The sequence below is a fragment of the Ammospiza nelsoni genome, chromosome Z, assembly GCF_027579445.1.
Source record: "Ammospiza nelsoni isolate bAmmNel1 chromosome Z, bAmmNel1.pri, whole genome shotgun sequence".
NCBI lineage: Eukaryota > Metazoa > Chordata > Aves > Passeriformes > Passerellidae > Ammospiza > Ammospiza nelsoni.
The window spans coordinates 64,067,964-64,126,685 of NC_080669.1; the positions used below are offsets into that span (position 1 = coordinate 64,067,964).

The window sequence follows — 58,722 nt, forward strand, 5'->3', positions numbered from 1 at the left end:
AAGAGAAATCAGAGTACAGCTCTGTAGAAAAGCATGTTGAATGGCAAAACAAAGCTCACCTGATACAAGCCTCTACACTTTCTACAAGCCCTTCGGGTGAGTTCATTAATGATAAAGGAAGTACTAATTATGCATCTACAGAAAGCATCCCAATACAATGTTCAGTTTTACAGTTAAATGTTCACCCACCTTATGCACAGTCTGAGGTTACAAATAAAAGGAGAGACTCAGTACTGACTGACCCTCCAGTGATAACCGGAGAAGTAGAAGGAAGACTTGTCCAAGGCAACACTACATTGACACCTGAATGTTTTGGCTCTGCAGTGAGGAAAGAATCTAACCTTACCTGCAGTATACAAGAAAAATCTTTGCTGTCATCCTTGTTAGATTACAAAGAGAATGACATGAATAAAGCATTGGAAAGCCTTTCTGAGGTACAGTATGTATCTGGAGATGTCCTTGTTGAATCTGATTGCCGTAATAATTCAGCACAGATCTTCGTATTATCTACCTCTTCAGTATGCACAGAAAATAAAGAGAATTTTACAGAACATTTAAACATTAAGCAAAGATTGGGGGACTTCTGCAGTAAACAGTCAACTGACAATAGTTTAAGGAGAGAGCCTGGAGTAAATCAACTACCTCTGTTAGTCAAGTCCAACTTTGAAGAAATTGAATCAAATTTTGAAATGAAAGAAGATTATTATGAGACTGCAGATATGTCATCATCAGTAAGACATATTAGTCAGAAAGGTAGGTGTTACAACACTTTTCAAGTTAATATCACTTACACACCTTTTGCATAGGAGCTTTTGTGACATCTGTTTACTTGGTAAATAAATATATATTAAAAGTTTTCAATGATATTGTTATGGTATATGTGTAGCCATGGGGTTATAATATGCAGTTATTCTGCTGAGGATTCTAGGATCCATCTTGCAGAGCCGAAAAATCGAAATTTTAAAGAAACCAAAAAAATTAATGCAGCTTTGCTCAAGAATCAGTTTTCCTACATTAAATGTCCCTCCTATCCTGCACATCTAGTGAGAGAAGAAAGCACCATTGCTGGAAGTAATAGTAAAAGCATTTGCTGTGTGATATGAACTCAGAGCGCAAGTCAGTGTTTAAAACCACATAAATCTAGCTTTCAAATCCATGTGATCAACATGAATACTGAATATATATACTGGCTGAACATTTTCATTGGATGACCATAGGGGATCCTTTAACCTGCTTTTCTCCTCTCTTTTACATGTTTGGAGAAACTGTGTATGAAAAAGGCTTATTTTTAATAGCTAATTTTACAAAATTTCCTGTCTTTCTTTTTTTTATCCATCTATCCATATCCATAACTTGTCTTTTAAAATGAGTGTTTTGAAGTATAAAAATTTTAAGCCATCCTGGGATATTGCACACTACAATGTGAGCCTTTTACATTATGAATATGTACACACATATGTGTGTATGTGTTGTTAAAACATCACTCCAAACGCTTTAATTTTATTTTTTATTATTAATCAGGTTATATGCAAATACATCTCAAATTCATCTTTCCAGAAGGCAATGTTTCCAGCAGATTTGGAGGTTAAGAGGTTTATATAATTGAAAAATACACATTTTCTCATGGAAAATGTCTAATATAATCCTAGTTCAAAGAAGCTGAAATTTTAAAAAATCTGTTAGTTCACCATACCTGCAGAAAGACTGGCATGACCTCCATGGCTGTCTTGTTTGGCATTGGTAATGGAAATTTAAAAAAAACACCTAAAGTATTTTCTACACTATTTAGATATATACTACATAGATTCATATTGCTATATAGACCAGTATCTCAACATAAGTATCTCAGTACCAATATCTTGGTATCCATATGTAAACTAGAGAATTGATGAGATGGAAATCTCTATAGAACAAGGTATAGAATTAAGATACTAAAGGAAACAGTATACCAAAATCCTTGACTTCCCAGATGTTAGACCTAAATGGTTAAGGACACAGCACAGAAGTGAAATATAGCTATGTTTTTCTTTTTTTTTTCTTTTCTCTTCTTTTATTCTCTCTTTGCTTTTGCCCTTTGCTAAGAATTATCTACGTGTGTTCTTTCTCATACCTGTCATCTTGCTTTGGCCCTCTTTTGGTCCAGGGTCATATTTTGATTTATCTTCATTCCCAGCAATGCTGTGGAGATCCTCCTTTAAATGAATAAATGTGTACATCCAGAAAAAATTTTACAGCCTACTTTACCAAGACATTGGGCAGTGTGGGACTTATGGAGTATAGTAATCCAGTGACACTGGAAAGCAAATGTGTAATTTTTCTGCAAAGAATGAGAACTTCTACAACAGATGCTACGGTGGTAAACAGGATGGGGGAAAGGCAGTCTAGAAGCCTCTAGTGTTCTGGGTACTTCATGAGTGTATCAAAGAGGAAAAGACCCCTGCAAAGGGCACTAGAAGGGCATTGAAAGAGATAGGTTTCCTGAGTCTCAGCAATGGTCTGGAATAGTGCCCTGGAATGGCCTTGCTGAGTTACGTGTGATGAACATCTGGCTGAAGCCAGAAAAAGGCTGTGCAGCCATGAGTGTATCTACAGAGTCCTCCAGGGAGCCTGTGGAAGTTGGACTTTCTCTCTATCTGTCCTTGCCAGTGGTTACAGTCACATTTTTAATACAGAATATAATACAAGATTTGTTTTATCATTGCTGTTTTATCTGAAATAATAATGCAACAATTAAGGTTATTCTGCCTTAACTAGAAAGAAGTCTAAACCAGAAAAATCTTCATGCATTTCTCACAAGATTATTAGTATTCAAATAGGAGTTTATATATCTATCTACCTATTGACTGCTTCAGAAATGTATGATATTAAACAAGACCATGAGCAATTTACAAGTTTCTGCATTAAAATAGTGATGTACTATGCTGTGTAGTAATTTAACTAGAGACACTTCTACTCAATTAGTATCAAATGCATATTTTCGGAATATTTTCAGTATTATTTGGTATTTTCATTTATATATTGGTTAGATTATTCTTGGATTTAGAATGTGGAGTTATTACACAGTAAAATTACTTATACAAGTTGTGTCACATATTTCTTATGAACAACATCTGGTTATAACTTAGACTTGAAATCAGAAATGAATAAAACAAGAAAATTGCCTTTGAAGAAAGACGCCAGAGCAAGTGACAGTTCCCAGGAAGATGCAATAGATCAGTGGGCCAGAAGACGGAAACAGTTCAAAGACAGCAAAAAGTGCAGTTCAACTGGAGGAAGCTCCATAAACAGCACAATCACTGAGGGATCAAGTGAGTACTTTAGTATTACACTTGGTATCTTTCCTGTATGTGTAATTGGTAATATGACAGGCTTTTCAACTAAGGAAATTGATCTCCAGTTTACTATCCAAATGTCTGTGTTAGTCATTATCATGAGTAACACAAAACATCCTTTCTCCTTGGTTAAGCAAACAATCTGACTTAAAAAAAGTTGATTCTACCATGCATGTTCATGGTAGGACATGCTCAAATTATATGCTCAAATAATATTAAGACAAACTTTAGGCACAAACATGTAATTATGTGGCAGCAGGTTTGAGGTTATAACAAAAATCATAATCGTGATATCTACTTATATCAAAGCATGTTGAGCTGGGAGTCTTTCCTCCTCACAAAGGTAACCACCTGCTCCAACTTTAATCTACACTTGTTGCCTGGATTGTTATTCACTGTGACTCGTAACTGTCTCTTTAAGAGATCTGTCACCTTGCCACATGCAAATTCATCAGCTTAAACTTCATGGGAAGGAACTTTTAAGATTAACTGCTTAGTGAATTTAAATTGCATGCAGATGCAGCCACCAAACAGGAATTGCACAGTCTAGGGAGAACATATGTGGATATGTGGTACTTCTCACTTAACACTGCCTTACCTCCTGTTTTGCTATTTTAGTAATATAAAAAATACTTTGTGGGGATGAAGAAATGTGCACTTCCCTGTGGAAATATTTTGTGCTATGAGTTCTTTTGGTACAGGAAATTTTATTTGTAGGTGTATAGACTCCTCTTTGAAGAAGGGAAAATATGGACGTATAGAAGACTCTGAACTCTGAGTCCTCAGGGCAAGTCCAATAGATGCTAAGGTATAAATATGTTCCATGCCTGTACCAAAGAGGTAAATCCTACATTAATTCCTTACTTATACATAGGCTTCATTTGGCAGCTGGTTTGCCAAGAGTGACTTGAGATATGTGAACCAGCAAGGAACCCAAGCCTTTTTGAAGTAGTAATTGAAAAGCAAGCAGGATACCCTGAGGTATCTAATATGGTACAGCCACATCTGTTCAGTTAACCGAACCACTCCCTACGGTTTTAATGCCTGTTAACAAAGATGGTGTGTCTAACATTTCACATGGGAATAAAGAGGCTCTTTATTGGTGGCAATTTTCATTGCTTGCCCCTAAAACAGGTTCTATGCCATCATATTAAGACTAGAAAGTTACTATGTCAAACCACCTGTGCTCAAAAAAACTTGCCAGAAGCTATACACACCGGGCTAAACTATTCCTTGATTTCAACAGTGATGTCTCTTAAATATAAAGTTGGACCATAAATTTCACTAAGTTAGGCATGTGTTGGTTTCATAGAGGAAGCATATATATATCCTTTTAACATATCAAACAAGTCAAAAAAGAGCAAGTTGAAAGAGCTAGAATTTCTTTCCTTGAGACAAAGTTTTGGGTAGCACATGGCATATACCCAGAGTGGTCTCCAGAACAGGTGACTGGGCAGACAATTTTGTCACAGATTCTCACATCTAATCTTTTTGGATAGTATGCACAGGCCTGAGACTTCTGTCCCTTTTGGTTTGGTAGCTTGACTTACCCTCTGTTGGCAGACATCTCTGATTGACGTATGGAAGCATCAGCTCTTTACATTCTTAGTTCCAGCATCTGGGAATAATTTAAATGTGCTTGTTTGTGACTCTCCAGTTTGACATCTGTTCCAAAAACTCAAGGGGAAGAGAAAGGAAATGTTTTGGCATAATTCCATGGCAGTGTCAGCATGGCAGTGTATATAGTTTTGCCTATTTGTCACATTTTATTCTACTCTAACTCTACTCAAATTACAAAAATTCAGCATTAAACTGGCAAAATACTGTGCTGTACTGGGTTGTTTGGTGCTAGTCTAGGTTTTAACTTATGCATTCGAGGAAAAATGAGCTTTAAACATACCAGCATAGTAATATTAATTTATTTGTCTATTTGCTAGTAGCTTCTTAAACAGTTAAGCGTGTAATCTCATACTTTTTGCATAAGGGAGGAGCCAGTGGACCTGGAGTATTTGTCTAGATAGACACAACTGAACACATTTTCTAAGAGAAGAAAGGACTGCCACTTAAATGTATTCAGGGAGTGACTTCCTGAACAAATATAACTTTAAATAAAGGTATATTTTTATTTTCTCTGTTTTTATACTGGTAATCATTTTACATCAAACACAGGATAAGCAAAACAAACAGATCCTTCCTCCAGCTGCATTAAATCTAGCTGCATTATACCAGGCATTTCATGCTGAAATGTATGTGATGTTTTTTTCCTCTCAGAAAATTTATATTTTCAGTCTATCTATCTATGTTAGCACAGCATCTGATTATGTATACTTATATATGACTTTCACCATCCAGTCTTAACTTTGAAGTTACAGCTCCTGGTCTGCTTGGGATGTTGTTGGACTATTTATTTACATTCAGCTTGCTGTTGATAACTTGTCGCAGCCAGCTGCCTGACATCCTGTTGCCTTGAGAGTCTCAGCTTTAGCAGAGAATTAGAGCTCTCCTCCATTTCCATGTGAGCTCTCCTGCATTTCCATGTGAACTCATTGCAAGATATTTGGAATGTAAATTATTATAAAGTAGGAATCTGAAAATCCTCAGGATAACACATCATACACATATTCAACAGCCAATGAAGGAACTAGCCAGGAGTTCTATGGTAAAAGACAAAAGAAAAAAAAACTCCACCAAACTATTGTTTCCTCACCTCCTTTTTAAAAAAATTTCATGCCTGAAGAGCTAAGATTAAGAAAACAGAAAATATGGTCATCAATGCCCCTGTCATGGAAGATACTTTTCAGCTTCTCTTTTGTCTTCTGATATGAATTGAACTCATGCTAAATTTCTAGATTTTTTTTTGATTTCCGAATCAAATGGGTCACATTAGATAGCTTAAGAACTAGCTAAAGCCAGATTTGTCTTAAAGAGTTGCAGCTCCTGTTTTGACCACTTGCATTAAGACTTCACTTCTTACTCAAGTCCAACTGCATTAGCCTCCAGTATTGTGATCTTAGATTTGGAAATCCTTGCAGACTTCTCCTTTAACAGCAACAGAATTGAGGAATTCAGTACAAACATTACAAACAGTTAATTAAGAAGTTCGTGGCACTTCTTGCGTGCTGAGTGGCTGAGGTCTCTTATTCTTCATACATTTTCCCTCCTGACATAACTTTTACTTTTTTTATCACCATGACAGTAAATTCAGAGGATGCTCGATCAGTAGATCTGGGACTATATTCTGAAAATGAGGACAGAGGTTTTTATACAGAAAATTTTCATTCTGCTTCCTGGGTTTTCAGAGGAGATGATGTCTCTCCAGATAACAGTCCTAGATGTCTCAGCAAAAGACCTAGACCAGTGGCAAGTAAGTTGGCTAGAGCAACAGGTAATAAATGTCATAAAAATTTATTCATTTTGGGCACTCTGAGGATTTTAGGGGAATGACACTTTGGAGTAGGTGCTGGTCTTATGCTAAAGAAAGGAAAGGGAGCAACCCAAGAATGTAAAAGCTTATTTAAAAAAGAAATAATTCTTGTTTAGCTATTATCTTGCAAAATATCATTATTACTTGATAAACTGGTTAAAGTGCATAACTAATCTTTGTGAGGTAAGGGTAGAGGCAATGTAATTCCATGACTTCTTCAAGCTTGCCAAAATCTTAGAGATTATGGTCATAAACTTTCAGGCATAGTTGATCTAGAAAGAAAATAATAATTTGCTAGGAGTATGGAGGATTTTTCTATTTGTAGTTTAAATCTGTGCAAACAGATAGAGTGAACAACTATTTCTTTGGGAGGGGAGGTTTTCCTTCACTTCTCAGATGTTAAGTTACTCAAAAGTAACAACAGTTCAAAGAACTATCACAAGCTGAAACACTCATATAGCTTTCCAGAAATTTGTCCTTTGTTGGAGCTCATAAATAATTCAGAATATGAGGGAAAACAAATGTCCACTATAAATCTTCTGATATGAAAAATTTCCCTTAACACAGATGAGAATATTCTGGAAAACCATTTTGGTTGCTTCTTCTCCCAGGAGAGAGCTCAGAACTTCAGCATGATTGTTAAAGTCAGTATTGAAGTATCTATTTTGGACAGATAACATTGATGTCATGCATATCAATTGGCCTGATATTAAAGTAATCTTGAAAACAATTTCTGTCTTCTGAATAGTACACAATTTGAAGACAAAACAGCTGTCATAAATTACTATTGAATTGGTCTCCATTAAGAAAAAATACATAGTAAGGTAGTCAAATGATCAAAATCAGACACTCCAAGAAATCAAATTTACACTGAAATCATTCTTAAGTATATTTGCTAAAGAACCAGGCCATTTAAATCAGAATAATAATACTAATAGACCCTGAGAAAAATATGGAAGTAAGCAATTAGACCCTGACCTTCCTTTTTACGGAAGTTGATCCCTTTAAGTGTTAAATTCTGATGAGTTGAAAGATATTTCAGCTCCCCTTGGCAGCAGATGACACTGTGGCTGGGGAGGTTGAACTACAGGACTGTAAGGCATTCTGGGAGTGTGGAGTGGATGGATAAACAAAAGGAGAAGAAACAACTATCCAAAAGATAGAGGCCTTATGAAATATAAAAAGAATGAAACTACAAGCCTCAAATTTAAATTCATTTGAGAAATTAGAGTGTATTTTGTGTTTGCAGCATAGAAGTTTGACATAGAGGGCATGAGTGTTTTTCTCTCCCAAAACACCATCAGTAGAGTGGAATACCTGAATACTTCAGCCTACATTACAAAGTCCAAGCATTTAATTTAAATTGCTGTCTGCCTGTGCCCTAACATGAATGATACTTGATTTGTTGCAGTCTGAGGGTATCACCAACCTGAGGACCAGCACTAAACAGCCAGGAGTGATAGTGAAAGCACCCCAACTATTTGTAAAATCAGTAATGCTCAGTACCTACGGAGCATTTTTAAAAACAGACTGCTGCTTATTAAATTGAATGCTTAAAGAAAAAAGGTATCTTTCTTCCTATTTCCAGTTCGAGAAAGAACAGTGAAGATTGCAAAAGGAACTGGCAATTACCCTTGGGGTTTCAGGATCCAGTTCTCAAAGCCTATCCTTGTGACTGAAGTTGACACAAGTAAGTTGTGTTTGTACAGGTTAATTTCGCCTGTGGAAATATATAAAAAGTAAATACATAATATTATATACACTGATATAATGATATTATATATATCTATATGATCTACATAGTATAGAACATCTGTGTTATATTAATTTATAATATTGATATACACAATAATTTCCTGAATTAGTGGGTGCAAGGTGTTTGAGAGCAAGAACTGCTCATGAGCAACTGTCTTAGAGCCCCTCTGTCCCTAGCAGTAAATCAGACTCCACTGCCCTGTCTTCTTCCATGTCAGTTCATACCTTGTGCAAGTGCCTGCATTTTGCTTCTCTCAAGATGTAAAGTCTAAAACTTTTTTGGGCTGACATTAATGAATGAGAGTAGGCCATTAAAAATTAAAATGAGGATGCAGTGATCCTTCTAATATTTCCAAAAATCTTATTGGCTAGGGACACTTCTGCTTGGATCAATCAAGCCATCTGTCAGTCTTGACAGGTGGTCTGTTAACTTCTTCTGGTAATTATGATGATTGTAGGAAACCCCAAAAGAAGCTCCAAAACCCAAGTGAGTGAGCAAAGAATGGCAGATGATTTTCAGCGAAGATGAAATGTAAGGATACTGCTTCTAGAGAAGAATGAGCTAGCTGTACCATGCCTTAATAATGGTGTTGGCACTTTTGCTCAGGAATGAGATCTTGGGAGTCACCACTGAAAAGTGTCTGAAATCATTGGCTCTGTGCATAATGTCAACTTAGAAATCTGGCTAAAAGCTGACTCAGTCAGTAACAGCAGAGAGAATGAGACACAGGCAGTCTGTCATTTTACTGCTGCCTAAGACCTTGGCTCATCCAAATCGAGAGTACTCCTTGCTCTACTGCTCTGCATCTCAGGACAGGCACAGTAGAATTAGGAAAAGAGCAGAAGGTACAGGAGACTATGATAGATTCTTACTAAAAATAGCAGATACTATGCAAAATGTCATCCTGTACAGAGAAAGCTTGTGCATGCCTTCAGGCATGGCATCTGAGAATAGCTCTGTCACTATTACCAGCCTTATGTATTAGATTGTCCATCATCCAGACAACACTGAGAAAGCCTGTGAATTCAGGAGCATGTGAATTCATAAATTCTTTACCTAAGTACAAATAAAATCATACATCATGCATACAATAGCTCTGACACTTACCAATTTATCCCTACTAGTTAAAATTAAGTATAGCAACTCACATTGTATATCGCTCTTTGATTTGTATGTTGTTTTCAAACACAATTGCTTTAAAACAGTGACAACATTAAAAAATAAGGTTTTTCGGACAAGCTTGTAGTAAAATTATGTTTTCTCAAAATATAACTCCTTTCATTAGGAAGAAATTCTTCCCTGTGAGAGTGGTGAGGCACTCGCACATCTTGTCCAGAGAGGCTGTGGATGCCCCATCCCTTCAAAAGTTCAAGGCAGGGTTAAATGGAACTTTGAGCAACCTGGTCTAGTTGAAGGGGATTGGAACTAGATGGCCTCTGTCAGCTGAAATCATTCTATGATTCTATAATGAATATTTTAATAATATTTTTATAACCCACTTATGGTCATAAATTCTGGTATGGCATGCTCAAGGCCAGCACAACCCAAAATGTTCTGACATTAACAAATTATTTTTAATACACATGAGGGTGGACTGGGGCTTTATTGTGCCTGTTTATCATTAAGCTTTTACTAATCTTATCCCTACAATTTCTAAACATTCTCAGAAATACACTGAAGGATCACATTTACTGCATCATAGGGAGCAAAATCTTAAAAAGCATACAGTAAATGTTAAGGACATGAAATAATATTTTCCAAAACTATTATTTTACAGTACATTCAGAATAGTTATTTATAAATGAGAAGATAAATACTGTATTTGAGAAATTTGTAATTGGGATTTAAGTAACTGTGTTGGTGCCCATGAATAGAGTATATTTATCACCTCCCTAGTTTGTTTCCATTCCTGGCTAGCATGTTTCTGAGCAGCGTTTTATTAGGAATGCATGTGCTTTGCAATGGTTAACAAATAAACAAAAGGTGATGCATTAAAAATCTGATTCAGTTCTTCCTTCACTGGGACCTTTTTAACTTACCATGTAATTTGTTCCTAAAGCCAAAAATTCTCAAAATGCTATATCCAAATTCTGTTAACCAGCAAAGATAAATATCAACACAGAAGGTACTCTTTTGGGGTTAAATTCAAAGTTTATCAGAATAATAGATAATTTTTTTCTAGTGACTCCACTGAGCTTTGCATCACATCTTTCTTTGCACTTCAGGCCAAAAAACTCTCAGATACTGAAATGTCTATTTGAATCCTAAAGCATTTAAATCCTAATGGCATTTTAAATGGAATTTCTCCATTGCCAGTGATTATCTAGGGTTGCATCCATATCCAAATCCTGGAGCTTCATTAACAGATGAGTAACAGGTTGGTCATTAAAACTTGTTTCACCTCCAAGTTGACATCATGAAGGCCCTAAAACATAATCCTTGATTGGCTGAACAGATACTCGTTTTGCTAAAAAAGTGTGATCATATAGTCACGCTTGATATCTTAGCACTAAATAAATTTTTGTGGTTTTTTGTTTTGGTGGATTTCTTTTGTTTGTTTTTGGTTTAGTTTCTTTCTCTTCCTCTCTCTTTTTCTCTCTCTTTTTTTTATTTTTCTCTTTCTTTTCTCTTTTTCTCTTTTTCTTATTCTCTTTTTCTTTTTCTCTTTTCTCTTTTGTTTTTCTTTTTCTTCCAGATAGTGCAGCTGAAGAAGCAGGGCTTCAAGTTGGGGATATTCTGATAGCAGTAAATGGAACTGATGTCACCAGCATGCCACATTCAGAAGCTGCAAATCTGGCAAGGAAAGGTAATTCTGAATCACAATAAATTAAATTAATGGATCAGGTTTTCTGTTGAATGCTTCAAGTGCATCCAGAGAAATGGGGTGATGTATGCAACAGAAATCTCAATTAATAGTTTAATCCCTTACTATTTCATACAGTGGTATTGCTGAGGTAACTTTTTTATCTAGACCTTGCTTTTTAGACACTTTAGAAAATTAGTCCCCAAAGAGCATGTAACTGTAATGGTTTTGGCTCTCTTACAAAGAAAGTGACTCAGAGAGCCCTTAAAGTGACTAGAGAGACACAAATGCCTTATTTATGCCTTATACTTCCTCAGGGACAGACTTCACATCTTTCTTCTGTTTCTCTGTTGCCAAGATCTGAAGTCTAGTCAGGAGATAAGAGAGTTCATTTCATGAAGCATTCTTTTGTACCACCACAGAGACAGTCGGGGATATTAGTCCAGTATATCCTTCCCAGAATTTTGATGACTAAAACCCAGAGATAGCCATGTTTACATGGGGAAAATTAGTTTACTGCTATTCCCGTATTTATCCCAGATAAATTTTTGACAAAGGATCATGGGAAATTCAATAAATTAAAATACTTTTACAAGGCAATGACAAATTTGACTTGACACATACTGTATAATTTAATTACAGAACTGCCATTCACACTATTTAAGAGAATGTTGAGTGTTTTAGCAGATAAATCTGTGATTACTGGTATTTTCAAGTCCTCAGAGGAATTGGATTGAATCTTGGCACACCAACAACGTTCCCAAAGTCAAGTGTCCCCCATAAAGAAACCCAGCAAATGTTTTGCAGATGAAATTGTGTCCCAATCACATTTTTCAATCTTCCTTCAGGCATTACCACTTGCTCTTTAGTGTTGAAACAATCAGAATTTCTGGCCTTTAGGGTCAAAATCATAGATATATTGATACTGTCAGCAAATTGATGATGAAGATAACATTTTTTCTTTAATCTTGCAACCCATAATCTCTTCTGAGTCCTTACATTTTGCAAATGATAACTAGATGCTTTAGCACAGGTTTGCTTCCAGCAGCCATCTTCCTCAGTGAGGGGCACAGAAAAAGTTACCATAGTCCAAGCCGTGGAAAATGAAAAATTCTCAAGAGCATATGTAAAATGACAGAGACTGAAGGTGCCCCAAGAGCATTTTTAGCAATTTTTCGTTAAACCTCAATTTATGTACACCCATTTGAGCAATGAAATTACTCAAATTACTTCTCCTAACTGATGAAATAGACAAGTACCGAAGATGCTGCTGGCAAAAATAGGTCACAAAAATTTTTTTAGACGTGTCTTCAGATAGCTGCTCCATTACCAGTTCTCAACACAAAATTAGTTCCATTGCTGAATTTGTGTTAAAAGAAGGCCAAATATCACTTGATTTAATATGCTTCGTCAGCTGCTCTGCTTCTTTTTACTTCTAGAAGCTCCACTGGGAAGACATGGGCGTGGTATAGAACACCGCCTTCTTTCTCCCTAACCTATATGGGTATTCAGAAATACTGACACATCTGTAGTTTTGACTTATGTTTTCACATGTAATATTTTAGGTCCTGATATCCTGACGATGATAGTGGGATCAGACATCAGCCGTTACCCCAACACCCCCAAACCTACTTGCCGAGGATATCTGCACAAACGAACACAATCAGCAATACTGAAGGGCTGGAGAAAGAGGTGGTTTGTGCTGAAACATAATGGTTACCTACACTATTACAAACACAAGAAGGTAAGGAGAGTGGTTGGTGAGAAGTCAGAATTCAGGAGTGTGTCCTGAATTATGGAGTGTAGCAGTTCTGTACTCAAATTTGCAGATAACTGTATTGACTTATGGTATTTGCAGCATAACATCAATGCTACAGGGTTTTGCATGAAGTGTGTAAAAGAGGCTTGTTGAATATTCTTCTATAGTTCTCTATGCATCTTACATTTCCAGCAGAATAGCTGGTAGTCTTGTTTCTCTGCATCTGTCATGGTAGACATATGAGCCATAAAATCGGGAATATGCTGCAGAACCACTGGGTAAGCAACAAAACAGTCTGGCAAGTGCTTTATTTCAGCGCTAGCTATTCTGGTGTCAAAACAAAACCAAGTAAAAAACTTCACACTAAAAAGATGCAAACATGTAGGAAACATTCTTTTGAAGAGATTTCATTTTATCATAACCAGATCCATCATCAAACTCTTGAAATGTAAAAATTGCATATCTAGTTATACTTTTAAACACTTTCCAGTTCTTGATCAATTAAATATCACAGAGTGTTAGATAAATTGGAGTGAGGATTAGAAGGTGCCTCATAATCTTACATTCTCTAAGATTTAATTACATTTTCACTTCTTCCTTTCTACTAGTAGGCTTCTTTTAATTAATTTGTTCCTCAACTACCTTATTTATTGCACTAAGAAAATAAATATTTCAATCATGCAAACTATGTGCATTTGCTTTTTCTTTAAAAGAGTAAATACAAGTAAATACTGCTTATTTTCTTGCATTATCCTAGACTAGTGCCCTTCAATTACTTTTTAAATTATTACATGCTGGTTTTTTGCTCTCTGTCCCTGGACTCCAAAGAATACATTTCAGAATACTGAAATATTGAGGTGTTATTTTAGCAGATGAAAACACAAGGATTTTCTTTACTGCCTCATGTGTTTACAGAGTACTCTGAAGAATCATTTAGTAAGAGAGAGAGGGAGCAAGATACTTAAAACAAATACAGTTCTTCACTACTGAGAGAACCTAATGCTCAAATGAAATAAAAAAGAGGGATCTCAAGTGTACTCATTGGCACTTTTTTCTTTTGGTATGATTTCTCTCAGGATGTTAAAAGAGGACTGCTCATCCCACTTTTTTTTCTACAGGAATTACAAATAATATTTTTCTTTTAACACAACTTTTTATTTTTTATGCCAGCTGCATGATTAAATTGGCAATATTATGTTCCTGATCTTGCCTCATTCTGGAGGAAAAAAATTTTCACTTACTGTATCTAGGAAGTTCTTTGAAATAGTTCATTAAAAGCAAGAATAATTCAGGAATTTTAAAAAAACTTCAGGAAAAGCTGTCACTATCCAGCAAAAAGGCCAGGATGATCAATTTACTCATCTTCATTCTGTTGTTAAGAACATCAGCTTACATTGGTGTATTTCCAGTGACTCCAGCAAGGCCATGCCTGGTTTCCAGTTGTGTAAGAAGACAACTTTTATTTAAGCCTGAAATGCAGCATATAATGTTTTGTAGTGGAGAAAGGAGAGGGCGATTCATCTCTGCTTCAGTCCATATCAAAAAACACGGGGAGCTAGATTTCCTCATCATTGTAATTTACAAGCAGATATTATCCATCTTGAATTTTTCTCTTCCCACCTACCTTAAAAAGAAGATTCCTAGAGTTTTTTATATTTGACTCTCCCATGTAATTGCTGCTCTTTTTGAGTCATCTCTAGCCAATCACACAGTGGTGAAGTGATAGCTGTTGGAAAATATTCAGTTATTTCCCATGCAAAGTTACTTTCTTTTCCCTCAAAAAGATGCTGCCAACAGAAATCCTTGACTCTACAATCCATATCAGTAGCTAAAACATTTTTTTCACTTCAGTGGTTGTAGCTGTGTTTGCCACCTCAGAGCAGAGATATTTTTGTGTTAGAACCTTGGTTTTGGTAAATTACTGAGATCAGCAGAAATAAATTATTTATACTACTTTTGCCTATACTTGGCAGCCATGGAGTTCCACTATATATTCTGCAGGTCTGATCCCCTTTTGTCCAGAACACTGGATCTTCTCAAATATGCTAAATCCTTATTTTTCAACATGCCCAGTTTTTCTCTAAAAGGAAAGATGTCTGGAAATTATGAGGAGACAGATATGAACATACACTTAAATCCTTCCCTAAGGCAAGTATAAGCAGACAAGTTTCTTGTGCTTGAACTTAACACATTTTTTCAGGGAAAGCTGAAAACTCATCAACATAGTCACACACTGATCCTTTCTTTACAGATAAATTGAAATGGTACTTTTAAAGGAGCAATGTTTACTCTAAAAGTACCATTTGCTGCACATCACAGTAAAGGGGCTGCAAAGTAACCACAAAATGTTTGTAGTGAAGTATAGAACAAATAAGTCTTAAACAGCTTTACATGAGACCAATAAGATAGAAAAAACAATCTACCTCACAGCAGCAGAGCATCACTTCAACCTGTTAAATCTCTAAACTGTCATCAGCAAGTCACTTTTAGAACATGACAGCTAACTTGAAAACCTTAAAATTGGTTGCAGTCTTCAGGATTGAAAAAATACTGGTCTTGTGACTTCTTTAAAGAAAAGGAATATAATTTCCAGGACCCAGGAACAAATGGGCCATTAAGGGGTTTAAAGACTGTGGAGCATGCATTCATTAATCATGGGGAAATACCTGCTAGAGTGCTAACAGTGTTTGAGGCTTAATAGGAAAACACAAGGATTCAGAAGGCATTATAGTCAAAAATTAGTTTCCTAAAATTCCTCATTACAAATATCCACCATGTAAGGTGTTCAACAAATTTAATACTGGCTTTTACAAAACCACTAAGTGAGGGTGCCAGTGAAAGCCAGAATTTCCTAAAAAATATTTGTAACAAGCTCCTATCTGGTTTTTATCTTGCAGTGTTTCTAGGAATTGTTTTCAGCCCTTTGGACATAAGTAGATCCTGGTAAAGAGAATAGCAAGACAGATAACTAATTTAGCTCCTGAAAGGTAATGAAGAAATAAATATCATTGTGGTTATAGTCTAGGAGAAACTCTAAAGAGGCCTGTCTCCAACAGGAAAGAGTTATTAATGTATCTCCTTTCCAGAGATACATTACAGATCCTGACTTCCTTTCCAGATGTCAGAGATTGATTCATTCTAGACAAACCAGTTCTGTCAGGTCCTTGTATTACTTTTGTAATTTATTCCATTTCACTGTCCTATTCCCTCAGCTAAGAATGATGTAGAACTATAGTAGTTAGAAATAAAGATCTAGAGTATGGGTTTGTTGCCGGCATTTTGTATGGACTCCAAGTAGGAAAGTCAAAAGAAGAAGCTGTGATAGCAAGGAAATAGGAGCAGTTACGTTGGAAGGAATAGTCAAGTTGGAAACTATTGCCCGGACAATAGAAAATAGCATGCTTTAGAGATTCAGCTGAAGTGAGAGACTGAACTGTGAATAAAGAGAAAATTGACTTTCCTGTGTAGTCCCAAGTCTCAGAGAAATGGCCTTCATGACAGTTCATGCTGGTAATGCTCTGAAACATATTATAAGAAAAGGACAATATACAGTCTTGAAAAGCACTCCTCCTGTGGCAGCATTGAAGGACAGGAATGGGCTTTTTTGTAATCATATATAATAATGTCAGCTTTAAAAAGAGAATTATAATTTGCATTTGTTAAGCTCCCAAGTTTAATGCCTCTAGGAAGCCCTTAGGCATAATGTGAGTGATTAAGACAAAGTATCTCAAAGCTGAGGGCAGATCAGTGAGAACAGACATGCATTTTTTATAATCCAAAACAATTACACCCCAACCTGGTAAAAAGCTATTACATCACTTAAATCATTAGATGTTAGGTCATATCCCTGTTTCCATTAGAATAGAACAGAGAATGAAATAAATGCTTTTAAATTATTTTCATTTCTGTGGTATATGGAGTCCAATTTTTACACCAAGAAAGAAATCCCCTGCATGCCATATGCAGAGCCTTGAGAGCATTTCAATCTATGGCAAATATGCAGTCCTTTGTTGTCTTGAACAAGCCTGTGTGTTCATTGCTAAGCCTAATCACTTTATATAAATGGCTTAGCTAGAAATAGATTTAGGTCTAAGCCATTGCTTGCAGAGATATCACTGTTACTTGTTTTTCATTTTTGCTTGGAGCTGTATCACCATAGTCTGGAAGCTGCCACTATATATAGAGCCTTTGTATAATCAGATTTCTTAACGTTTACCATGACTCCCATGGCTCTAGAATGTATTTTTCAGTTGACATTTAAGAACCTGCTGAATCCATTTTCTCCAATACATCCTCTGCATTATTTCTGTTGAGAAATGAGAAATAATGCTAGCTGATGATATATGTGTTAATTTGGGCTTAAAAGATTGCATACCCTAACCCAGAGAAAGTCATACACAGATACATTATTTGATCTGATTCAAGTTGTTCAAAATTTTAACTGAATATTTCTTTCTGTGAGACTTGGTCTTGCAAACTTTTATTACCTTTTGTGGAATTAATTGCAACAAATTAGAAAGAACCAATTGGACCAACTGGAATGTGAAGATTAACCATTCCATGAGACCGTTTGATTGTATTTCATCTGACAGCTAGTACTATTTGGTGTGTGATAATTAGGTTCTTCAAATCAAAGAAGCTTTTAAATGTTTTTCCATATTTTTTTGTTCTTCAGTGTATTTATATTCTCTCTAGTTTATATGTAAATTATTTAAAGCAAAACAAAATTAAAAACTAAGTAAATTCATCTCTACTGGCAAAAAATGCCATACAAACTGTTCTGGAGTTTAGAGCTCCCTGTTCACTGACATACGCAAGGCCTTTCCTCGAGGGCAAAGGAAATAGATGTAAGGAAGAAAGACATAAAAAGCATTCATTTTTTCTCTGCATTGATCTCTGCCCAGCTCAAAGAAGAAGTGAACAGACTTCAGCTGTAATTTCCTTAAAGAAACAAAAAATGAGCCTGCCACAAATACAGTGATTAGAAAAACAGACAGGCACAGGGAGAAGAAATTTTCAGTGATATACTAAGCAAGAAGCAGCAGACCTCAAGGAGAAACTGGTCAGAGAAAATCAGAAATAATAGATGGTGAAAATTCCAGCGATAGTTGTGGACACATCTGCTATGATGGAGAAAGCTAGGCAAATAAGAAATAAGCAAAAAGAAAAAAAAAGTTCTGTTTCCTGTCTCAATTAAGAGATGTCTATTTTAAGAACACTGAGGGACATCCAGGAAGATATTTTTGAAAGACAGTCAAAATTTGGTCATGCCACTAGTGACCTGAAACCAATCTAAACCAGTGACTTCAGGGCAACTGCCTCACACTTCCTACTGCCAGTCTCCCAAGTTAGCCAAGACTTCCTTTTCTGCTTTCTAGCCCTGCTCAGTTTTCATTGTCTTTTAGATTCCTTCTGGGATTTGATATTGTTTTCTGTAAAGTTGCTTTCATTCCCTCTTATTAGTAGTTGTAGACTATTTTGTGTATTACTTTCAAGTTCATTTCATAGTTACTCGTGTCATTACTTTTTGTATTTTTTTGCTACTAATAGCATGAAATGTGCATAGATTTTCTCAGGTGCTTCTTAATGATACATGAAGAAGCTTAATTTGTATAGCATATATAACTGTGCTTGAACAAAACTTGAGTGCAGTGAATCACTCAGGAAATACTATGAATGGCATTAACTGGAATTCTGGAATTGTACCAAATTGAATAGGACTATATGCACTACCTTAATGAGCATTTGATACAATATAGAAAGGAGACATCTAATTTTCTATTTTTATTTTTTTCTGATTTCTGTTTCTCATCATTATACATTGTTTAATACTTTAAATTTCTTTTGCAGAAACATTTAACCTAAATCTCTGATCATCTTAGAAAAACCAGCAGTATAGGAATGGTTACTTCAGATGTTTCTCCTGTTCATGGAATAGCACGTACCAGAGAAGCACCTGCTTCCTGCCTTCTACCTAGAAAACTTCATCCATGTTTGATACTGAAGACTGCCTAGAATTCATAAACTAGATGATCACAACCTTGAGGAAAGAAAAAAAAAATTAGTGCAGAATGGAACAGTAGTAGCTAAAATCTGAGTTAGTGCAGTTAAAATCTGTACAAAACATGATCATCTCAGGCAGCATCACATAGCTATATTAGGTTCCATAATGGCAGTATCATCAATGGATTGAACTTTAGTCTCAGGCGTAAGAAAATACTTCTATAATTTTTTTTTTTTTTTAGCAATATACTTGTGGAATTCTTGTAACAAAGGGATATTTTCCAAAGGAATTCATGAAAGCCACATGAGTGAAAAAACACCCCTTACAAATGTGTGGATGTGACACATAGGCCATGGTGTTAGCAGTGAACAAGGTGGTGCTGGGCTAATGGTTTGACATGATCATTATGAATGTCTTTTCCAAGTTTAACAATTCTATGATTCTCCGGTTTAGATTATCAGAGGGAGCACGGCTCTCTATCATTCAATGAAAGGCATTTTGTCTCCCTTTAAATGCGTCCAATCCATTTTATTCCATTCCTCAATGTATTTGAAAAACAGTGGGCAGAAATAATTCTTGGTGCCACAGAACTTCTAGTTATATTCATTCTAGACACCACAGAAAGTGTTTACAAAATAGGTTTATAGGGATATGCAGTAATAGTGATCAGTCATTTCAGTATCTAAAGTGACCATTGCCTTCAGGACCATGGACAGGATCCCACTGAAGAATGCCTCCTTGGCACAGCACAGGCTGTGCTTCACTGTAGGAACAGGATTTGGACCTGAATACACATTTTGGTTATGCTGTCTTTGCAATGTTATTTTGTGTCTGAAGGCATTATAAGTAAAGTAGTCACACAGCACTGACAATTTGCAGGATTGCCTTCATCTTCTTCAGTTTTACATTAAAAAAAATTAGTTTGGCATTAAAAAAATAGGAAGACAAGGAAGTGTAGAAATCGAAGAAATGTATTCATGAATATTTATTTATACTGTTGTCATTATTAGGGACTATTTTGTTTCTACAGAAGAATTATGTGTAACAAAGTGATATTTCCATGTGCCAGTGAGAATGCAATCAATTATTTAACTATTTAATTCCCACAAGAGCATTTTTTTTTTCATGGAAAGCTCTTTATGTTTATTTTTAGGTTAAGAAAAAATTACATCAGGCAGTTACAGTTCAGCTCCTTCTGACTAAATTTAATTAATTCCCAGGAATCAACCAGTTTTATTGTATGAGACTCCACCATCTGTGTATTTTGCAGATTGCACTCATGATCTTCAAAGCCCCCAGTATTAACTTTCTTCTTTAATTTTTTTCCCACCAAATTTGATGCAATTGTTAGAACTCCGGTCACAGATCATCGAGGAAAAGGGGCTAAGAGTATTTTTTAAAACACAGCCAGAGTTCATTGTCCAGATGTGTGCACCTTTGTTTTGAGTTACGACACGTATTTAAGGAAAGCTGGGCTGGGAAATTGTGGGAAATAAACTGCTTCACCTACCCATGTGCATAAAGGAGCTTAATGGCTCTTTATTGCGAACCACTTGGAAAGACATTTGCAGTGCCTTTCAGTCTCAAAGAGCTTTGATAAAATCAGAAGCAAGCAAAAAGGTTTTGAAGTGCTCTGCATTGAAGGTTGTCTGAATTGTGTGGGAAGGATTATGAACATAATGATATTTACAGCAGCTTCGCAAAGGAACTGAAATTATGCTTACTATTTTCAAGTATAAGTATTTTTTGCCTGTATCTATGAATATAAGATGAGTGTTTCTCCATAAACCAAACTGCAACCACTGCATTGTTTATCAGAGAGACCTAGGATCCTAAATTCTTCAGTGCACTTTGAAAATCCTGGTATCACTCAGCTGCACCCTCAATGTTTGGAATATATACACATACCTAGAAAGTTTTTTTGCATGCAGATATGGCTTCTGATGAACCAAAAGCAGTTAAGAGAGCAAAAACAGACACATAAGTTTAGAGGGTGTTTGATTAGTTTCATATTAGCTCTGAACTTTGAGCATTCTCTCTTTCTAATTGCAGGATGAAGGGAAGTGCAGACCCCTGGAAGTAACAAAGCTGGAAGGAGCAGAAATTGGTGTCGACACAAGTCTGGGTAAACCATTTGTTTTTAAGTGTATACCTCAAGCTGGAAACAGGATTTTCTACTTCTGTGCAACTTCCAATCAAGAAATGAAGAGGTAAGAAATCTTTCATTTTAATGGCTTCTGTTTTGTTACTCCAGTGTGGGAAGAAGGAGGTTGCATCTTTGGAGGATGTTCACAATACCTACCTTGATCCTTAGGGAAAAAAATTAAAAATCTATCAGCAATTTAAGGGAAGATAATGTTTCTATTTCTCAGTTGCAGAAGCTTCAAAAATTATTTTTCAGTTTCATAGCTTTTTTTCTTTAAATAAAATCTTTAACATTCACATTGTGTTACCCCCCTGATTTCTTCATTTATCCTGAGAACAAAAACTTCACCCCTATTCTCATGCCTTCTCTCCCGCTTTTATATCAAATGGAAATATAAGTTTTCCTGTGGATGTAAACTTGCTTATCAGTCTCTCTTCTGCCCAACAAGGATAGCGCTGGTAATAAATACAATCCCATCTTCATCTCCTTTTCTGTCACATTTTCATTTTAGTATTTTAAAATGCAAATGTGCCACAAAAACATGTTGGTTCTGATAAGAGGCCATGTCTGTAGGTTTGACACAGAGTTAGAATTTAAAAATAATGTTTTTCATTTCCCAAAGATAACAGATGACAAAACAAAGAGATTAAAATCACCCATAATATTTTAAAGGGTTTTTACATTTCCCACTAATTCATTGTCTACATTATAACAAAGACAAGGAGAGTAATCATTTATCCTGACAAGTTGAACTATATTTGAACTATACATTTTGATATATAGATTCTCCTGTCTGCAATATTGCCTTTATTTATTACAATGAGTTACACAGCAAGCTTTGTGATTTAAATTTTGGAGAGCCAGTAATGTTTATTTAGATTTAATCCATTCGTTTTCTGAATTAAAGCCTTAAATATGTCCTGAAAATTGTGCATCCCTTTAGATGCTGCATATGTCAGCAAGAATTAGAAGAGGCAGTGAAGCACATTTGTTCTGATCTACCAGACTAATCTATTCTCACTTTTTGTCATATTACAGATGGCTGGAGGCTATGGATAAAGCAGTGCATCCCATCCATCAGGTAATGCTGTATTTAGGTGAGAAGTGTGTGTACAGCAGATTATGCAGAAGACTGAGAGAGAGAGTAGCTGTCTTTGTACATGGTCAGATGCAGACAACATGGAAGCGGCACACTTTTGTTCTGTTGGGCTGTAAACTACTCCCAGTCTAAGAGCCATATACAGAATTATGACTCAGCTTATATGCTTTGCTGCGATATGGTGGAATTAATCAAAATACTTCCTCTCCAGATATGAGCAGCTTTAGGCTGGTTTCGAATCATAACATGAAATTATTGTAGCAGGCAGAAAGCAAGGCCTTGTGTTAAGCCTTAGGTAATACTGTTCAGTGTAAAAGAAGAGAAGACCCATATCTTCCTAAGTATTCCCCACATTTCTGCCTTGATTGCAGGCAACCCACTTTTTCCAACAGAATATTGGGTGACAATGAGACATGATTGCTGAGTTCTTATTTTCTGTGTTTTCAGAGATAAAGAAAGATAAGTATGTTGATAAAAATTGACTTAACCATCTCTTTACACTGTTATGTTCTTTGCTGGCCCCTGTGGCTGGGAAAAATGCAGTCATAATTGATCTTGAGCTGCTACTTGGAGATGTTACTCAGCCCAGCATAATTCAGTATCAATGGTCACTGGCTGACCCCTGAAATGGGACTTGAAAAGCTAACTTTAGTATTTCCAGACTTTGAACCATGGAGGTCAAAGACATTTTAGTCTGCCCTTTCCTGGCCCTGTGAGTCCTACTCTCTTGCTATAGACAAACCACCTTTATAAAAATATGAAAATTGCAAGGTACAAATTAAAAGCTGCATTAATGAGTGAAAAAAAATTATATGAGTGATTCCTTCAGCAGTATTTCATGATAGGTTTAAAAACAGTGAATGGTGTTTCTTGATGCTTTAGTACCTTTTGATGTAAAATTGATTGAACATATATTTCTTGTGGCTTTAGCTTTCACATGAGGTTATAAGTGCGAAACCAAACTAGTTTCCAAGTATATTCTTCCTGAGCACTTCTCAATATGAAGGAATCCACACACTTGAAAACAGCAAAAATAGATCAAATAATTGAAAGTGTGAATCCTAACCTAAAGAAATATTAAAACAGCCTGAGCCAAAAAGAATAATAAAGGCTTACACAAACAAAACACATCAAAAGAGTCAATCTTTAGTGTAGAATGCATAAAACAGTTAGATAAAATTTCCAACACTGGACATACAGAAAGATCACTCATGCATTCATCCATTAACAACACAGTAAAAAAAAAGGGAAGGGAAGGGAAGGGAAGGGAAGGGAAGGGAAGGGAAGGGAAGGGAAGGGAAGGGAAGGGAAGGGAAGGGAAGGGAAGGGAAGGGAAGGGAAGGGAAGGGAAGGGAAGGGAAGGGAAGGGAAGGGAAGGGAAGGGAAGGGAAGGGAAGGGAAGGGAAGGGAAGGGAAGGGAAGGGAAGGGAAGGGAAACATTTAGTGTGTGGTAGTGCTTCCATCCAAGTGGGAATGCAGTATCCCATGACATTTTCTTTGGAACCCAAAGAGCAGATGGTGAGTTTTCTCTTGCCAGATTTTATAGAGTAAAGACCACTGAGATCAAGCAATCAACACGACAATTTTTTTTAAAAAACTTCATACAGCTGTGAAGTAGACCTGTTTGTACCTAAAAAACACGTACCGAAAAATAAAATAGGTGCAGAAAAGGCAAATCATTATTTTAAGAAGAGACTAGACATTTGGATATTTTCTATCACATACACAGTAATTTCATTTTCAGCATTGAATTTTGTTGTTACTTAACCCCAGTAGCAGCTCAGCCCCACACAGCTGCCCACTCGCTAGCTCCTAGCGTGAGGGGGGGAAAGAATCAGAAGACTAAAAGTGAGAAGACTAGTGGGTTGAGATAAGGATGTTTTAATAGGTGAAGCAAAACCCACACACAGAGGTAGAGCAAACCAAGGGATTCATTCACCCCTTCCCATGGCTGGACAGGTATTCAGCCATCCCCAGAAGAGTAGGGCCTCATCACATGTAATGGGTATTGCCGGCCGGGGGCTATTTACAGATCATGAATGGGATGGGGCTGCTGTGGAGCGTGCCTTGAGCTGTTTTATTTTTCAGCATCAGTCTCATTACATGACTATGACAATGGGAAGATGCCAGCAGCTCACATCTCAGGCAGCAGACCAAGAACTTAATGTTGCAACTTACTGTAAAAGTTTCTTGACCAATCACACAAAGCAAAAGCACATTGACAGTAGTTCTATCCAATCACCATGAGCACATGTACTTCTGGTTAAAACAATGCTTGCTTATTTTGAATACAATACCTGCTTGTAAGCCTTAAAACACAACGCACAGAGCTCCATTATTAAGCTTTAACCTTCCTAATATCTTGCTAGATAAACATTTCTGTAGCTTAGAGAGTTATTCTAGACAAGCGTTAATACACAGATCATTGTTCTATTTGTCCTTGCTTTTCTACAGTTTAAATAACGTTTCTGCTTATTATGCATTATTATGACCTATCTCATGGCTGCTGCTTAGCTCTAATCACAGTTCTGCTGTCTCTAAGGCTTGCCTTTTGCAACTTTCCAAAAACCCTCTAATTTTATGGATTCCCACAATGGGTGCTCAGGAAGAGAAACACCACCACTCTAAACTTCCCCCCACTTCCATCTTCTTCCCCAAGTTTCATATGCTGAGCATGTTGTATGTTCTGGGATATCCTTGTGGTTGCTTAAGGTCACCTGTCCTGGCTGAGTTCCCTCTCAACTCCTTGTGCATCCCCAGCCTCCTTACTAGTGGGGTGAAGGGCAGAAAGCCCTTGGATCAGTTCAGCCCTCCTCAGCGATAAATAAAACATCCCTGTGTTGTCAACACTGTTTTCAGCACAAAACCCAAACACAGCCCCATACTAGCTACGGTGAAGAAAATTAACTCTATTCCAGCCAGAGCCAGCACAACTTTTCAAAAGATTTTCACAGCAAAAGGTAATTTCTTAGCAGAAGACTAGAGCTTGTGTCTTTTCATACTGGCATGTCCTCCTAAATTTTTTACCAGAACATTTCATTACGTACTTACTTTACAGAACCATGTGTGGGTAGATGTCACACTGCATAACACTACACTCCCACCATTGGCTATCAAGAACCCCGAGTGCCTGGGACTTCTCCACCAGCTGGACAGGAGCAAAGATGTCTGGATTCAGCACTACTGCATTCTGAAGGATGGTTGTTTGTACTTTTATGCCACTCTCCGGTCTACACCTGCCCAAGGTAGGGATGGCTGCTAGATTTTAATTTATTATTGTAGTAGGAATGTTTCACTGCACTTTCCAAGTAGAACTTTTACAATTAATGGGAGTTTCTTATCAGGAAATTCATGCTGTTCTATGAAGGTGAATGACTCAGTCTCTATTTATTCACTAGCCACCTAATTCCTGACCCTAGTATTTTTTCCTCCCACATTTTTATTTTTTTCTTTCTGAAATGGAGTTATTCTGCACACATTACCTTAGGAGCAGTTATCAGAAACAAGATTCACCCTTCTAAAGTACTTTATGATGGGTTGAGGCAGTGCCACTGATGGTAGTCTCCTGAAAGCTGTCAAATCCTGCATGTTAGGAAGTATCCACAGATACCATGAACTCTGACTGGTTGCCCTGAAACTACCAGGCTTTCACATGACCTTGTTAAAGCTATTCCATCCTTCAATTTGCAGAAGTTTCCCACTGCTGGAGAGCCTGTGGTCTGGGATGCCACCACAGCCATTTGCAGCTAAAGCTGCCATCTCTTCTGCCACAGCAGGAGAGGGTGGATACCTGCTTTCAAAGCAGCAAATGATGCTGTGGGGGTCAATTGCAAGCAGAGCTTACTTCACACACAGAGAAGGGATGACTGAGGACCTGTAAGTGCTTCCTCCCTGTGCTAAGGGAGCTGGCAGTCAGAAGAACCAGAAAGAAAATACTTTTGTTTTTACTCACTAGCCAGTCTTCAGACCAAAAGGGAAAATATTTCTTAGCACTTATGGTATTATGATCAGGCAGAAGGTAGTCCACTTTCTGTCATTTGCATAACACTCTTGTGTGGAGACCCTGGGGGGCATTCTCTGGTCTAGAGAGACACAAGAACCTTCCATCAAAAAGCTCTGTTAGACCCCATTGGCTCCTTCCCCTATTCCTACCATCCTGAGCCACACTTACTCCCTATTCCTTGATTGGCCCTCATCTTTGTACTGCCCCAAGACCAGGCTCAGCCCCCAGGCCCCTGTAGTGTGGTTGGTGGAACCTGAACATCTCACCACGTGGCTGAATAATGCAAATTATTATGCAAATGTCCTTTCTCCTTCCTTACCCTGGACTATGCTAGCAGCAATTCAGAGTGCTACCCTCTTCATCTGCCCAAGGCCATACTTACAAAATGACTAGGGATTTACATTAAACCAAAGCTAAGGTTTTCACAGAGAAAAACAATGAATTATCAGGAATCCAGAAATTAGGTTTTATGCATTTATGACCCTGAAGCTTATGTTCCTACTGCCAAATATTTTCTTTTGGTGCTTAAATATCCTGCCACATAAAAATTCTTCTATATGAGAGCATTTTTTTCTTGTTAGTGCATTTCTTTTCCATTTTCACCACATATTCTCATTCTATTATATCATTCTCGATGCTAGAACATTAATTTGGTGCTGTTGTACCTAAATATGAGACTCCCTAAAAATAAAGACCATTTTCTCCAGATGTTTCTGACTATTTACCATGTGTGTATACAATGAACTTACACCTTAAGTTGCACTGCAGTAAAGTCTGAAGCAAAAAAATAAATAAAAAGAACAAAGCAAAAACAGTTAACATGAAAATGCCCAGAAGATCAAGTTCTGTCTAATGCGTCTCCTTCACAGCCGGGTAATGTGGCCTGCCATGACACCTCAGTTACTAACGGCAGCAGCAGTAATCAAAACTGATTTGGGGCACGTTATTTTTCATGTTGAAATTCTTATCCCTTTAGTTTTTAAAGGAATAAAAAAGAAAGTATCAGTGACAAGAGCCCCTCTTCCAAAGAACTTTACAGTAGCTAGAGGCAGCTTCATTAATGGCAGTCAAAAAGTAGGAAAAATATTTTGCCATTTCCTATTTAATGAAAAGCTAAGTAAATCTTTATTGTTCATTATTAGATAGATAAGAAGCGTGTTTAGCATTGTTGAGATCAATTTTCATAAAAGAAACAGGACTTTCAGATTTTTAAATATAAAGTATATAAAACTCTGTGAAGGCACCAATCTGAAAATCCAGTTTGCCAGATTTGTTGGTATGCTTGTAATTGGCAGTAATTCTATCAATGGTATCTGCAATATATATAATGTATACTATTTTATTCTATCCAGGTGGCCTTTACCTGCAGGGCTACATTGTGAGTGAGCAGTCCCTGGGCTCCAAGAAATCTGTCATTGAACTCAAACCTCCATCCGAAGAATTTAAAACTTTTTACTTATGTGCAGAAAATGTAAATGAAAACAAAAGGTAAACCAAATATTTTTAATTTGGTTTTTTTTTCCCACTTTATTTACCAGACTTTAGGAGACCAGGAACTCTGTAGCTTGGGAAGATCTAGTGACAACTTTGCAGTCTGTTTTTACTTTTCCCTCTAGATTTCCCTTTAGCAGTAGCCTTAGTCAAACTGCAGTAAAACATACCCTGTAACATGTGAGTCATCAGTTCTGTTCTTTTCAATGCTGGAACAACAGCAAGGCTGGCTTGCAGAGGTTTGGAAATAAACCTGGATAAGGTGTTTTTCACAATTATGTGTGGGTGATTGTACTGAACACAAAAGCTATGGCACTTCTCATTAGTGAAAGTATAGTGTATATCCTTCTCATTCCCAAGAATTATTGACTTTGATCAATGACCATTGTAATTTAATTAAGCAAATTGGGCAATGGAAACACATTCTGAAGGCAAATTCCCTCACCATAATCTAGTCAAATTCCAACATCTGTAGGAGTTTTTACCTAAAGCCTATTAATTACACTACTTAGGCTTTAATTTAATGAATAGAAGACAAAGCTTTTCAGCATGTTGGAAAATTGCTGTTAAGCTGTATTGTTTTTGTAGCCAACTCCTCCACCTTCTGCATCTCTCCAATCCAATGATTATGAGTAGACATAGTAATAGAATTGAATTCCACTTACTAAAGTTGTGTCTCAAAGGGCAGAGAAATGCATACATAACACTTGATCAGGGACAATTGTTGGTCTTTAATTTCTTCTAGGTGGATTACAGCTTTGAAAGCTTCAATTAATAAATGGTTACCCCTACACCAGGCAATCCAAGATTTCATGAACAGACCACTGGAGGAGACAAGGATGTGAGAAGAAAGCTCAGGTTTTCCCCTGTTTCTGTTCTGCATTTAAGATTCCATACTGTATCTTTTGAGTCATCTCAAGAGATATTCTAGCAGCAGTTAATCTTTAGCATTGCTATACATTCAGAACTTTTGGAAGCATTAAAAAATACATGCAAAGAAATGTTGCTTCCTTTGTCGCTGTATTTTGTGTTTCTACTTCAACTCAGACCACACATAGAGTCTACTTTACAACTGTGATGTGACACACATTCCACATACATTTTGTACTCCCTGCTGGGGTTTTTTTTGTGGTTTGTTGGTTTTTTGGGGTTTTGGTGGATTTTTTGCAAGTGCAGTCTTGGCAAAGTGTTCTGGTTTTTCATCCAAATAATTCATATATAGGCTTACCTATAACTTTCTAGGTGTAGTGATGCTTGAGACCAGCTGGGTTTACTGAAGAGTTAGCAGCTACATACTATTACATGGAATAAATCTGTACATTTTTGTTGTACTATTATACATTCTTCTTAATTTTATGATGATTTTGATTTGGTCATCTGCCATCATATCACAGCACATTTGTGAACAGAAATCAATTCAAGAATCAATTTTTTTTTCCTCCAAAGCTAGCAGTAAAAGACAGCAGCATAACTCTTCCTATGAATAAATCTGGATATTCAATTTCCAAGCTCATCAAAACACTAATTCAAGTAAAATTACAAAGGTTAGTTCAAAAATGCACCCAATATAAACAAAAAAACCCTGCCCATCTGTAAAACTGTAATTATAAAAGCTGCGATACTTGCTTTTCATATGATCTTTAGACCTTAAGATTGTTTAACACACTAGAAACTTAGCTACTCACTTGCTGGTACCATTAGCCTGGAAGATATCAATTGCAATGCAGAAAAAAGTTTAAAAAAGCAAGTGGTGCTCCCCCAGCCACTAGAAATGTATTTTTTAGGAGACAGATTCATTAGCTTTACATGCTTGAAGCAATAGTACTTCAAAGAATGCTGATAAACTGTTCCACTTATTTGTTACAGTGGCTTGAGTGATTTATTTCAGAAATAAGAATGGTTAACTAAACAGTGTAAGAAATTTTTTGAAAACAGGCACCCAACCCTAGATATGTTACCATGTTTGCTTTGTATAAATCTGCATTCTGAGGTAAAATGCACAACTATATTTGAAAAAAAGCAGTCATCACAGCCATATTCTACATTCTACAGTATTTTTTTAAATTGTGTTCAGAAATACAATTTGCATTTCTGCTACAACTCCAAGAATAAATAATGAAATAGCTATGAATTACTTCTTTTTCTTACTCATTTTCACAATAAGAAAATAACACTTATGGGTCAAGTACAAATGCTGTTAACTTGAGACTAATTACTTTCCCTGGGGAATAGCTATCCAATTCAGAATTACACTTCAGAGCTAGGAAGCAGAAAAGCAAACAAAAAACCCAATATATAAAAAAAAATGCAAACAAAATTAAACACAAGAAATGTATTTTCTGTTTTAAACGGTAGCGAGTCCTGAGAAGAGCAATGTTACTGTAGAAGGGTGTGGAGTACAAATCCTGTAAGAAGCAACTGAGGGAGCTGGGGGTGTTTAGCCTGGAGAAAAGGATGGTTAGGGGGACCTTAATGAGCCTATGCCTTAAAAAATTCAGTGTAGTGAGTGAACTTAGGATTTCTCAAATGACCATAAAGTTTGAAAAATTATTGAAAGAGAAAACCAAAACTATCAAGCTTTAGAACATTTAGTTTTTAACCCAGGAAACTTGAGGAGGAGCCAATGCATGCTTTTTACATTTCTTTGAGTCAAAGCTTGTTCCTTTCTCTCTGCTTGACAAGAGATCAGATTAGCCCATGGCTGTTGTTTTTTTCCTGGGAAGTAGCTACAGACCCCAGGGACTTGGGCTGCCAACCACTCCTTCTTGTACCAGTTAATCTCCTTTTCTTACTAGAAGAACCAAAGATATTCTGAAAAGTATACTGAAGTTTTTCTCAACATGTATCAATAACATGAAAATTATCACCAGGGAAATTTGGAAATTCTCAAGCTTGGTGACCATACCCAGTTTTACTGTGATTTTCACCAGGCATTCACACCACTTTTTGGGCAATATTTCTGGCATGAATTATAGCTCACTTAGATTGGTTTACACATGAACTACAGGATAAATGTTAGTCTTGGTCATCAAGTCAGCCATGCATTTTAAAAAAAACTAAAGTGGGAGGTTATTTCTGCATCCTTTTCATAACACAACCAGTTTTGATTTATCATAATGAGACAGTAATGCATGCATCTTATGTTGCTAGTGAATAGCCCTTCCCAAGAATGTCTCTTTAAGGTAGGAGAGAGAATAGCAAAAGAGTATGCAGTGTGCTCACATTACCTTTCACTAGCCTAAACATTTAATCCAAATACATTTCATACCAGAAGATATGTTATTACCATGCTCCAAGTGCAAATAGAAATAATGAAGTAGTTATGGATAAGTTAAAGTAAAAAAACACTAAAACCTGGATCTCTTAGGCAGGGAAAAGCTGAGGGATTGGATGAGGTGGTTTGATGGAGAAATTGCAGCAGTTCAATAGCAAAAAAGACCTTTCCACTTATTCAAGGGCAAACATGGTACCTATAGCCAGAACTAAAGTTACTGGATGGCATGTGTGATGGAATGCACAATTAATTTCTAATTCTAACAGCTTTGATGTTTATTACACAACTAACCTTCAACATTCATGATTTCAGTACTATGCAGTCTGTGTTTAGTTATTTGAGATCTTTATAACAGAAAGTTTTAAGACGAAATAAATAAACAACGTGCCTTGACAAAGTAGGGTAAAGCTATAAGTAGAACTGTCACATCCATTCCCTTCCTAGGTAACTGCACCACAGCATAAAGCAACACTGCAAAGCACATTTTACCAGAAAAAATACTTTTCCTCTAGTCTTTACAACATAATGCATGCAGTCTGAGGCCTGAAATACAAAATCTGCAAAATACTCCAAATCCAATCCTGACAGTCAAATAGATGGTTTCATTCCTCTCTGTTAAAAATTAAACATGTGATTACAAGTTAGGGGCAATGTCTGTGGTGCTTAGCACTTAAAAGTCCCATATCTGCGGCCGCAGTTTACATCCTGTTGATTACATCTGTGACTTTAATCCACACTAGGCTAGAGCACAGTTAATTTTAAGTTAAAACAAATAATAAAAATGTTTGGGTTTAAAATGGGTTAGAAATTATCCTGGGTGCAAAAAAATAAAATAGTCTCCTCATTATTTGATCTGTAGTTCATAAAAGATATTTTAAGAAATTTTCATGTTTAGTAATTTTTCAGCATCAAAGCTCTCAATTTTCTTATATATATAGCAATTATCTTGTAATAAATATTTAATCACCTTAATAACACTAAAATCATAAACAAAAGTGCTTGGTTGTTTAAAAAAACCAAAAATCTGAAACACTTTCAGTAATACCTATAGCACAAACAGAACACGTGTGAACTTGTGAACTTAAAGAGCATCAGTGTTTTGTTAATAAAAAATGTCCATACACTGGTTTTGCTCTGCAAGTCACAGTTTGTTATTTATGCATTCTATCTCCAGTTGCAGCAATAAATGGCAAAAACTGCTGAGCTGTTTTTACCCCCACATGTTTGTTACCATGCCCATCTGAGAGACAGATATACATTAAAATGATACATTATTTGAGCCATAAGAATTGTGCAATAATTCCTTATTTTCTCTAATGAAAATGGAAGAGTTTAAATTACTACTGGCAGCTTTACCTATATATGAAAAAATGTTGGAGAACAGTGAGAAAAATCTGATCACAGCAAAAACACTGCCTCCATCCTGGGAAAATGAAGTCATTTTAGGCTTTCCCACTGAACTGAGAAAGAAATACACTCCTTGTCTGAAAGAACATGAACACTAATTTTTCCAGTCTTCAAGTTATTTCAGTAATGTCAACAGATTTCTATTGTCTTAATACTTACAATGCTTTAAATGGAAACTCAAGAAAGTAGATTGGAAATCTTTTTGAAGAACCAGGAAGAGAAAGCCCGTGAAAATTAGACACATCTTAGATAACACAATTGAAGAAACAAAACAAAAGACCAAAAAAAATCCAGACCAACCAACCAGAAAAAAAAAAAAGAAATAAAAAGCCATAATAAAACCCCGCCAGTGGTATATATTTTTCTATGAGGCAGAACAGAATTCTGAGTTTGCCACCAAAGAAATAATAATCAATCCAAATCCATATTTCTCCAAAGGCCATGGAAGTTTGGATTTAAAACTTTAGTTAAAGTTCTCCTTTGGAATTTAAGTTTAAGTTCCCTTCTGAGCTTTTGTTGCAATTCTTTCAAAATAAGTGAAACTGAGGTGAGTTACTTCACTGCTGTCTCAGGGGTCAGGAAAGATGTGCAGTCACTGTATGGTCAGTATCCTGCTTATGGCTCATTGGTTTGCAAAGAAGGCTTTATAATTATTATGAGGTGTATCTGCTTTTAAGGTTTTCTTTCCACTACCAGGAACAAGAATGAACACAACTGTGTTGAAACCAGAATGCTTCCACTAAGAGAGTATGATATTGTACTGAGAAGAAATGGGGTCATGCTGTTGAAGCATAGTTTATTTAGACGGTTTTCTATCCTCCAAATTGAGCTATTTTTCTGCTCTGTTCAGCAGAAAATAAGTACAAAGTTCTGCAGTACGAAAGCCACAGAGGGTCACCAAGGCATTCTTCAAAGGGATAAGTTATTTAGCTAGAAAAGGTTTGGATCCACAAAAATATTTTTGGGAAGTGCCTAACTCCCTTTTGTAGCAGGTTTTTGAAGGATAAAGGCAGTAGGGTTGGTTTTTTACCTTCTTTCTCCCAGACTCTGGAACCAGAACCACTAGCAGCTCAAAGTCATTTTAGTGGGAAATTATTTTTAATTTTTCACAGTTTAATCCACTTTTCAAACACAGCAATTATGAGATACGTATTAGCAAAAGCTGAAACACTGCAGCACTCTGGGACAGAAATCTGACTAATACCCAGACTTTGCTGATTTGTGAACACATGACCATTTCCTCTGTCAGCACCACAACCCCTTAGAAGACGATACACTAATTTTATCAAAATGAAGGGGAATGACTTCAGCAATATGTAGAATGTGACAAATCTTATTCAAGATGATCTTCTCAAGGGCAATTTATGCCAACCAAGCCAGATATTTACTAACAGAAAACATGCTGACAGAGTCAGGAAAGATGTTCATTTTTCTGGGGAAAAGGTGCTGCTTTCATCTAAAGGCTTCATCATTTTGGAGAAAGTGTCCTGTTGATGAAAATACACAAGCAAAAAGACCTAAAGTAATTTCTCAGTACTGTAGGACAGCTAAAGGTTTTGAAGATTATATTTAATGGGGGGGTTCATTTGCACGTTAGATTAGATTAGCTGTAGTAATGTATAATATAATATCTATATTTATAATTTGTAACAGTATTTTCCTAATTTTACATTGCTGAGAACATCTGCTGTCTAGCACCATCTGAAAAGAATTGTTTTTATTACAGCAAGGTGCAGTTACTGTGATTAGGAAAAATATTTGAAAAAATTAAATAGGAGATTATATATTTCAATAAAAAATAAATGGTAAGAGGTTTTTACATTAAAAATAATAAAATATTCAAATATAAATTAACTTCTACATTTCTCAATGAAAATACTTGGAAGGAACAAAGACATCCTGCAAGAAATTGAAAATGTACTTTCACTTGTCCCAGTTAGGAATGAAAAACAAAATTCAAAATGTGATTACTGAGAAGTAAACTTATTAATATTGAGTCAATACTAAAGGATATACAACATGCAATAAATGGCAGCTTTTTTTTTTCCTTTAAATCTTCTGTTGGATTTTGGCCTGGATTTTTCTTTAAATAACACCATTGTTCCTCATTCTGAAATAAGACAACATGCAACATTATTTAGGAACACTATGAACTCTTTAGCTAAATATTCTTCTTTAAAATTATTTATTTGAATTTTTTTTCCTTAAGGAAATTTGCCATCATGCATGTGTTGGTCAAATCACTCAGAGTGAAAAGACCATTTGCTGGTGGCCCAGTACAGTTTGCTTGAGTGCTGGAAGCAACATCCAGGGTGTCCTTGTGCAGCACCACAGAAAAGAGCCAGCACGCCAGCCTGTCCTCTGTGTTCCTATGTGAGATAGAGAGACTTCAAGTTATGATTCACAAACAAGTGTGAAAATTTACCAATGAAATAGACTTCTCTCTACATAATTAGCAAAGTAATCTGATGAAGGATTGAAGTAGTGAGAACCACCAGGAAGTAAATTTTCAACCTCAATCTGCAAGAACTCGAGATGCAGCCCTAGACAACAATACACTCATTATAATCCACTGTCAAGGAGACAACATGAAAGCTAAAATAATATTAGTAACAGCTATTGTGCAAAGGTAGATGAAAAAAATTAACATAAATGGTCACCAGTAACTAAATGAAGAGCAGCAGTATACACAGTGACTGACAATTCCATGGGAAAAGGGGATTCTCAGAGTAAATCATGGTAGATATAGTAGGGGCAGGGAAATCTAATCCTAGCTTTGTATCTTAGACACAATACAAGCTGGCACTGATTGGAAATAAGAAGAAATACACATAATCCCAATGAAATTGAGTTTGAGTCTGCAATTCCTTCATGATGGTAAATACCTGTGCTGGCAAGGTAGCACAAAACAAAGTTTACCTATGTCTGCAACAGTCATTCTATGCCATGCATTCAGTGTATGTTCACTGCTGTGAAGCTTGTTCATCTGCAGTTACTCCGTTCCATCACTAGGTCATTGCCAATTTCATTATGATTGCAAAACAACTACAGCATAATCCCAACATTATCAACAAGTTGTAACAACAGAGAAGAGAATATGGCCAGATGCTTTTAAAAATCATTCCAAGGACAATCTGTGGGAAGAAATGTAGGCTGCAAATAGGACAGGACTGTTGCTTTGAGCTGATTGCAAGTGTGGATTTGAAGGAGTTCCACCCACATCATGGCAGTGAAAACAAGGTAATCCCACAGGACATATTCAATGCTGAAAGAAGAGTAAGAACAGTCATTTCCCTCCATCAAGCAGGAAGATGGATCAAGGATCTCAATTTTAATCATGAATTTTCAACAAGTGGACAGAGTGGGATCAGCAAGACCCCCTCATCCTCACAGACACACAAACAAATATGCAGGAATGACAGAAGAGGTAGTGCATGAAGAACTTTACAGAGAGCTCTAAGTGCTGATTTGCTGAAATAACAATTGGTTGCTAAAGTGAATGAGAAGAAAAGGCTACTTTTGAAGATTTTAAAAAGCATATTCCGTCATTCAGATTAGAGCAGTTCTAGATTAATAGCAGCTATATATCCTTTGTTCCAGGGTGCTATGCAGCTTTTATAGGGAATTTATTTGACATCATGTTTGGAGATGAAATTTCAATATTTGTTATCAGCTACTGAGATATCTCAGGAGCACAGCTCCAGCTTCAGAGACTTCAGATCAGAGGCAAAGGATAAAGAACAGAATTTAAAAAGTCATGTTTCCATGTCATTAGCTTTTCTCCTAATTTCTTGAGTTTTAGTTGTTACAGAACAATACTATTTTGAGGTCCGGGTAACAATGACATAAAATATTTTTCTATTTTCATCTGCCACAGTCTTGAGCTGTGAAATTTTTTTCTTATATATTGTTATGTGTATTGTACTAGTAATCACAAAATGTAAGTTCTTACCCAGCAGTATACTAGCCTGTAACTACTACTCAGAGCTACCTCCAAAGAGATAAACTGACTGTGATCCATTAAGAATAGCCAAGTAACACTCCAAAGAAGTAGTGATTTCTCAATGTTAGAGGTAAAAATAAATATACAAAAACTGCTAAATATGCAAATGAGCCTATGGGTCCACACTGCCATGTGTGGACACAGAGCATGCTTCCTGACCCTCAGGCTGCTATAGACAAGCTGGCTAAGCCCCAGGGCAGCTTCACTGGGGTGTGCAATGCTGAGGTTGGGCTATGAGGTCACAAGCTCATTCAGGTATGTCTCAGTTGTGGTGTGTTGCACATGCAGGCTTTTCACCAAGTTGGCTGAGGCTTAACAGTCTGGGACATCTAAGCCTCTGTTGATATAAAATGAAAGTTTGTTAACTCCCCTGTGATTTATAGCCACTATGTGTGCAAAATATACTGCCAGTTAACAGAAAGAATCGTGGTTTCCTTTAAAAGTTTGAGTTTCTGCATCTAGAAATAATAAAAGAGAGTAAAAAAGAAAATTCTTTCAGAAGAAAAATTGAGCACAGCACAGTTAGTAAACCTGCTACTGGAGAATTGCAGTGCCAACATAAAGTAAAAAGAAAACTTGTTAGCAAAAACAATTTCTTCAGCAGTCGACATGCATTAGGGTATGTACAGGATGTGCATTACTGTCCTATTGTTTGGATCCTCAGGAAGAAGAAGAGATGAAGAGCAACACAATTATAAATACATTTAAAATTTATTTCTGGATAAACAAAGTTATCTCATCACTGTGACAACATATGGAGCACTAAAAGACAAAGAGAGAACAGGATAAAAGAGTAAATTATTTAAAATCCTGGAAGGACTGATAAAGACATAGTCTGATGCACCTGTAGCCCAATTTATCCCATAAATTGTTTTGCTTGAGGTTGCACTAAGGTTAAATAAAGTATTTGTAGCCACCATTATACATGAACATGTACACAGACGCTCTGGAAGGATTGTCCTTCCTGTCATTGCTTTTATTTTAACTTTATCCCGATCACCCTAGACCCTGTGGGACTGAACTGTTGTTTACTGTCTAGAAGCTAGGCATGATTTTCTCTGGAGACTACTGACTAGCAAGAGCCTTTTGGAAAGTCTCTACCAAGAAACCCTTAAGGGAACAGTTTTAAGATATCCATACTGCTGAGGATAAAAATTTCGATTACAAAGCCAGGCCTCTTCTAATTAAAAGCATGACATTTTTTTGGTTTCAAGTTTTTCTCCCCTCATTTATTTGCTTAGAGTGCCAAACTGGCATTCTTACAAAAGCATTGAACCCTAGAAATTTTGGTTCAGAGAGGGGAAAATCAGTAGATGGAAGTGCTTATGGGAAGTTTTTCTTCTCTTGTTCCTTTGCAGCTTCAGTCTAGTTTCTGGATCAGTGGAAGAACAACAACTCAGCAGAAATATCTATACATATCCACAGTGTGTAGCTGCTTGACTTTAACATCTGCAAGTGGCACTGTGATGAAAAGGAAAGTTTTTGCATGGTAGGAGCTAAAAAAAGGGAGGCACTGGGGATGGTCACTGAAGGAGTATTCAATGGTGACAAGGGATGCACTGCAATTAATCAAGATCACACAAAGAGAAATACAGTTTCTGACCCCATGATATTCACTAAAATCACACATTTTTGCTGCTCTACCCTCTGAGATAGTTTGTTGTTATTGTTGTTGTTTTAACTGTGCAAAGAGACACACTACTTTTGCTTTCCCCTCCACATAACCTTTCTTCTTATCACTGTTTCTCCTGCGAGGGAAAACTAGAATGCATTAAGCACTAAGTCATACTGTAAAATCATTTATTCCTAAACAAATACAACACATCTATGGGACTTTTTTCCCCCCAGAAATTCTAACCAGCAGCCTCTAACATTCTTCTCTTAAGCATTCAGGAAAAGGATTACCTCAGAGATGAAAAACCCTTTAAATCAATTATGGTGCCTATACAATGTATGCCAGAGAGCAAGCATAGAAAAAGCTTATGTATTAAAGCAAACAACAGTCTGTCAGCTTCAAAGACAACAATGGATTTCCTAGGGGTTATGCAAAGAAGCAAAGGTATCTTTCAGATGCAGTAAGATGTCTTTCAGCAAGTCAGCTTCAACTTTTCAGTCTTCTGACCCCAGCAGCATCTCCACCACCTTTGCCTTCAGTGTCTCGGTAAGGGAACAGCAAACTGCTCTGGCCCTGTAAGCAGTAAGAGCAAGCAAGAAAGAGTGACGAGGAAACAATAATTTGTGGACTTCAGTATCAACTTCATTGGAGACAGGCTTAAAACAGTACCTTCCTCCCTGATCTCTTTCTAAACAAACAGACACTGGTGACATTGAAAGGAGGGCTGCAAGTACATGTTGTGCAGCTGCTTTGCTGTCCAGCTGATGGAACTGCCAGAACCAAAAGCATGAAATAAGAACTGGAGTTTTAACAGCTTTTTATCTTTGGTATACCAAGAGTAGAAAAGGCACTAGACACTGCTACCGCCTTCAGTAATGCACAACAGATTCACAAACCCAGATTAAGGTATTTTCTGTTCCTCCTGTTGCCCCTGCACGTACAATCCTATAGAAAAGGGAGAGGGAGGAAACCCAAACAGACTAAGAACAGAGACTACAGGGAAAGCAAATAAACCAAAATAGTTCCTTGAAGAAAATTAATTTTAAGGGTTTCAGTGATGATTTGAATTTGACAGATACAGGCAGCTGTCCAGGCTAAAGGAACTGCAAAAGAAAAAGCACCAGCCAGAGACTGTAGAGAGACAAAGAAAGGGTATAAAAAGGAAGGAACACGACAAGCAGAAACAAACCAGGGAAGAGAAGGAAAACAGTAGTAAATAATGGGGAATTTTTTTTAGTACAGCAAGACAGTGAAGTATGATGCCAATTGGTGGTGTAGCTAAACTACAGTCTCTAATGTCCCTCAACAAAGTCGCTACTTCATAGGAAAGAGGGAGCAAGGCTGGCAGAAATGCGAAGTAAACAAATAACTTTACAACTTAGTATAAGTGTATGCACAGCACAGACATCTTTAAAAGTTTCAGCAGTGATAGGGCAGAGGAACATTGAGTTTTGACAGATTGTCCTTGCTTGAGCCAACTGTCATGTTTGTCTAATAGTGGGTATCATTAAAAACTGAAAAATTGGTAACACAGAAAGTCTCTTCAAACCTTCCTCTGTAAAGCAAGTCTGGAAAAATACCCATTAAAACTCTAACCTGTTTAACCTAAAGAGGTTAGCTTACTTAAATAGTACCTCAGTCAACAAATATTTCAGTTCTTCTTTCATCTTCCATATGCCCTTGGAGTGACATTGTGAATTTATGAAGATGACAGCAGGCTGCATGTTACAGAACAAGCCATTTGTTGCATAAAGCTGTTGTCAACAAGCCTGGTAAAAGCATCTGGCCTGCTCTGCAGAGAACTATTATTCCCAGTCATTCTTATCTTTAAATCATGTCTGTGTGTACTCAATTTACCCTCAGCAATCATCAACAAATTCTTAACTGTGATACCTCAGATCGACAGATTATCTGCAGTGCTACCTCAATGTTCTGAGGTCTCTCTCATAACAAACTGTATTGTGTTTTTTGTGGTCTGTCTTTTGTGGTTTTGTTTGTCTGTCTCTCTCTTTAAAGGTTAAACACAAGAATAACCTCCTTTATAGAAGTAAACAGAAAGAGAATTGAAAATGGTTTCTACATCTGTCATGTGACCAGGAAGTTTTTCTTGCCCTCTCTAAAATTTTATACCAAATGCATTTCACCAAAGAGCAAATGCAGTTGCTGTACCTATTCAGCTATTTATATACCTTTATAGGTATTTTTGTAGATGGATACATTTTCTTAAAAGTGGCAGAAAACAGTAGATCTGAACTTCACCTTGAAGACAAAACCAAGTTAGTGAACCTCACAAAAGCCATCACTTTGGTGATAGGCAACATGTTACTTTCCATCTTGCAACCAGAAAAACTAGACTGCAATCAGGGAACACTCCCTAGTCGGCCTTCTGCAAAGTAAATCAGATCTAAAATCCCAAATGTCAAAGCACAGAGACTTAGTTGGTGTCATGTAGGAGAAATGTCAGTGTCACAAAAGGTGTAAGTGAAACCAGGCCAAAAGCACCTATCCTTTGTGTGTAGTTCAAAATGCACACAGCATTCTCTAGCTACTGAATATTTCTTGAGATTCATGATCCATGCCTCTGACCTCATACTATAGAGCTACGATATTCCTGTACACTTCCCAGAGTAAAGTTTGAGTGCAGATTTCACTTACCATTCTGGCAACTATATACATAATTATTGGAAACACAGATAAGAAAAAAATTTCTGTAATCATAACCCAACATGCAAAGCAGTGAGCCTCTTCCACAATACACTGAAATCAGGCCTCTGTTACATGTTCTTTACAAATGTCACCCTCTTTACCTGCAAATGTAATGAGTTCTGCCTAGCTTAGCTGGTGTTTCACCTTAGATTTGGTTTTGTAGCCATTTGTAGAGATACAAGACACCAGAGGTTTCCCGATATCAATATTGTGATAGCAAATCTAAAATTTCCTTTTCACTGAAGCAAGGGGTTAGATAAGGTAGTATATCTTGTATACATAGCCCAGAAATATATAACAGATTTTTTGGTTTTCAAATCAGACACAATATATACTTAAACTGACATACTTTCAATACATCCTGATTAAAACTTTCAGGCAGTATTTCCTTTACAACCTTGCTTTACTACCCATTTACACATAATTTAAATAAGTTTGTCTTAACATTTTTTTTTAATGTGTAAGGCAAACAGCATATACAAAAACAAAACTGAAACAGGAAATTACTAAATGCCTCCTGTTTCAAAAAAGATCTTCAATTCACGTATCTCCTTATCACATCAGAACATATTTGAACAACAGCATCATCAGTGATAACAGTAGAGGTTTGGAAGGAGTAGTGTTTGTTTATTAACAGCTCTTGCAGAATCACAGGAGGACAACACCTAACAGATTGTTTGCTTCTGGAATATACTGAGGTGATGACCAGTACTTTTCTCATATTCATGTTCTTGCCAAATAAGCAATGACTATTTTAAAGATATCTGTGGCAAGCACTTAGAGACAGGTTTAGAGGAGTGCTGAATATCCACCCCAGCAGGAATCAACAGGAGCTGCAGGCATTTGGCTCTCTAACAAGCAGATCTATAAACATCAATAATTTTCCCATAGTACTACTTCAACAAGCTAAAAGAGATCACAATTTCTATTACATTGTAAGCGATTTTCTATTATTGTATGTTATTGTATGTTTTGGCATTGAATATGTGGTTTCCAATAAGCTGAATTTACTGCAGTTAATATAAAGAATATAAATGCATAGAGTATATTTATATATATTTTTAATATATACACAAAATAATGAAAAAGGACCATAAATATTAGCAACCCTGATGGAGTATAAATCTGCCTCATGAAAAGTTTAATAATCATATATCCAAAGCTTTGTTTATTCTCGGAAAATATAGGAAACTGAAATACATTAAACATAGATCCTCACCAAAGCTAAACTACCAGTATTCCAAATACAAATGCTTACCCTTGTAGGTATGAATTCTGAATAGTGACTTGAAATATGCCACTGTTAGTCAGTATAGCCTGTCTGACAGACCTTTCTCAATTGTGAAATGTTGTTTTTTGTGGAGAAACAGCAATAAAAATGCCATGCACAAATATATTCATACCTGAGGGAACAGATACTAAAATGCAATGTTAATTTGTTATTACAGTGGATGGGTATCAGCTACTTGTGCAGACAATAAGGAGCAATATTGAAGCCAAATCTCTGAAGGAATAATGAGATGTTAAATCCAGTGCTTAGTATTTGTTTCTATTTTTGACCAAAAGAGAAAAGATTTCAGTTATGAAGCCTATAATTACACATCTCATAGCCCTGACATTTACCTATGACTCAGGTACTATGAGAGTTATGTACTGCAGGTTTCATAAAGCCTTCCATTCCTCTCTGCTGAAATTATATTTCATCCTTCTTTTTCTCTTTATTGTTATGACTGAAGAATAGATACAAGACCATATGTTTGCATAAAATCTATCCTATTAATTGCTTGAATACTTGTAAGCAGAGTCAATTAGTACAAGCTGAATAGCTAGGAATTAAATCTGGGGGTAAAGGGATTATATTCTGAGGAAATCAATATTTCATATGGATATATCCTTGGGCTTTGTAGCTATTATTTTTGGAATGCATATGAAATAGATCCTTCACAATGCATTCACATTTAATTCTCAAATACTTCATGAAAAAATTCCACTGAGGAAGCTGGAGAGGTTGTAATTGTCCTTCCCAGCGGGTTACATCATGCATTGCAGCCAGATAGAGAGTGATCTTTGCCAAATCCTTTTCCGCTGCCATCTCTTCTGAGATCCTAACAATGTCAGTTTGAAGCAATAAAAACTTGATACAAATATCTGTGGGCTCTTCAAATCTCTTATAGACTTACTCCAGTCATTTCAAGCATGTTTAAAGGGGTTTAAGTACATACTTCTATCAACAGGAGAAGAGCAAATATATAAGTCCAAAGGAAACATATTTATTTGACTATTTGTGCTTTTCATTATATTTATCTATTTTTAAGGTATATAACAGAAACAACACAGGAAACAGCAATAATGTGAGCACAGAAAGGTATATGACCACAGATCAGTTTATTAACAGACTAGTGAAGAGAATCCTAGTGCATAGGGTTTTTTGCAGTTGACCTGCAGAAAGTTTTTTCAACCAAACTTCTAAAAATTCCAAAGTTCACTAATCTAACTTTAAAACAACAAGAAGGTATTTCAGTTGTTTTGATTCAAAAGTGAAATTGAAAAAAAGACCTTATATTTCAATTTTTCAGCTTGAAGTTCAGTATTTCATTTATAAAATATTTAAATGTTATTAAAAACATTTAAGCAAAAATTATCCAAGGTTAAGATTTGATTCAAGCCAGACTTTATTGTTGTCTGGGCTGTGAAACATAAATAAAAATCAGCCCTCTAACTGGATGCTACAGGAAGTGATTTATATCCAGAGCACACAGTACTCAATGTATCTCACACTCAGTTTTCTGTTTAAAATCTGAGAATATGCTCTTAAGATTGTACTTCAACTCGTCATCTCATTAGCTGCTCCACTGGACTTTGATTTACATCAGATAGGAAAACCTCTGTTCTTAGAATCCAAATGGAACAAGACAATCCCTATTTAAACATTTATAGGCATTAAGGAGTGCCTATTGAAAAGCTCTGTGCTGGTTTAATGCCTTACCTCAAATCATAGTAAATGTTCAAGATTTTTTGATACAAACACATAGAATTTCTGAAGATACTATTTTAAGCAGTTCCTGGCTTTCCACCTAAAGCCACTGCATATCTGAACCTAGCTATTTAGATGGCATTCATTATTACTTATTTTACTGTGGTTCTGCCTGCAGCTCACACCCACATCTCCCTTGTTCAGAAATGATGCAAACCAAGGACCTATGTGCTCTGTGCTCATCTCAAACTCAGGTTCACCAAATATCTCCAGAAGAGATATTTTTATGTTTTATCCTTTCTTTCCTCTCCCATATTTTCTATAAATTTTTCAAACACTTTCTTCTTCATTTTTAGAAATCCTCTGCTATTCCCAAATGGCAAGCCCCCTGCCAGGGCTGAAAGCAGGGACTCAGCTTGCTCTGTTTTCCTCCACTTAATACTCATTCACATGCCATGAACTCTGTATGCCTCCTCCTGTTAGGCATTGCCCACTTCTGCCCTCCTTCCCTTCCTAACAGTCCCTTATGTTGTTCACACAAATGTTTTAGATGCATTTGCATTATATACTTTGTTCCATCACAAAAGTGCCATTTTCTCCTACACTTCCTAGTCCAAGGAAAACACCCTTTCCTCTGGCAGGTTTCCTGCTTCCTATTTAAGCTTCATTTTCCTACCTGGATGAGATCAAAAAACCCCATGGTGGTGCCAGCTTTCCAGGACAGTATCAACACTTCCCAGCTCACAGAGAGCAACTGGAATGGAGCACATGGGCTCATCAGGCACAGTGCAACACCTGCTCTGTTTTCTGATTCCTGACTAAATCTGCAGGCTCATCCAGTCTGCTGCCATGCACCATACTCACAAACAGCCAGAAGACATCAAACTGACAGTGCTGTGGACCCTCAGCCTTTGACCACAAACCAGAATGTGGCAGCTGATATTTTATGCATTAGCAGATAGTAGAGGGACTAATTTAAAGATTATCATTGAATAATAATGTGTTTTCTTTTTATGAAAGAGCCTGCAGCAAACCTTTCAATATGATCTTTTTCCTGGTTATCAGGAACAGCTACATCCTGATCAAGAAACCCCCTCAACTTTCAGACTTAATCTTAAAGTATTTATCATTCAGAAAAGATGCAATTATTAGCTATTTAACAGGAAATGCAAGTTACACAGAGAAGTCTACTTTTGGAGACATAACTTGTCCAAATATAATGGTGATATTTGGGCTGGAATTAAGGCTAGATTGAAGCAGCCAAATGAGCAATGGCCTTGCAGTTGGTTGGTTGTGAAAGAAGGAGTAAGTTTGAATATCCCATTTTATGCAACGTATCCAAAAAGGCACTATAATACAGTGAGTAGATAATTACACAACAGTTGAATAATGATTTATCAAGGAAATAATCTAAAAAAGTGTGATATTGGAGAATGCCATGGGTTGTAAGATGAAATAATTCCTTTTGGCAATTTTTATTTTAACTCAATTCTTACCATACGAGGATTTTAATTCTATTGTGCATATAAATTCTGCTTGTCTCAAAAAGAATTTTAAAAAGAGATGCTAAAACTGAGATGAGAAGCAATTCTTGTTTAAAGAAAATTCCCATTTCTCATAGGCAGGCCAAAATAATTTAGGCACCACTACAGAAACAACTTTTCTTCACATCTTATAAATCAAAATAAAATGTATCTTACTTTTATGTTTCTCAAATGCTCCTGCTTTCTAGTGTGAACAGATGAAAGAGGTTGAGTATTCATCTCTGATAGTAATATGTCATGATAGTTGACTTTCTACTGCCCAGCCAGGCCATGGCATTTGGTTCCCCATCCATCCCTCCATTGTTTAAGAAAAGAAAAACACTTGTATCAGGAACTGTTAAGCCTTGTCTACACTGTATTCAATTCCCACGAAAAACATTTCAGCTCAGGTCTGACAACTCCTTCAAATTTCATTTGTCCTAAGTGGTGACTGAATTTTCCCTGTATTTTAGATATTCTAGAGCAATGTGATTTTAAACTGCCTCATCTTACTTGAAACAACACTTAAAGCAAAGAGAGGAATAACTGCTTTCTGTCATGAGATTCCTGCTGGTGTAACACAGGCAGAAACCCCTACCATAACAAATAGACAACTTATCTTCCTTGGGCTGAATTTCAATGAAGCTACAAATGCTAGGGGTGCAGAACTGTTCAGCTGTGCGCACACACACAGAAACGATGAACCTAAAACAACACTAGCATGGTTTCACACTGTGCAACACCTCCAGAAGGTGTTTCGACTCTGAAAATGAAGATAGAAAGCATGAGACTGGAATGTTTGAACTCATTTCCAGAGAGGGCCTGAAAACTCTGTAATATATTTCAGCTTCTCATCTCAAACATAGTCAAGAAAACCCCCAAACAATGATAGATACACTGATTTTTTTTTTTACTGCCCTTGTTTATTCCAGTTTAAAAAATACTCCTTAGAAATCTTGCTATTAATTAGCTGTACATGTAAAATTACAGGCCAGCCACAGAAAACTCATATTTGGTTATTAAAAATTAATACATATAATTAATACATATTACTGCATCATTTTGCTGCTTCCTAGTTATTTCAGTTTTCTCCTCTTACTAATCAATCCACAGCACTTAGCACATGCTTCATGCTAACACACTGTCCTAGGTTACAATATAACGATGTATTCTCTTCCCATCCTCAAGAGCTGCTGAAACCAGGAGAGGCATTGTTTTTCCTTATCTCCTGTTAATGGGCCTTGCCTTGCCACATGACTCAGAGATAACTCCCTCCAGGACCCATGTCTGTTGAATGGGTAATGAAGGACCCACTGCATGATCAGAACGATATCAGCCCATTGTGAGATGCTCTGCCCAGGGGGAGGAGTTAAGCATCCCCACCTGTCCCGTTCTCGGCTGTTTTAATGGCCCGGGAAGGCTCGGGATGGTCTTGGACAGCCCGCACTCCAAAAGACGAAAAGAGTCTTCAGGTTTTTTCTCGGTCTTCAGTGTTTATTAGATTTTATCTACAAGATTTTCTCTCGGTCCGACAGAGGTCTGCACAGCACGCCAGCCTTGAGCACACTGCGCGCCCCCGGGGCGGTCACTTATCTTTATACCCAAAACTACGTATAAGATATTTACCTATTTTCCCCAATACCTTTCACCCTTATTGACAAGTGCACTTTTAGTAAGAACCAATCCCAAAGTGCTACCACCACCACAGAAGATGGAGGCCAAGAAGAAGAAGAAGAAGGACAGGACACGCCCCAATTCCTCCATCTTACTTCTCTAGACCCCCCTGTACCGAAATTCTAAAACCTGTGTTTCACACTCTAATTAACCTATCCCTTCACCATTTATCCCAGTGAGATCCTCCCATCCTCATACAGGTGTCATCTCCTGTGCAGGATCAAAGTCCAGCCACCAGACACTTCTGGCAACATTCCAGGACCTCCGAGCCCCCCAAGGGTGGTCTTGGTGACTCTGCACATCAGTCCTGAGGTGCTGAGATCCTACACCCACCTGGATATAATCTGGGCTTTGGGAGAGAACAAACTCCCTTTACCCACTGGCTTCCAGAGGACAAGAGCTACCAGACCTCTTCTATGGGATCACCACATCAACAAGAGCATTTAATCTGGACTGCAACCACCACCCTAACTAGCAGGGTGTCAGGTTGTATTCTGACTCTGTCAGTGGTTTTTGGTTTGTATTATTGCATGTATTTGGGTTTTTCCTAATAAATTCTATTTCTGACTTGGAGTGTCTCACTGGTTTTGCTTTCAAAACAGAACACACACAGTTCATATTAAATCATTAATCTACCGTACAGACTCATTTCCAGTTAGCATCCTATAAAAAATATGGTGTTTATTTTGATGAGGTAAATGACAACCCATATAAGTTTATTTGATTCTATTTAAGTGATGAAAGAAAACAACCTCTGACCTCAGTATCAGGTAAGATTATGGAACAGTTTATATTGAGTGTCATCAGACAGAACTTACAGGAAGGCCAGGGTATTAAACTCAGCCAGTACGGGTTTAGAAGGGGTAGGTCATGTTTGACCAACCTGATCTCCTTTTGTGACCAAGTGAACCACCTGGTGGATGCAGGAAGGGCTGTTGATGTTGTTCACCTGGACTTCAGCAAGGCCTTTGACACTGTCTCCCACAGCACACTCCTGGAAAAGCTGGCAGCCCATGGCTTGGACAGGAGCACTCTTTGCTGGGTTAGGAACTGGTTGGATGGCCGGGCCCAGAGAGTGGTGGTGAATGGTGCTGCATCCAGCAATCACCAGTGGTGTCCCTCAGGGGTCTGTGCTGGGACCAGTTCTGTTTAATATTTTTATTGATGACATGGATCATCAGTAAAAGTGCCGAGTCCTGTATTTTGGTCACAATAACCCCCTGCAGCATTATAGGCTGGGGATGGTGCGGCTGGAGAGCGCCCAGGCAGAAAGGGACCTGGGAGTGCTAATCAACAGCTGACTGAATGTGAGCCAGCAGTGTGCCTTGGTGGGGCCAGCACTGTGCCCTGGTGGCCTAGAAGGCCAGTGATATCTCAGCCTGTATCAGAAAGAGTGTGCCCAGCAGGAGCAGGGAGGTCATCCTTCCCCTGTACTCAGCACTGGTGAGGCAGTACCTTGAGTGCTGCGTCCTGTTCTGGGCCCCTGCGTTTGGGAAGGATGGTGAGACACTCGAGCACATCCAGAGGGGGCAGCAAGGCTGGAACACAAGCCCCATGAGGAACAGCTGAGGGAGCGGGGATTGTTTAGCCTGGAGAAAAGGAGACTCAGAGGTGACCTTATCACTCTTCACAACTTCCTGAAAGGTGGTTGCTGTCAGGTGGTGGTTGGTCTCTCTCACCAGGCAGCACTGACAGAACCAGAGAACACAGGGTCAAGCTGTATCAAGGGAAATATAGGTTGGATATTAGGAAGAAGTTTTTTACAAAAAAAGTGATAAAGTTCTGGAATGGTCTGCCTGGGGAGGTGGTGGAGTCACCATCTCTGGATGTGTTTAAGAAAGACTGGATGTGGCACTCAGTGCTATGGTTTAGTTGAGGTGTTAGGGACCAGGTGGGACTCAATGGTCTTGAAGGTCTCTTTCAACCTAGTCATTCTGTGAATTCTGTGAACTATACTGACATGGACTCTTAATAAAGCTAAATATTACTACAAGAGACATTTCTGACAGAAGGTTTTGGGGTTTCTTAAACAAATTTCTATCCTTGTATTTTATTCTGCCATTTTGACATTGATTTTTTAGAGCACAAATTCAGACCCCAAAACTCCTTTTATTCAAGTACAGATATAATTGATATACTTTACCATACTTAATGCCACCTCACTGCTTTCTTAAAGTCCGCAATTAAAAAATCCTATTACTGAAAAAACAGCAAGAATTTACTTTATAAAAATAAAGTTCCCTTTGTACAGGAAAGGCCAGTTCTTACAAATTTCTCTAAATCCTAGCATCAAACCACTAAAATTTCAAAGTACTTTTTCCCACTTCCCTCAACTGATATAATTTATTTTAAGCTAATTTCACTATTGCATAACTCCTGTCTGTAGTTGTCATTTCATCTTCAGTAAATAAACTATTTTAGAATTCAAGAATTAAAAATAATCTTTCCATTTTAATACTAATAATTTAAAGAAAGAATTCCATCAAGGTGGAAGATAAGATGCACTGGAAAAATCTAGAACCAGCATGAGGTGAGAATGAATCCTATAGTCTATGACCTAATTGTGGCCTTCCATTCCCTGAAGGGAATCCACAAGAAAGTTGGAAAGGGACTATTTATAGGAGCATGTAATAACAGATCTAAGGGGAATGGCTTCAGACTGAGAGTGGAAGTTATATTAGGGAAAAATTGTCCAGAGAAGCTGTGGATGCCCCATTCCTGGAAGTGTTGGACAGGATTTGGAGCATCCTGGGATAGGGAAAGGTTGTATCAGGGGAGATTTAGGCTGAAAAAGATTCTTCTGCCAGAAGGTGGTTGAGCACTGGAACAGGCTCCCCAAGAAAGTACTCACAGCACCAAGCCTGAGTTCAAGGTGTTTGGACAATTCTCTTAGGCCCACGGTGTGGCTCTTGGGAGGGTCCTATGCAGGCCCCGGAGTTGTTCTCCATGATCCTGGTGGGTCCCTTCCAACTCAGCATATGTTTTTATTCCATGATTCATTAAAAACTCTTTAGAAAATTCAGAATGAGCTTGTAAATAGTCTGGAGAATGGCTAAAAAAATTACCACTTTTTTTCAGACTGTTAAATTTTTTTTGTGTATTCTAACAAGCATCAACTACCATGCCTAAAAACAAGAGAAAGTATACCTCCAGTGAATGGGTTTGGAATCATCTTTTCTGCTTAAGTCAATTACCATTTACAGACATTAATTCCTAAAATCCCCTAATTTGCACCCACGTTTTGCATTCAGACTTGCTGGTTTCAGTAAGAGCAGCAAATAACAATAAAAGAGCAGCATCTATAATAAAAGATCATTCACATTCAGAAATAATGGCTAAATTCAATAACATTTCAAGTGCTGGTACTTAGTTTCAAACAGCTTTGTTTTTCCATAGCATATGAGGAAAATTACCAAAAGCAAAGCAATTATTTTTCAAATTATTTAAAGAAATCAATGTGATATTTAATTTTCATGTAAGTATTACAAATTGCAGTATCTTCTGAAACCAAGTAGGTTTGATTGCTAAGGCTGCACTGAAAATAGTAAGCTTTTTCAGATTTCCTCCAAATTTATTTTCATCCAAAACACACACACACAAAGATGATTTGGCAATAAAATAATATCAACTGTGCTTATTTCTATCAGTTTCAAAGTAAAAAACATATCATTGTTGGTTTAAAAAAAAACTTTAGAGAGCACAATTTTTATGAAAAGGATTGGAAATAGATATTTCACTTTTAAGTAGAATACATTTGCAAATGTCTTTAAAATTAAAAATAACAAGATGTCAAATGGAGGAAAAAATTTAAAAACCAACTTATTGCATTGCCAGTAGTTCTCTCTTCTTTTTGCTATGAATAGGTAAAACACTGTATTTTTGCCATGACTGCTAATGTTAAAAAAAAAGAAATCCATGAAATGTTTATGTCTTTGTCATGGTCTAACACTGGCTAAAAGCCAGGCACCCATGAAAAATGCAAACAAACATTCATTCATTCTTCTCTGATATAGTTGAGTGAAGGAGGAAGTAAGGAAAAATTGAAGGGTTCACAAGTTAAGGATTAGGAGAAAATACTTAAGGCAAAACAGACTCTGAAGGGTTCCTGAGTTAAGGATTAGGAGAAAATACTTAAGGCAAAACAGACTCAAGCTTAAAAGGTATAAAGAAAAGAAATTATTAACAGAATTAAAAGAGAATAATGAAAACTAAAATAAACCTTTGGTCATCTTTTTCCCCTCCAGCCCCTCCCTCCCTTCCACCGACAATACAAGGAGATGGGGTGTGTGAGTTTTGGTCAGTTTTTCACTCAAAATCTTCAGTTTGCTTAGGAAGGTTAATTTCTTCTGCTATGCCGTCAGGTTCCCACCATGGGAGATAGTCCTCTGTGAACTTCTCCAATGTGGTTCTAATTTTCATGAGTAGCAGTCCTGCCCAACCTGCTGTAACGGGTCCCCCCCATAGGCAAAACAGTCTTCTCCAACAACATGGCATGGGACATTTTAGTTCATGGGGTGTAGTCTTTTAAGGATAAACTGCTCTATTTTGGAAGCAATGCCTCTCTTTATTTCTGGAAACAAGGGTCTTCTATCTCTCTCTTTGAGTTTCCCACTAGAATACAGATTTTCATAATCCATGCGCTCCACAGTGGGAACACACTTTCTCACAGGCAGCAAGTGGACTTCTGCATCTGCCCAAGCATGCCATGAGTTACAGGGAAACCGTTTGTTTCATTTTAGTCCTTATCATGGCTTGTAGATTTCAGCTCCGATGTTCAGAGCACCTCCTGCCCCTCTCTCCTTTCATTGACCCTAGTGTCGCCATGTTGTTTTCCTCTGGTGTCCTCACCTTTTCCTTTTATCTGAATTTGAAAAGACAGGTGCATGCTTAGGAAGGCAGGAGCCTCCCCTGAAATGGAAAACGTAAACCCCCCTACTCCAAATTATTATAATTTTGAAATTAAGAGACACTCAGGAAAAGATATGGGAGTAGGAATAACAGTTCTTTATTAAGAAAAAATAAAAATAAAAATGAAAATAAAAATGCAGTAATACAAAATAACACCAATAGAGTCAGAATACAACCTGACACCCAGCTGGTCAGGGTCTTGGTAGCAGTCTGATTAAATGATGGCTGCAGTTTTCCTGGAGTGACAGATGTAGTGTTACAGATGTAGTTCCATTGAAACAACAAAACTGTATAAAGGATGTCGTTTTCCTGTGAAGGTCCAGTGATGTTGTTGATGGGCCTGAAATTTCTCTGGAAGTCCAATGGAAAAAGGCTGCCTGTGATGTTCTAAATTTCAGATTACATCCAGTTAGGAATGCTTGGCTCCTCCCCCTGGGCAAAGCATCTCACAAGGGGATGATGTAATTTTATCAGTCAAGCAGTGAGACTCAACAGCCCATTAACAGAAGATATCTCCCCAGAGGGAGGAAGGGTCATGGAAGAGATAAACAAAACCAGCACACCTGGTTTTAACAGATGGCAATAGAATACACACCCCCACTGACATCTTGCATTTGCAACCTAAGACACCTTTTCTCTAAGTTGGGAGAGAACTGGTGTCCATGGGTTCTTTTCTTCTCAAGTTCTATCAATTGAAAAATTCTTACAGGGTTTAGCAGTGCTGAAATATTGATCCTGTCCAGGCTCCACATCGGGGAATCTCTCATGTTGGCCATGTGGTCCCCACTGGCACATCACAGGTGGTGCCAGCTGCCACAGCACCTCTCTTCATGCAGAGTGCTGAAAAGGAGAAGCGTGGGATCTCAGCACCTCAGGACTGATGTGCAGAGTGACCGAGACCACCCTTGGGGGGCTTGGGAGTCCTGGAATGTTGCCAGAAGCGTCTGGTGGCTGGACTTTGATCCTACACAGGAGACGACACCTGTATGAGGATGGGAGGATTTCACTGGGTAAATGGTGAAGGGATAGGTTAATTAGAGTGTGAAACACAGGGGGGTCTAAAGAAGTCTTAAGATTTCTGTACAGGGGTGTCTAAAGAAGTAAGATGGAGGAATTGGGGCGTGTCCTGTCCTTCTTCTTCTTCTTCTTAGCCTCCATCTCCTGTGGTGATGTTGGCACTTTGGGATTGGTTATTACTAAAAGTGCACAGGTCAATAAGGGTGAAAGGTATTGGGGAAAATTGATAAATATTGTATACGTAATTTTGAGTATAAAGATAAGTGACCGCCCCGGGGGCGCGCAGTGTGCTCATGGCTGGTGTGCTGTGCAGACCTCTGTCGGGCCGAGAGAAAATCTTTTAGATAAATAACTAATAAACACTGAAGACCGAGAAAGAACCTGAAGCCTCTTCTCGTCCTTTGAAGTGCGGGCTGCCCAAGGCCATCCCCGAGCCTTTCCAGGTCATTAAAACAGCTGGGAAACCGACAGAGAAGCTGCTGTCACTGCCCCTGTCCTTCTGTCCTCAGCACAGCTGGCTAAAAGCAGCCAGGCAGACAAAGTCCATTGCTGACTGTGCCGAGATGACAGTAGCTGCGTGGCCACTTGCAGCACTGGCCCTGCCTCCATGCCTCCCCATTCCTCGGAAGGAGGACTATGGGCAATTTTTTTTCTTTCTTAAATATGTTTTCACAGAAGAGTGACCAACTTTAATTCATCCAGCTTCAGAGCTGTCAGGGACTGGCTCTTCCAGACATAGTAGAAGCTTCGAGCAACTTCTCTCAGAAGCTGCCTCTGTCGCTTCCACTGCCCCCACCAAAAAGCAAGGCTGTGTTAAACCAACATTCTCTTTTTGCAAATAGTGCTCTATCTTTGCTTTGGATTCCTATGAATTCAGACTGAATTACAATAATAACCAAGATGACAGCACTCAACATTTCCCAATATTTCTCAGTATTTATTCTGCTTAAAGCATTTGGGCTGTCAGCAGCACCAAAATTTATTGCCACAGAAAAGCTTGGAAAAGTCAAATGTGTTCTTCTAAAATTCAACATATCTTGCAGATATAAATGAGGACTATCTGTGAAAGCCTCTCTCTTTCTATTAGTTAAAATAGGGGTCAAACACTCATCATGTTTTGCTGTAAAAAATGTGTGGAAATGAAATGCCACTTCCCATCCCTTTTTTAGGCAAGAAGAAGAGAATAAAAAAAGGAGGAAAGAAGGAAAAAGCCCCCTCACAAAGAGAAGTTCTTATAAACAGTCACAAATAATGCTTCTTACCCCAGCAACTGCCACATTGCATGGGATTCAGTTTGCCCCCAGGCTCCACAGCATACTAACAAAAATTTACTAGGTTTTGGTCTTGAGAAATAGTTCATGTATACACAACACAGACACATGTACACTTCAGAGTGTTAATACCCAAGCAAGGAATGCATTTATGTTTCTGAGTAATGCTTTGTGTACTTTCTAATTTTACTACTTAGTTCTGAAACCCTGTTGGAGAGTTGATTGCATAATTTTTGAACACTGAATTTGAGATGCAGTTAACTTTGTGATGTAGAGGAAAATAGCTAAATTTAACTAGTTGGGACCACTGGGGCAAGGGGAAAACAAGAATTCAAAATAAACAATGTGGATAATATGCACAGGGTTATTGCAGAGCTATATGAATGTGCCACTTGTTCCAGACGAATTTATCTGTTTTGTATCATTCTAGCAAGATAAAGCAACTCATAGATGGTGGTGCACTGTGACTACTAACACAAAGTGAGGAGTGGAAACAATGGAAGGGGGAGTGAATTAAAATCTTAATTCATGAGACATACTAAGCCAAAATAAATAGCAAAACTGTCAAATTTCAGATTTTTGGCAGCATAGAACACCACTACTTATGTGTTCTACCGTTTCTATTTTTTTCTTAGGAAGATGTATATTAGCAAAAAAGCACCTTTTTGCATCATTATGGTCAACATATCACATGTTGGCTTTCATCTGTAGTTACTTGTCAAGGTTATTGTGGGTCTTGGGTCTTCAAAGAGACAAGAGCAGATGTTGGTTGTAGTAAAGTTGTTTAATGCATGAATGCATCAGTCTCGGAGGAGGAGTTCAGAGTTCAGGAGTCCAGAGTATTAAAGTCTGTGCTAAAAGCTTTCTGGCATAAAGTCCTGAGCAGATGCAGTAGCAGAAGCAGCTCCCACATTTCTTCATTCTTCTTCTTTCTTCTTTTTGCACTTCAATATAGGGGGACTTTTACCCATAGAACATCCAATCAGCTAAAAGCACGATTGTAAAATATTCTTTCTACACCAACCCAATCTTAACTCTAATTTGCGAAAGCAGTCTCAATTCTTACCCTAAATTTATGTACATGATTTCATCTATTCACGTAAATATACTGTTTTCTTACCTAAAATCTAGGTATGTAATTTGGTCTATTTACATAAGTAGTTCTATCTACTCTATCTAGAAACACAAACAATGTTCTGCTATGTTTTTGTTATGTTTGGAGCTAAGTTAAACTAGGCTTTAGGGCTTTTACTAGCTAATCTCTTAAGGCACTTAGAATATATTTCTACTTACTTAAAACTAAGACTTACATTTATATAAAATCTGTGTGGCTTAATGTATTTAAGCTTCTCTAGAGGCTCTAATTCAAACTCTGCATTCTTTTCTCTCTCTGAGGGGCTCAGAGAGCCTTCCATTTCATGCATTCCAACAGTTATTCAGTCCAAATTTAGATTAGCACAGAACAGCCTAGGAAACAATTTCATTTAAAAAATGTTAATTAAAATACAGCTTCTCAACAATAGGGAAATGTGAGCCTGGAAGTAATTATTACATGAGGATTGGTCAGAACTTTGTCTTTAAATATGCTGTGACAGTAGTTTTTACATAATAGGAACAGGGAATTTTTGAACATGGGTAATACAGAAGCCTGCTTCTACCCTTTTCTCAGCAGAATTGTGGAGATTTTCCGTTCTGAGGAGGCTGTAATCTGATTTTAAGACTCTTCCAATGGGACACCTGATAAAACCCCAGCCCCAGGTCTGTGTCCTCTCTCTGCTTTCTCGGCTCTCTGGGCTTTGCTCGGGCTCCCGGGCCTCGGGCTCCTGCCCGCCCCGGCACGGGGTGTGTGAGGGGGAAACAAAATGGACTCTGGTACTAAACAATGAAGAGACTTGTATGGTCTCTTTTCCCTGTGGTCGGCTGTGGCCTCCCTGGATGCTGAAATAAACATGCGCAGGAGACTTTTCTCCTTTCTCTCCTATCTATAGTTTTTAATGCCTTTAACTAATATTTTAAATAAAAACAGAGTTTTCAATTGGAAATCAAAATAATTTCAAAATGTCTGTTGTAATATGCCTAGTTACAGTGAAGTAAGAAGGCATAAGGGCCTAATGGCTAAAGGTGCAGTTCAGTTGAATATGCAGTTCCAACCAGAAATTATGGATCTCACGTGGATATACTGAATGTTATATTAAGATCAGGCTGAACACTATAATGTGACACTCCCAGTATTATAGAACACTATAATAAGACACTTCCACCTTTCATCTTTAGGCAAGGATGAAAGGGAGATAGGGAGGGAAGGAAGGAAAACAATATAGAAATTCAATCTTCAGCAAGAGAGTTTCACCAATCCAAGGTTCAGGCCAATAGGAAATACATTTCAATCCACATCAATCAAACATCTCTTAAAAGGCAATCAAGAACATTTTAAACCATTATGAATTATGGACCAATTTTCAACAGGGGTGGGTGTTGGAATAAAGATGCTTCATGGCTTGTATGTAATAATAATTATTAACTGCTCTCTCAAGAATACTTCCTGCATCTTCATCCATTGCCAGAGTTCAAGGCATAACTGCAGAAGCCTTCAGATGCTGCAAATAGTTCAAGCTGTTAAGTCTGACCTAAGACAAAATATATAGTGTAATTAGTTAAATTTGTCATGTTCCATCATAATCTCCAAAGAATATTACACCTGACATTAATAATATTGTTATAAATTATCAAATCGATAGCCAAATTTATGAAAAGTTTAACAAAGATTTATTGGGTCAATTACAAAAAAATAGAATTTCGAGCAACCACGACAATCAAGACAGCATCAGTCCCGGGAACTGGTGCTGGGTGAAACCAGAGGTTCATCTGACAGAGAGACAGCTTTCTCTCAAAGGTTCACACCGACGTCCAGCTTATATACAGCTTATTCTGCCTGAGGCAAAGATGACCACATCTTTCTATTCACTTCTTCGAATGGAAATCTATTTCTATACATATGTTGAAGTAGCAAAAGACAGTCTAGGTACATAGAGGAAGTTTGTTTTCACCTGTAATAAGTTGGTATCGGTCCCTGAGTACCCAGATGCAATCATGATGTGTCTGAATCTTGTGAAATTCTTGGGACACTGCAATTAATCATGGGCCAGGAAGGCCCCCGATGTTATGTCCCAGGTGCAGGAGACAACGAAATGATCAAAATGATCATGATGGTCGAGGAAGGTCCCATTCAGACGTTAAACAGGCCTGATGCTATCTTGAGCTGCCAGGAATTAGTTACAATCTGAACAGAACTCTGTTCCTGGCTGGGGAGGTTAAAACATAATTTCTACAATATTTTATACCCACACATATCTCTTTATACAGCATGAATTAACTTCATCACATATCACAATATGATAGCAATTTATGAGAAGAATTAATTCTTAAGTTAAAAAAAAATTAAATTTAAAAAACAGACATCCATCCAGATAACAAGTCTCAGTATGTGAGAACTGCCAAACTATAGCTCCTCTAGGCTACTGATTACTTACAGGTATCTTATAAAAAGTCTATTTTTAGTTTTAAGAAACACTTATGAAAAAACAGGGCTTCCTTTTATGATCCACTACACAAAGGAAGAATGTTTCTGTTCTGCATTTTGTCCTGAGAGTACCCACTAAAACCCAACCAGCTTTCAAAACTTTCTTCCTTTTCCAAGGTCCACTTCTGCCTCCTGTTGACTGGCCATCTCTCCTCCAACCCTGTGATAACTTTCATGTTTTAATAATCTCAGCTGCACACCCTCATCAAAGGCTTTCTGAGTACTCACTAGACAATTTTACCTGTATCCTTTCTGACTCAGGGAACACATACCAAGTTTAGTCCACTTGGATTTCCCTTCAGAGAGAAGCTGTGCTATCCCACCAACTCACACTTCTCATGTATGCTCAGGTTCCTGGTTCCTTGGGTGATGCCATAGCCCAGGTAGCTTATTTACTCTGCATTTCCATGGGGTTCAACAGTTGTATCTGCTTCCTTTAAATCAAGCTGGCTCCTCTTGACCCTGTACCCTTTGTTAGCAAGAAGATGTTGTATGACAGTCAAGAGAGTCAGGATACGGAGCACAGCACAGACCTATTATACAAGGGTGGTGGCTGCAGACAGGTATTTCTGCACTGTCCATATGTGCTTTAGCAGATGTTAGTCCATCTGCAGAATTCTTCAATACATTCCTAACCAAGAGGTCAAAGGGACATTGCATGCCAACCAAGCCTGACATCACCTCGGTTTTAATGGGCAACCTGATGTACCCCTGCTCCAAGCATAGTAATTCCTGCGTGGCTGGGACACATTTTTTCAGAAGGGACTTGCCCCTGTCTGAAAATATGACAGCTCCCTAAATAATCTGGTGTTGACACCAATTGAATAGTTCAATATTTAAGGAAAAAAAAGAAAAAACAAATCAATCCAATATCCTTGGCCTGAGATTTCATGCAGTTTTTCTGGTGCAAATAATTTATTGTGTGCATGAGACTTTCCCCAACATATTCAGCA

At 37.4% G+C, this 58,722-nt stretch overlaps 1 protein-coding gene across 1 annotated transcript; it reads left to right on the plus strand.

Moving 5' to 3' along the window:
• The first annotated feature begins 334 nt into the window (after positions 1 to 334).
• Positions 335 to 28,778, plus strand: LOC132086836 (uncharacterized). The gene is made up of 11 exons (XM_059492768.1): positions 335 to 753; positions 3,126 to 3,308; positions 6,529 to 6,696; positions 8,345 to 8,446; positions 11,208 to 11,318; positions 12,881 to 13,059; positions 21,131 to 21,288; positions 22,263 to 22,305; positions 25,382 to 25,568; positions 27,679 to 27,814; positions 28,563 to 28,778. The coding sequence occupies exons 1-11, from the start codon at positions 405 to 407 to the stop codon at positions 28,660 to 28,662; spliced, it is 1,716 nt and encodes a 571-aa protein (XP_059348751.1). The 5' UTR covers positions 335 to 404; the 3' UTR covers positions 28,663 to 28,778.
• Positions 28,779 to 58,722: the final 29,944 nt, after the last annotated feature.

Excerpts from the sequence above, each read along its gene's own strand:
- LOC132086836 (XM_059492768.1), top strand. The coding sequence starts at position 405 with ATGAATAAAGCATTGGAAAGCCTTTCTGAGGTACAGTATGTATCTGGA. Across the intron at positions 3,309-6,528 it reads CACAATCACTGAGGGATCAA|TAAATTCAGAGGATGCTCGA; the intron begins GTGAGTACTTTA and ends TCACCATGACAG. Across the intron at positions 25,569-27,678 it reads CCGGTCTACACCTGCCCAAG|GTGGCCTTTACCTGCAGGGC; the intron begins GTAGGGATGGCT and ends TATTCTATCCAG.